The sequence below is a fragment of the Ursus americanus genome, chromosome 11, assembly GCF_024610735.1.
Source record: "Ursus americanus isolate L20-20 chromosome 11, mUrsAme1.1.p, whole genome shotgun sequence".
NCBI classification, from domain to species: Eukaryota; Metazoa; Chordata; class Mammalia; order Carnivora; family Ursidae; genus Ursus; species Ursus americanus.
In genome coordinates this window covers 35623409-35695497 of record NC_142137.1, presented here as the reverse complement: position 1 = coordinate 35695497, position 72089 = coordinate 35623409, and positions in this window count along the sequence as shown.

Below are 72089 nucleotides of genomic sequence, written 5' to 3'. Positions count from 1 at the left end.
CCACCCAGTTGCCCCTACCTTTTACTACTCAAATTCAGATTATATCCATTCCATTTTTAATAATTGGAGACATGAAAGTATCTTTAGTTTTCTATTACAGTTTTACGTCATTATTTTACTTCTATTGACAATGACTAATTCTTTCATATGTTCATCTGTAGTTCTTTTATTTTGTACTAAGAAAAAGATACACATCTTAAAACCCAGTTAGGGGAAAACAAACTTCCCCCAAAACTTGAAATTTAATTGTAAAAACGTTTATAAGTTACTAGCATATTAAAATTATATTTTTCAAATGTATTGAGTCATAATGATGTAAAGAGTTCATTTTAAATGTTAACTGACAGTGTCTTGCTCCTTTTGCCACTTTATTCTATTTAAGTTATTTCCATATATGTCTCCTTGTGTCTAAATTAGCCCAAGATTTTCACTGAGATCCTGAGATTTTTTTCCACTGAACCCACATGTTAATGCACTGTATGTTTGTTATAATTTCTCTGACAAAATATACCTACTATAGAGAATAGAAATGGCCAGTGACCATTATGTGCCAATGTGGCTCTTTATGTGAGCCACAACTTTGTCTCATGAAGACACCTAGATTCCAAAACAACAAATAAATAAAAAGTACACTTGTCAGACAGAATGGCTAAAATTAACAAGACAGGAAACAATAAAAATTGGCGAGGTTGCAGAGAAAGGGGAACCCTCTTACACTGTTGGTGGGAACACTGGAAAATGGTATGGAGGTTCGTTAAGAAGTTAAAAATAGAGCTACCCTACAACCCAGAAATTGCACTACTAGGTATTTACCCAAAAAATACAAATGTAGTTATCCAAAGGGACACCTGTACCCCAATGTTCTTAGGAACGATGTCCACAATAGCCAAACTGTGGAAAGAGCTGAGATGTCCGTTGACAGATGAATGGATAAAGAAGATGTGGTATATATATGATGATATTACTCAGCAATCAGAAAGGATGAATACTTGTCATTTACATTAATGTGGATAGAACTGGAGGGTATTATGCTGTGCAAAATGAGTCAAACAGAGAAAGACAATTATATGCTTTCACTCATGTGTGGAATATAAAAAACATTACAGAGGATCATAGGGTAAGAGAGGGAAAACTGAATGGGAAGTCATCAGAGAGGGAGAAAAACCATGAGCAACTCTTACCTATCGGAAACAAATTGAGGGTTGCTGGAGAGGAGCTCTGTGGGGGGGATCGGATAATTGGGTGATGGGCATTAAGTAGGGCACATGATGTGATGAGCACTGGGTGTTATATGCAACTGATAAATTATTGAACACTACATTGAAACTAATGATGTACTATATGTTGTCTAAATGAATTTAAACACAAATTTTTTTAAAAAGTACACTGGTCGTGGCTAATTCCTCATTTTTTCCTCTTCTCCTTTCCACTGAGAATTGGATCATCTATGCAGAACCACCCATGGGCTTTTTAGTTTCTTCCTACGTGTGATATGTGGAATTTGTCACAGTAATTTTACAGAAGTCGATTTTAATTACATTTTACTGTTGCAAACTGATCGGCAATGCATACTTCAGAGTTTCCTGTTGGTTTTGATTAAACAGATAAACACATCTAGTGTGACATAAATTAATTTTCAAGAAACCTTAGTTTTTCTCTTTGTCACTTTCATCATAGGAAATGTACTAGTTCATAAAGTAGACAAAGCAAGAAAAAGTTCAGAGCTTTGGGCTTAACGTAGTGATTGAAATGGAAAGCCATGTAAAACCTCCAAAGATGTGTTCTTCCAAGAAAGGCAGAGAATTGTGGAAACACTTTACATGATGGGATATATAAGTAGGGCCCTGGAGGTCCAGATGTGAAAGCAGACTACTGGAGTTAAGCACTTAGCTGAAAATTGCTTTCTATCATCTGAGCTAGAAGTAATCAGAAGCCAGGCATGAAGGATTAAAGCAAAATACTGTGGGTATATACTTGGCTTCTGAAAGTTGGAATTTTATTTTTCTTCTTTTATGCCCAGGCTAATACCTGACTCTCTTCATAATATGCAGAATTAAAGTGTTCCTATGATAATTTATTTTTTAAAATTAGAGAAACATATGTATTTACAATAAAAGCAAACCTCCATAGCTTGTTGGGTGGTTACAAAACATAGTGTAATGCAGTCACATTTTCATCTGAAGAATCATAACTCCTAAAAGAGATTTTTGAGGAGCATTTGATGAAAACTGTCATGACTGATAAGAAAAATGAGAGCTGGAAAGGAAATTAAAATGCCTGATATCAAAACCTTTTTGTCTTTAATCCTGTGCCCATTGTCTTTAATCCTGTGTCCATAACTATTCAGATAATGTTATTAGGGGGGAAAAACCCCAAAACACTAGATCAGAAGTTTCCTGATGGAATGAGAGCAGGTATCCTGGTAAAAGGCCAAGGCTATGGTAGTCAAGTTGTTGTCTAGTCAGTTCTGATGTCAAATATTGTGTCTGTTTTCATTATAGTTGTGATTTATAGTTTAAAAACAAGCCACTGTACTCTTGAATAATCATAACTAGATGTCATTGATTTAAATAATAAGGCCATATCTATTGTAGCTTTCAATTTTTAAGATCCAGTTTTCCCTTGGAAAAAATCATTACTCCACAATATAATTGGAAAATTGAAATTTCTCTAATGTTTCACAGTATATTTTAGACTTTCCAAAGACATCTATTATTATCTTATAGTAATAATGAGTACCACTTATTGGCCATTTAGGGAAAGCACTTTGTCAACATTTTCTAAGTTGCTATTCACAATAATCTTACAAAGTTGGTATTATTTTTCCCAATTTAGTGATGAGAAGACTGAGGCTTAGAGAGAAGATATAACTTGTCCGTGGTCATACAGTATTGGTAGTCTTCTCTAACTTTTGGAAAGCTCTGTATTCCTTTCATTTAGGAACTCTCCTCTCCTGTTCCATATAGTTTTAATGAGACTATCATTGAAGTGGTCCAGATTTCTCACTATGGAGCTGGACACATGACCCTACCTAGACAATTAGAGCCTTTGGGGGAGAACTGATGTGTACTAGGAGGAGAAGTTCTGGCCCCTTCTGAAATTGTTATCTGTAAGAACTGTGTAAGCCGTGGGACTTGCTGGGGTCCATTTTCCTATATATGACTTGAGGAGAGAAATTGCCAAATGAGAAGCAGAGCCAAGAAAAGGAGAAAAAGAAATAAAATCCTGATAACAGCATTTTAGTCCTTGGCATGAAACCCATTCCAGTCCTGGACCATCACAGTCATATGCAAACAAAAGCCCAAGTCCTAACAATTTCTTATTATATGTCAGTCCAAGTATCATTTTATAGTTTATAAAATGGTTTACAGTCATCCCATACGATGTATAATTTTCTTTCTGTTTTCTCAATATACCAGCTTTCTCCTCTGTTTTTCCATCTTCACAGTAGAATATAACTGCCCTATAGCTCCCCAAACTACATATTAAAGCTCTGGCCACATGCATAGTCTTATCGTCTGTTTTGAATCCTTGTTTCAAATTTAATGGACTTTATTTAATCACCTGTAGCTGGGAAAATGGCATTGCAGAATGTACGAGTAGCTGTCAATAACCCAACTCTGAGGGGGTAGGAAATTCAGAGCTAAGAAGACCTGGGTAGACCTCCTACAAGGCATCATGCCAAAAATTTTCAGTTCTTTTTAAACAGTCTTTTCAACCATCTAATCCTTAATTGGTGAGATGTGCAGTGTTCTTTTACTTTACTAATTTATTTCTTAAACTGCTACTTTATTTAGAAAACTAGTTTTGGAGTGGAAGATATTTATTTGTGAAATATATTTCAATTCAAGCAATGAAAAATTCAAATCAGGGCTGCCTGGGTAACTTAGTTGGTTAAGCATCTGCCTTTGGCTTCAGTCATGATCCCAGGGTCCTGGGATAGAGCCCCTCATCAGGCCCCCTGTTCAGTGCAGAGTCTGCTTCTCCCTCTCCCTCTGCCCCTCCCTCTGCTTGTGCCCTCTTTCTCTCTCTCACAAATAAGTAAATGAAATCTTAAAAAAAAAAAAAAAAAAGAGAAAAGAAAAATTCAGCTCATATAGTGAGTTCAGGAAAGAATGATCAAAGTTAAAAAAAAATTTTAAGCAATCTATCTTGAATTCATTACCCCGAGATCAAGAGTCACATGCTCTACTGACTGAGCTAGCCGGGCACCCAAGGAAAAGATTTTTCTTAAACAATGGCACATGTATTAAATATAGATAAATTACTTTTACTTAATGTGTAACATTTTTTACATGTAACATACTAGGCACTCAGTTAAAGTCTGTTAAACTAATAAATTATACATGTATATGTGTTTTAATTTAATAAGTATTTAAGTATTTATTAGTAATATTGATTATTTATGTCTAGTTTATGGAATTGAAAATGAGTGTAAATGCTCAACCCACATCTCAAAATGTGAATTTTGAAAACTGTCTCTTGCTATAGGAAAAAAAAAAGATTTACTAGAAGCAATTCTACTAATGTAAATTATCCATATGTGTCATATATCATGTATTGAGATACAATTGCCTTACCCAAATACTGGTTCTGACTTTGCATTACCAGGGCAGAGCTTAGTGGTCAGTTCCACTCATGTTTTGAATAGCTAAAGACCTATGGATCCTTTTAAATTGTTTTGTTAAGATTAATTTGTTTTGTTAAGATTAATCTTAACTTGAGAACTACTACATAATTAATGAAAATGTATATGTGAGAAGCTCCCTGTTTTCTAAAGGAAAATTATGATTCAATTAAATATTGTATATGCTTCATTAGATCTTGAAATGATCTTATTTAAATATTGAACATCTTTTAAGAATATTGAGATGGCAATTTCCCCATGATTAAAAATCCTATCTCCATTCTTAAAAATTTAATTTCAATCATCATGCTGTTAGCTCTTCTCTCTTTAGGGAACATCACAAAGTTTATGAACAACTTCTCAGATAAGGCTCAGAATTCATCAGGTCATTGTGTGGAACAGTCCTGCTTTAGTGAGTGTTCATAATTTTCAGTATTTTCCTGCAGGAGAAAATGTTCTGTGAGCAATAGCATGGGTATACCATTAATTCTATCGTTCACAGTGAGTAGAAAGAGGGAACTCATCATAGATATATGAGTTTATTTGTAAATCAAATGAATAACTTCATTCGGACCCCAGGCAATATTGCTTGATAATACTGATGATGACCAAAGTATTCCCAGCCTCAGGGTTCTTTGGAGATAAGCATGAGATACAAATATGTATTTCTCACTTTTGTATCTCTTTTTCTTAAGCTATTTAGAGGAAGCAAGGCTGTCTTATTTTTATTTCCCATTTTTCTAAAAAGACAATTTTCTTCCCTCAATTTCCTTCTCAAGTACCCTCCCTACATTTTCTCTGGGGGCTCTCACATTGACGCAACTCTGTGTACTTATTTATGCACGTGGGCGGGATCAGGAGTGATGAAATCTCTTTTCAGACAGAGCAGACTCTAAATGCCCTTGAATAATACAAGGCCAAAGAGTTCCATTTCAACCTTCTTGACCACTTCTTTCTAACCCTTGAAAATCCCTTAATAAGTGAAGCAGTGTTTTCTTATACAATTAGATATATAATTTTAAATAGAGCTATCTTAAGAGAACCAATTTTTGACCTTAAATTCATGCTAGGACATGTATGATTGATAACAACTCTTTCCTTTGAAACAAAAAAACATTGTTTTTATTGATCAAGGTGTCTTGGACCTGTTATAAGGATAACACTCCTACGCTATTTGAAGCTATAGTTTTATTCTTTCTACACAATTCCACTAATGGTTTGTTTGTTTTCACCGTTTGAGTCTCTCCAGAAAATTTAGAATCTTTTCATGGGCTGTTTGACTCCCTTTAGACTACTGAAACAGCCAAACATGGACTGCAAAGGCTTTGTTTGTATAGCAAAGGCCATGGGCCACTAATTGAGGTAATCACCACCAAGCAATGCTATTGTTTTATTTTTGACTGGGAAATTGGGCTCTAAATTGAGAATCCAAGCACTGTTAGTTCTGGCAGTTGGATATCTTAGACTCCAATCTCTTTGTACCTCAGTTTATTTATTTTAAAACAGAGCTAACATTCACTCTTACATTATAAATCTGATTGCAGTCATTCCATAACAAATGGACATAAGGCAATCTGAAAATATGATTTAAGGAAGGAAATAGTTAAAGCAGCTGGATAGAAATGAACTCACTTACTTTACTACGAGGGTACCCCAAGAAAAAAGAAAAGAAGGCAGGTAACCTGGTCTAATTTTCTTGTCTATTGGACCTCTGAGTAAATAAACTAATGATATTTGCTAGAAGGAAGAGGCCTTGTCTACGAAATGCCCATGGCAAAAGTCCCTGGATAAGTTTACTTATAGTAAATAGAACACAAAATCTGCAAGACATGGCTCCCTGGAGAATGCCATGTAGACAACACAGTTCTCTGGGGGTATAAAACAGAGATGTGACATAAATTAATCTCTCTCTACTGTGTGAGGAACCCTGCAAACTTCATTGAAAGACTTCATCTATTTTGGGCTAGAGGTATATGACCACGCAGGAAGGAAAGGATTCTCAGTGTTCCATACCCCTCTCTGCTTCTTCTGAGCTATTTGATTAAACTTATTTAGTAAAGCTTGATGGATAAGATTCTGATTTGCATGAATTTGATTGGATGATATTGTCCTAAGAGTTTGCTTAATAACTAACATTGCTGTGGTGGTAATATGCATAAGATTTTTTCTTATGTAATTATAAGAATTTAAAATTTAATATGAGTAACATTTAAAATAAGTAGAATTTTGACCTAGAACTTCAAACTTACAGTTACTAGTGGGTTTCTTTTGAGAGAAGTGTTTATACTATCTTCAAACTATCTTATTTCTAATATATCTTGCATAAATTTATTGAAATTCCAGTATGTAATAGTTGCCTTCTCTCATTTTCTGTTCTGATTGAGATTTTTCCTACTTTTATAATATATGGTCATTTTAGTGAATGTTGTGGTGGGTGGGGAATCTGTAAAAGGTAATGTTTATGATTAAGCATATAATCTTTGTTCGCTATTTTGAATATTCAGTTTTTAAAAGTCGAAGGAATAGATTGTTCTTTAAAGAATAAAAAGTGTGATAAGTTGAAAGGGAGAAGGCCATGTTAGAATACTTTAGCTAATAATACAAATAAAATAATAATTATGATTATTTTATATTTTCAGAGAAAAGTCTAAGATAATAATAACCATATCTAGACCTTACATAGTGCTTACTGTGTGCGAAGAACTATCTTCAGGGCTTTACATGTTTTACTTCATTAATCCTCACAACTGCCTTATGAGGTAGTGTTATTATTATTCCCATTTGATAGATGAGAATTGAGGCACTGAGAAGTTAGCACAAGTTCACACAGCTAGTAAAATAACAGAGAAGGGATTAAAATCCATAAAGTCTGGTTCCAGAATTGATGCTCGTTAACCAGTCTGATAAATTGACCATTTATTACAAGATTGAAGTAAAATATTTTAATGAAATATAAAATGATATTTATATGAAATACAGGTTTAAAAAAAACTTGGACCTCTTTTAGTGTTTAGATATTCTCATATTATTTGTAAATAGGATAGTTCATGTGGAGTGCTAGGTATGAATTATCAACTGGGGATTCTCTAGAAACAGAGTTTAAAGTATTAACTTCTGAAGTTAGTGATGTACCCAAATTCCTCCTTATGCACCAGTCTATCCATTTGTCTAGGTAGGGACGCAAGGTATAGACAGTGTTGTGATGAGTACAGGATAGTGAGATCTTTACAGTGGCAGAGGCTAGTAGACTATATGGAGCTCTGAGAGGCTAAGGCTGCTCATGGCTCTCCTCCTATGTTAGAGCTGTGGACCATGACAGAGACTGTGAGAGATGGCTAGAGATGGCACAGGTGTTGGAAAGAAAAGATCTATTACTATATCTATTTATATATCTGTTTTCTCTCTTCCTCTCATCTCCTCTTCCTTTCCAGTTTACTACAACTCAGTTAATTAACTACAACTGTGTGAAAATGACAAGAACAGTTTTTGGCATAGTAACTATCACAAAGAGTCTACTCCTGTCTTTTTGATATTTCTTCCTACCCTCCATGTTCCTGGTCAAAAGCTGATAAAGGGAAAAAAAGGAGTAGGAGACCCCCATCAGGGTTATGGGATAAAAAGTCCTTTTCCAGGTAGCAAAGTATCAAATATCAGATTGGCTTATCACCACCCTATATGGTGCTTTAACCTGATGCTAATAATAATGTCACTGTGTAATGCCAATCAATATTAGATCACCTCACCTCCCTGATTGAACACTCACCAACATGTCAATTCTGAAAAAGAGAAAGTCTCTGAGAAATGACAATCCATAGAGTTCATGTGTGAGAGAAAGTCTTATTTGATGCAGGTAAAGAGAAGAGAACTAAAGATAGGTTGCTTACCTCTGATTAAATATTTTAAAAGAATCACTAAAAACAAAGAAAGGGAGGTGCAAGGATATCAGAGATTAGAATGGTGACTAAATAAGTGATTTTTGACTTTGAATTTTCAATAACATCACACCCATTACCTTGGCATTAGAAAATCTGATGTCATAAAGAGCAAATGACTCACAATGAAATTTAATTTATGTTTCAAACTCTGTATTCAAGACTTCATCATTACAGAACTGTGGGTTATATTTTTAATAAATTAATAAACTGAAAAATTAATAAATTCCTATATTCAAAAGAGATCTTTGACATTTTGTCAATTAGTTAGGGTATTTTTAACATGTGGGGGAGCATTTTATCAGGAGGAATATAGCAGAATGCTCAAATTTAGTAGAATTTGGAGCACAATTCTTTGGATACTATCCTTAGGCAAGTACCAATTATGCTTGCTCTATCCTGGATGACCTGAGGGGACTGTAACCTCCTCAGGTAGTATGTTCTGAGCTGAATTCCTAGGAGAACAGAATGTAGCTCAATATTTTAGTTTGTGGCTTGATTAAGGATTATTGCTGGAAAGTTCCATATAAAACCTCTGTTCCATTTATTTATTTCCTTCTCCTTTGCCTCTCTCTTTTCCTTCTCTATTTCACCCTCCCTTTTCTTTATCCTCCTTTTCTTATAGACTGATCTATAGAAATCTTATAGGCTGATCTATGTCCTCCATTTCTTATAGGCTGATCACAATTTATCTGTTAACAAGAGATTTTCCCCATCCCAAAGTTACTTCTTCTGGGTCTTTTCAAATAGTGACATAAATAATCTATATTCAAAGACTTAAATCGCTCTATGGCTTGTAAACCAGACTGTATCTTCTATATAGTTCTCCTTACTTTCTAGCACAATGACTTACATGTAGAAAGCACAAAATAACTTTCATATATAATTTTGGTTGACTCTACTATAATTTTTATGAATCAATCCACTACTTTCTATGTATTCAATGCTACTGCTGTCATAAAAGCAATCTCTGAATTTTGTATAAAATACAGAGATCCATTAAAATTTAATTTTGTCTTGGTCTTTAAATATTAATTACTTCAAACAAACAAACAAACAAACCTGGAACAGTTTCCTTTCTAATGCAACCTGCAGTGGGAAAATCACAAAATGACATAAAAGGGGAAAAGATAGTTCTTTAGTTATTTCTATCCTGGAGTACATTTGGTTTTCCACTCATCAGTTGTTGGAAATCTGGGCTGTTTCCATTTCTTAGCCATTATGAATAGTACTGCTATAAACATTCATGAGCAAGTTTTGTGTGGACATATGTTTTTAATTCTCTTGGTGTAAATTCATGGAGTTTTCACCCTCAGAATAAAGAGTGATTACCTAGTGCTTTTTTGTACAAGTTTACAAAAATATATAATCTTAGTAAAATTATTTGTACTGAAAAGAAGCTAAAAACATAAGGAAATTTTAATTAAACTATACTAATATTGAAGTTAGAAAATAGAATTTTTATATACTAAGCAGATCAATGAAAATATAGCTTCCTTAGTTTTATGTAAAAAAAAAAATGAAACCCCCTCATATACTGAACTATGTATAAAGACAAAAAGAGAAAAAAAAGTGTAAATGATTTTTCAACATAATATAGTTCTATGTTGGAATAAAGTAGGCATATATTCATTTAAGCCTTTATTGATTTCATATTATATATAAGACTTATAGGTGAACGTAAAGATTAACAAGACATGGTCCTTGTTCTCAGGAGTTTTAAATCTAAGTGGCGATAAATTATTAATAAAAGCAGTACTGGTACAAGTATAAAGTTGGAGAAATTCAGAGGAGGGAGATAATACTTCATTTTGCAGTGACTGAAGACAGAATGAGATTTTTTTAAATTTTTTTTTAAAGATTTTATTTATTTATTTGACAGAAATAGAGACAGCCAGAGAGAGAGGGAACACAAGCAGGGGGAGTGGGAGAGGAAGAAGCAGGCTCCTAGCGGAGGAGCCCGATGTGGGGCTCGATCCCATAACGCCGGGATCACGCCCTGAGCCGAAGGCAGACGCTTAACCGCTGTGCCACCCAGGCACCCCCAGAATGAGATTTTAATTGCATAGTCAATGGGAAGTACCAATTGCAAGGTGTTGGGAATGCCCAATAGGTATTCGGGATAGAGGTCAGAGTGAAAACCTCATATACTGGTCATTTTGCATAAAATAAATGAGAAGCATAGCAGATACAATCTTCAAGGAAAAGAACACAGAAGCAAAAGAGCTTAAGACCACAGATAGGCCATGGAAAGAGAAGGAGAAGGAAAGAAAACAAAAGAATAATAGAACGTGGCAAAAAGCTATGTTTCAGAAAACTCATGATAGAATTTTTAGTGTTAAGAAAAACATCACACACACACACACGCACACACACACACGCACACACACACACACACACACACACACACACACATTTCCTTTATAAAATATATTGAGCCTCCTATGAGCCAACATTGTGCAAGGCACAGGGGAAAAGCACAGAAAGGATTGAATAAGTCTTCCACATTCAAGGGGCTTACAGTTTAATGCAGGAGACATATAAAAACAAATGCCAACCAATACAAATTACTATATAATTTAGTACTAAATTGTATGTAGTGACTATAAGTGCTATAGAAGTATGGAGAAAATTAATGAGAATTGGTATACTCAGGTAAAGTATATTAGTTGAGATTGTTTTCTTGCAGTATCTAGCAGAAAATTGACAAAATGAAGAGCTTACATAATACAAATAGTTATCACAAGAAAACATCTATTTACATAAGGTAGGGTTTGTTAAACAGTAGGGCTTTTGATAAAAAAAAAAATTTAAATTCTCTGGCTTCTCTTCTGGTTACAAGATAGCTAAGAAAATGCATTCTTAAAGTCTTGTACTGTGCTTTCATGAGAAAGGAAAGGTCTGAATATTTCTTGATTAAGAGAGAGAGGAATCTTCCCAGAAGATTATCAGAGTACTTCTCCCTCATTGGCCAAGCACAGGACAACCAAGGCACCATGTGCCAACGCACATGATCAAGGGAACCTGTGACAGTGAGTATCTGGCAAAGAGGAAGCCATGTTTATCTTTCACATGTCATAATCATCCCCTGAGGATGCACGGCCCTGTTTTCTCAGAAATTAGGGAGTATCTGCAGAATTACCTAAACATAAAATGAAGAGTTTGTTCGTAGGAAGAAAAGGTAGTCTTTGTGAAAGATGTAAATGGTGTTCCTCCATTTTTCTTATCGTGTTTTATAAAAAAGTTAACTATATTTTCAACAAGTGTCTCTAAATATATTTTCAAAATAAAAGCATACATTTTGTATTCAATATTTATAGAACATAATTTAAAGGGAAAATGAACTATTTTAAGAGAAGGTGAACATGTTAGAAATGTAAACCCAAAGGATTTTAGTGCTGCAATATATATAAAACAATAATTTCAAATCTGATTTTTGTGTATTAAACAAAGCTGAATTAAGAAGACAGGTTACCAATCTAAAATGGCATTATCTCTGGGAAATAAAAATGCCGCATGCAATGAATATCCTTGATAATTCATAGTAAAGGAGAATCGGTCAGTATGATTAAAATTGTGAGATTTCTGGTAATTTTTTAAACTTTTAACTTTTGTGACTTTTATAATAGAAAAGTAAAATATATTTTAACTGTTTCCTATTGAGTCATTACAGTATTTGCTGAGGGACTAGCACTGCATTTATTATTAATCTGTCTCCAAGGCTCAGGGGTAAGCCTGCAGAGACTGGAACGAAGTCTAGATAGAGAACAATAAATAATAAATAACAACAATAATAATTTGCATTTTTCCAACATCCTCCAGCTGTGGAAGTCAAAGTGGTTCACAAACATTAATTAAGCTTTGCAAGATTCCAGTGAGGGAGGCAAATAATGTCCAGATGGGAAAAATAAAGAACTGAAAAGCTAGTGAAGGTCACACGTAAGTTAATAACAGAGTCAGGAACATTCCCCATTGTCTCTCTCATCCAAAATTCTCTTCCCAACTTCACTAACTTTTGATTGTATCCTTTTTATTTTTTGCAAATATCGAGAGTCTCACTTTAAAGGAAAAAAAAAAAACTCAACCTGTTTGGCTCTTGAAATCACTGAGCTACAAAGTTTGGAACTTATTCTTAAAAATTTATTTTGTTTATAATGTTTTATGTACCAGTTTCATGGCTATTGAAATGTATAATACCATTATGTCCTACTTTGTGGGTGGTTGACTCTGAGCTCAAAAGAAAACCAACTCTAGGAAAAGATAGATCACATTTGCTGCATTATTATTGACAACAAATTCAGCAGTTGTAAATATGCTGAAGCTGACAGGAACCCACTAAGTTAACCTTTAAACATTCAAGGAGACATGGAATAATCTAAATTTTAATTTATTTGATGACTTTGCCCATGTATCAACTGACAACATTTATTTCATGTTTCATACATTTCATATTTAGGTACTAAAATTCTGAACGGGTCACATTTAAATGAAATACTTTAAGTGGTTACTTCATTCATACATTTTGGAATACCACTTATTTAGGGTGATGGGAGTTCTTAGTTTAGTTGACAGACTTTTTTTTTTTTTTAAGCCTTTAATCTTGGATGTTGGGAATTAAACAGGAAATTAGTGTGTTTAAGTGTAAGGAACCATAGTTTGGTAAGTAAGAAATGTATCTTTTATTATGCAGCTTGCCTTTGCAGATACATTCAATGTTAAATAACAACACAAATATAACAAGAAACTCTAAAAACTTCAAATAGATAGATGGTGTCCTTTTTGTGTTTTATAGATAGTTTAGCTAGTGAGCTAACTTAACTAGAACATGATTGCTATATGGGCCGATTCATTTATGACAATAAAGGATTCTATTCTATAATGAAGATCTCCATAAACCAAGCCACTCACATGAGACATTTGGTGCTGTGAGTCTAAGTGCATGAAGGGTTTTCATCAGACGTTTCCCACAATCGTGAAAACATAATTTGAGTCAGTCTCACCACCTTCCTATCTTTGCAGTGTCTTTATTTTCTTCAAGGTAGAAAGTTATGATCACAGATTGACTTATTTCACTTAGCATAACACCCTCCAGTTCCATCCATGTCGATTTAAATGGTAAGTTTCATCCTTTCTGGTAGCTACGTACTATTCCATTATATATATGAATCACATCTTCTTTATCCATCCATTCATCTGTTGAAGGACATCTTGCCTCCTTCTACAGTTTGGCTATTGTGGACATTGCTGCTATGAACATTGGGGTGTATGTGCCCCTTCTTTTCACTACATTTATATTATGGGGTAAAAAAAAAGAAAGTTATGATCACAGATAAAGAAAATATACATTTTTAAAAGATGTCCCCCCCTCCAAAAGACAAATAATGTGGAATTAAGTGGGGTTGGGAAAAGGATAATGTTTGTTATCAAGGGCAGAGAGGTAAGAAGATGCAAAGCAAGGACATTGGAATGGGTGAGAGAACTACAGATAGTTTAAATAAGCAAAAGTAAAGGAAACCAGCTAGAAGTTAGAAGTTAGAGTCCCTCTCAGCTCGCACATGCCCATTCTGTTCAGTCTTCAACTCTTTTGCTGATGGAAGCTTTTTAAAAAAAAGATTATTTATTTTAGAGAGAGAGAGAGAGACAGAGACAGAGCAAGCAGGGGGAGGGGCAGAAGGAGATGGAGAGAGACTCTTTAGCTGACTCCCCACTGAGTGCGGAGCCCGAGATCACGACCTGAGCCAAAGTCAAGAGTTGGATACCTAACTGACTGAGCCACCCAGGCACCCCGCTGATGACGGAGTCTTAAAGAAAATTTCAGAGAAAAAGGAGCCTCTGAGATTGAATCACTTTTTTCTCCTTCTAATAAATGCTAAAATATATAAAAATTAATTTAAATTAATATATATGTTGCAAACATCTTTAGCTGCTTAAAGATTTTTATTTGGGATAGGAGACATCAATTTTTATGTTCTACTCTTTCTTGTCAATGGTAGCAAATATATGACAGGATTTTCTAGATACTTCCCTGATACTAAACAAGGAAACAGAACAATATTCTCATAATGTCTACATACACACACAGAGATATCCTCACAGCTTTAGCAATTAATGCATATCTAATTAAGAAGAATTGAAATAACAAGCACCTGTCAAACAAGATTGTGCAATATTTATAATTACATTTCACAATATTCTAAAAGATGTCATAATATTTTCTAAGTGGGTTTTAGCACTAACATTTCTAATAATTCCTAAAAATAAATCTCTAATTTCTTTAGACAACATTGAACATAAATTATCAAGGAATACTCAGTTTAAGTGGGATATTTCTGACAAAATGTCAGTATGTAACATCATTGATCTATCTGACTTAGGCTCCAGTTGAAAGTTACACCACTTTTGCAGGCCTGTTTGAGCAATGAAAACCTTTGACTTAGTTAAAATGTATTTAGTCATGTATTGTCACACATGTAACTTAAATTGGTAAACTAATCAGATATTGTTGAAAGTCAAGAAATGCTGCACAATAAAGCACAATGTTTTTAATGTATTTACAACATGAAGATAGATAATATATAGACAGGCAGATAGATACAAATATATATATCATTTAAAGGACACAAATACTCATATTATAAATATATGTATTTCTGAAAAGCAAAAGGGAGATGTAACCTGAATAAGTCAGCAGCTCTAGAATTCAGTTTTTGCAAGGTGTTTCTCTAATCTTTAATGTTGATAAGCCCAACATTATTTTATCTGAAATTTTCATGGTGCTCATCAGAAATCTTTGATCGCACACCTATTAGTTGAGCTCATTTACTGGAATTCACTTCTTTTTTTGTGTTTACATCTCAAACTCTGACCATTCCTGTCCCTCTAAAAGCATGTCTTTTCCCCTGGACATAGCTATCTAATATTGATGACCACAGCAGCTGCCCACTGAAATGATCACTACTGAGCTATTTTCTCTAGTTCGCTGTGTCCAGTTAACAGCACAGCAAGTAAGTCAATTTTCATACTGGGGTAATCCCCTCAAAACCCATTATTTTTTTTAATTATATAAAATTTGGAATCTGGTTGCCTTGTATGTTTTTGCATTATCTTTGACAAAATCACTAAATGCTTTCCTGGTATATGTAAATCAACATGTTAACTTATTTTTAAAAAATAAAAGAATCTATACCCAGGGAATATTGATTGACTTCTGCAGGTAACTTGAAAAGCAATTAAATTAACAGAACCACAAAAATCTGTTAATGTTTAGGTTTTGCTGATTCCCTAAGAATATTTTATTATACTGTCTTAAAACACATATTTCTGACCTGTTTTTTGACCTATATATATATATTTTTTATAATGATTTTTTATTATATTATGTTAGTCACCATACAGTACATCCCCGGTTTCCGATGTAAAGTTCGATGATTCATTAGTTGCATATAACACCCAGTGCACCATGCAATACATGCCCTCCTTACTACCCATCACTGGCCTATCCCATTTGACAATGAACAGTTACAGATGGTGATAGACTCTGGAATAGTCCCTCACTTGGTTCCTCTGCTCAGCCACCAGGAAGTTAAAGTTCAGACTGCAGCACTTCGAGCTGTGGGCAACATTGTTACTGGGACGGAGAGCAAACACAAGTAGTTTTGACCCATATTTTTAATCTATTGTATAGTTGCTTTTTTGTTGCAAGATATAGTTGAATTAAAAAAACATTTTTACTGTTTGTAATGCCATTTTATTGAGTAATTCAATAGATATGTATTGATTTGTGTATATTCCCACTGAAAGTCTGCTTTTGTTTCTATGCCAGGCCTTATTTTGCTTATCCCAGGGCTGATAGATGTGTCTAAGGAAGGGCCATGCTCATTTGCTAGTCTGCGCCTTGACCTCAAAATGATAATGGTGCCTTGAAGAAAGACATGAATTCTCAGATTTAAGAAAACAGTTTCTTGCAGGTGAATTAAAAATAAATAATGGATCCATTTCTATTATGGTCTGTGGTCCTAAAACTGTTAATATCTTATAATCAAGTATGAAGGAAATACTAGTTTCTAACCAATAGAAAACAATTTGACAACTAACTTCAAAATAACAATAAACATAATAGTAATTGTAGTATATAATTATTACAACAACAGTAATTGCTAACAGCAAGAATATTAGGGTCCAGAAGATACTGGACTAAAAGCACTATGGAAAAATAATTATTAGTCTATCTAGAATTACATATGTCACTAAATTATTATTCAAAAATAAAGATGAAATTACGGTATTTAAGCAAGTAAAAGAGTAGGCAAATTAACAATCACAACCCATTAATGAAAGAACTTATAGAGAATGTGCTGTAAGGAAAGAAAAAAAAAAGAACTCAGGAGGAAAAGTAGGATGTAAAAAGGATTGTTGAACAAAGACATTGATAAACATGTCAGTAAATCTAAATAAGGATGTTTTGAATAATAATCATAATAATTATGATGACTTTTGGGGATACAAAAGCAAAGTAAAATGAAAAATATTGACAACATAAATAGACTAGTGATTCGAATTAAAGCATTCTAAGACTTATTTGTTACTCTAGAGGAGAATGGGTTTCTAAGTTTCTGTTTCTTTTAGTAAAGTATGCAATCAAAAAAAATAAATAAATGTGTCCATAACCACTAAATATCCTCAGGTAGAATTTTTAACTTATAAACCAGAAACAGGCCAAAAAGGAAAAGAAAAAGGAGGTGAAGAAAATGACTTGTAAGGGTAAAACACAGCATAAGGTGGTAAATATACAGACAAATTTAGCAGTTATTATAGCAACTCATAGATCATTCACCGTTTAAAAATCGGATTGAGAGAAAATAATCCTATTGTATGCAATTTAAAAACAGAAATGCCTAAAGCCCAAAAGATCCAAAAGGTCAATAAACAATTAGATAAAATCTTAGCCTCGATTCATTTCCCTTTACCTCACCTTTTATGTTTCTTCCCCCCACCCTAAGCTTCAGCCACGTGGAGCTCCTTTCTTTTCCCCAAAGACAGCTGATACAGTACATTCTCAAGGTCTTTCATTTGCTGTCCTCTCTGCCTAGAAAACTCTTTCTCCAGAACCTTCTTCACACTAGGTATCAGGTAGATATCATTTCTTCAGAGAGGCCTTCTCTGATCCATCCTACCTAGACTAGTTTCCCTTGCCTGAATTGTCATTATTTTCTTTATAAAATTTATTACAATCTGTAATTATACTCCTTTTAAGTAATTTAAAATTCTAGCCCATAAAAAGACATAAAGGGAATGGAGTCACTCGTTTTTTAAGAGGTTTCCTCTGCAAGTGGCATATTACTTCTATTCATATCTGTTTGGCTGATACATACTTAATTGATAGATCACAACTAATAGCAAGAAGGCTAGGAAATGGAGACAATAGCTGAGAATTTGCTCTACTAACTCTAGGGGGTTTATTATTAAAACAAAAGAGGTAATAATTAATAATGGGGCAATTATTAGCATTTTTGCTACAAAATAAAAATATGAAGTATAGTTCTGTACTCTTCTACTCATGCCAAATAAACTAATAAAAATGTTTAAAAACTTACACATTTTTCTTCATCATGCCTTCCCATTAAGCATTAAAACTTGGTATTCTCTTAATTTCCTCTTCCTGCCCCAATCCTCATCTCTGTACTTAACTTCTAAATTGTACTGAGGGTTGAATGCTTCTAGTTTTGTTAAGTAAAGCATTTTTACTGATCCTGTGTCTAGTGCCAGGACTTCATTTTTAGTGTGTTTGTCCTCCAAGTCCACCCATATATCCATTTGCATTTTGGATATCGAAGTTTCTAAGTGGACTTAGGCTATGTTTTCACATTCTATATATCTATATCTTTGTTTTTTCTTAAGCAGTTTAACTAGTTGTTGATTTCAAAGAAACAGCACCAGATATTTATTCTGATAACTTTCTCCATTGTGTGTCTGTTTCTATTTCATTTGTTCCTGTTTATCATCTCCTTCCTACTTTTTTGTTTTTACTCCCCTCTGCCCCAACTTTTTGATGTAGAGGTTTAGAGCATTGATTTTAGGCCTTGTTTCTTATGTATCTGTATTTGTGCTGTGCATTTACTTCTGCTCACCTCTTTAGCTGCATTGCATACATTTTGATATGTTGTATTTTCTTTACCATTTAGTTCAAAATAATTTCTGTTGCCTTTTTCTTTTAACCATGTGATTTTTTTAAGAAGTGTATTATCAAGTTTGCATAATATTTGGAAACTTCCTAGATATCTGATATTTATCTGTTTCAAATTTAATTGTATTGTGTTCTGATTTTAGTCCTTTTAAATTTATTGAGACCTGTATTATGGCTCAGCTTATGGCCTATCTTGGGAAAAAAAACTGTATATTTGTTTTTTTGTTTGTTCGCTTTAAAGATTTTATTTCTTTACTTGAGAGAGAGAGAGCACAATCAGGGGGATGGGCAGAGGGAGAGGGAGAAGCAGACTCCTCACTGAGCAGAGAACCTGATACAGGGCTTGATCCCAGGACCCCAGGATCATGACCTGAGCTGAAGGCAGATGCTTAACCACCTGAGCCACCCAGGTGTCCCACACACTGTGTATAAAAAAAAAAAAAAAAAAAAAAAAAAAGCTTCATTCTGCAGTTGGTGAATATAAAGTTTTGCAAATATCAGTTATTTCATTGAAATAGTTGAAATGGTTGAAAATGATTTAGATTTTAAATTCTTTATTGGGCTTTTTTGTGTGTGTAGGTTTCCTAACAGTTATTTAGATGGATGTAAAATTTCTAATATGATTGGGGAATTGATGATTTATTCTTTAAATTTTATAATAAGTTTTATTTCTTAGAAAAATTTTAAATTTACAGAAAAATTGTGAAGATACTAGTTTCCATAGATACTATATCCAAATTACCTGATTATTAACATTTTGTTTTATATGATATATTCTTGAAATATATTGACACATTATTATTAACTAAAGTCATACTTTATTCAGATTTTTTTTAGGTTTTGCTTAGTTAATGCTCTCTTTGTTTCCAAGGATCCCATGCAGGATACCACATTGCATTAGTCATCATGGGCTCCTCTGGCCTATTACACATTCTCAGACTTCCCTTGTTTGTAATGACATTGAGAATTTTGAGGAGTACTGGTCAGGAATTTTGTAAAATAGTCATTGGTTTGGATTTGTTTTAGATATTTTTATATTTTATATATTTTAATGTAATTAATTTATATGTACATATGTTTATAACACACACATATATGTATGTATATAAAATATATACACGTATTACACACATACACACACTCTTAAATTTAAAATCTAAAAGTATAAATTTCTTAGGAGAAAAAAAAAAACAGAAGAAAAAAGTCTTTGTGAAGTTGGATAAGCAATAGTCTCTTCTATAGAAGACAAAACCATGAACTATAAAATGCCCTGGGAACCCAGGTTGAGCCCAGACTCCACTGTCTGGACTCTTTGGCCTGAAAGGCAGCATGTTTTTATACTAGAATTTCAGCAGCTGGTGCCTCCTCTCCTGTGACTGCAGCTCCCCTCAGAGTGAATCTGCACAGTACTCGGAGGGCCCCACCCTGTGCCTATTGCCTGCTTCAGATTTTTTTCTCATCCAAATCCTTCCTGCTTTGGTTTAGTCACTGGAGTCCTCTTGTGATTGTTGTTTAGACTTTTTTCCCCCAGAATTTATAGTTACTTTTAGAATAATATTTAGGGGGTAACCACTCTTGGATGAGATCCAGTGCTAAGCTATGTCTCCTACCCCTTCCAGAGAATAAATTAATTTGGCATTTTGTAGTGTTTAGGAAATTCACTTCATTTCTGTATTGTCACAGGGAAGAAATTACATCATTGATACTTGGCTTTCCACTATCTTGCCAGTAGTCTTACTGCCCTCCAAATCACTTAATCTTATTATATCACCATCCTCATTCCACACACATCATGGAAGTATACTCTGGTCCTTTGGGCTCATGGCTCCTTTCAAGGTGAGAAGCTCCCAGGGCCAAATTTTTCTTAAAGTTTCAGCCCTCACTGGCCACTTTATTTTCCCATGCCCGTTGGAAATGAGAAATCAAAATAAACCCCATCTAGATACAGATGATTCTCTAGGAATTGAAGGTGTAAAACTTAATTAGGCAATGTCTTTCCTAGATTAATTTGGAAAAGCTATTAATCTCATATAGGTATAACAAATTCTGCCCTTCTGCCTTATTCAGTGACTCCAGCTTTTCAGCAGACAGGTCTTGGGCATAACTTCCCCTATTTTCCCCTCTTTATATTATCCTCTTATCCAGAGGAGCGTAGTTTGATTGTGAGGTATAATCTCATTTCTTATATTAATCAGTTCAGTGGTATCTATAGATGGCTTAAATGTCCCATTCTTCTCCAGGAAAATAATACTATATTGAACACATTTCTTCCCTTTAGAATGTACAGCACACCCAGTCCTATTTCCCTGATAATGATTAATAACAACTTTGTAACACTTAGAATATCCAGACTGATGAAAATCATTTTGAAATATTTAACTATTCAGCACATAATTTTCTTTTCCAGATCCTGTTCATGAAGTTTCAGTTTCAAAATTTTTCCCTAAGTCACAACTCACAACTCCTTTCCGGCTTATCTGCTTTCACATTCTTCTTTTATATATCTCTGCTTTTATTATAGATCGGCACAATCTTTTTTCTCAGCTTCTAGCAAATAAAAATCTGTTTTTTTTCCTAGTGTATCTTTATTTGTAATTAACATGTTTAAGATAGGTTCTACCTAGAAACATGAAATTTATAGCAATTGAGAAATTTTCTTTTTTCATAGAGAAAACAACCAAAGGACCCTGTGTCTGCTTGGTATTTGACTGTTGACTTGAGTTAGTCAGAAGCAGTTCATGACATTTTAATATATTATGCTCATGTCTCAAACTCCGATGTCAAAATAAATGCTAGGTCAGTAATAGACGCCTTTGCATCATGATGTTGAAGTTTGCCTTCACTAATACCTGGAATTTTCTAGACCATGCTTTTGTAAAATCATGTTTAGAGATATCTGGATCACATTATGATAATCATGCCAGCATTGCATTTTCAATTGAATATGGAATGCCTGCTTGTATTCCCGTAGTTGCTACTCTTTACAGCAAAACAATACAGTATAATGAACTTCAGGCCCAATTCACTGAAACACCAAATTATAATCAACTAAAATAATATAGAAAAATGTAGCATTCTGAAAAAAAGAATGGTTTTTAAACCACTGAGGAAATGTTCAGACACAATTACTGAATGAATGCTATGACAAGAAAGTTGGCATTTATCTCAGTTTGGCTACAGATCTCCCAACTATCTTTTAAAAAATGTTTAGCGGCTGCCTTCTCTGGATTAGTATCAAAGGGTATATTCAAGCATAATGAGAAAGCAATGATTAAAAAAAATCCTTAAATGATATCTAACTGAATAAAGGTTGAAAATGAGTAGATGATAGAAATGATACCTACCAGGAAAACTTTCCATCAATGATAATCACTTATCTGAATTGTCTGCTCATTACCTACTAAATAGTATTAAGTTGAATGCCCAATAAGAAAATGAGAAATAATGATCTCATAATGTTTAAATCATATAAACCAAACAGAAGTTTGTCTTCTGAATTATGAGTCTTACTATCATTGATCATTTCTCACACACCATTATGAGCTCTTAGAGTTTGTGCCGTTAAGGTGATTTAAGTTAGGGAGTCCTTCAGTGAGAGAATATTTAAGCCATATCAAACTATGTTTTGTATTGTTTTTATACAAATACAAAGAAAGGTAAGTTATGAAATGATACCAGTTTCTCATGGTTCTCTTAACTCCTCTGTGATGTCATGAAATTCTTTCAAGTGATCTTCCTTTTTATGCTTTCCCCTTAAATGATAATATTGTCTGGAATATAAAATTACATTTCTTTTCCCTTTTCTGTAATAATATCTCTACCAGATTTCATTCACAAAAAAACAGCTTCAGTTACTGCCAATGTATCTATCTTGCTTGAACCCTCTTTTGCAAAACAGACTTCATTTTTGATCTCTAAGCTTTTTCACCTGCATGGCCTGTAGATATCTCAAAATTACGAAGTCAACTTGATCTCATTTTTTTTCTCTCTCTATACAACTTAAACCGGGTCCTTTTTCTCTTAGTTATCCTGTTTTAGTGAAGGTCACCACGATTCATCCAGTTACTCAGTTGTCAACCTGATTCTTCTCCCTCATATCCAATTAGTAATAAATTCTGTCACTCTTATCTCTTAAATATCTCTAAATTGTCTCTCTTTTTCCTGTGTCCACCACCATTGTCTTGGTCCAGTTCTTCATCCTCTGTCACCTACACTATTGCAATTGAAAGGAAACTGTAACTATGCCAGTTTGTTCATTTATATACCAAATATTCATGAGTACCCATGCTGTTTCAGATTCTGGACAAAGTCTGAGAGTAAAATAAGGAATGTACCCTGTACCTATTGTCAAACTGGAGTTTTCTATATGAAAATAATAACTAGGATTTACTGCCACATAATACAAGCCAGGCATATCACTTTTAGGACCATTAATCACAATGATTTTACAAGATAGGTATGATTATTAATCCCTTTTTCAGGGGAGATTAAATAATGTTCTCTGTTTCAAAGATAATATTCAGACACTTGTTTATCTCCAGTGCTTTTTTGCTTTTCCATTACATCACTGAAGCTCAAATTGCAGTGCTTTCCTATGACTTTGTACATTTGAACAAACCACTGAGGCAGCCTGGAATACTTTCATTACATTGGCCACCTGATGAACTCAGTTTTGTTCTTTGAAGTTCAGCCTATTTGTTATTTGCTCTAATTAGCCTCCCATGACTGCACCAGGAGAATTTGTACACATTCTTCTAAGTCTGCCCTAACAACTTGAGCTTATACCTAGAAAAAAAAAAAAGTGAATCACAGTGCATTGCAATTATGTTCTTATTTGTCTCCCTTTTGATACTGTGAACTCCAGGAAGACAGGGGCATATACTCATTTACCTGCTAGTGAGGTATAGATATGTAGTAAATTATTTTAACAGAGCTAAGCCAAGAAAGCTGTTCTAAAATGTACATTATCTGCTTTTGGTCACTCCATTGTGTCTTTCTGATCTCATTTCTTACCTCTCTTTCCTCAGCTCATTCTACCCAGCTACCTTGGTCTTCTTGTTCTTCAAATAAATTCACTCTTTCTTCATTTATTACCATCATACTGTCTTTTTTTCACTACCTAGAATATCCTTTTCCCATTTGTTTGCATGTTTTCTTTTTATCATTCATTCAGATATGTTCACATACATGTCTCTGTCAGAAAAACTTCTCTGAAGACCTTATAGACAAAATCACACTCAAACTTGTCGCTTTCACCCTTATTTTGCTATAATTTTGTTCCTGGAACTTATTATCATCTGGTATGGAGCATATTTATTTATTTTATAATTTTAATTATTCTTTGCCTTTCTCAATAGAATGTAAGCCCCATGAGGCAGGGGCATTGCCTTATCTCCAAAGTCTAGAATACAGTCCGGCACAAAGTAGACCTTCAGTAATATTTGTTCAAAGAATGTTGAATAAACATGCATGATAGACAGTGAACACACATTATACCATATATCGTTTATATGGAGGGCTCCATTGCCTTCATCTGCTGATATTATAGTGCTCCCTTATGTTTATCCAGCTTTTGCAGATATTCCAGTATCTGCGCTCCCTCATTCTTCCACCCATATGTGGAGATTCTCCTCTGACAGGTATGAGGTCCAGGAAAACTTTTCTACAAGGCCAAACTTGTTCATTTTTATCATGGGCTACGATAACCCAGTTTTACTTGTAAGACTGACTCAGTGGGAGTTTCAGATGAGGTGAACAATAAAGGCCACTGAAAGAGCTTGAAAGAGGGTAAGTCACACCTCTCCCTCATATTAACCCGATATCGCACCAGAAGTAGCACTAAATTCAGAGAAAGAGGACAAGGGGGAAGGTTGTTAGGCTGTATGCTGCCCTTTGGTCCTTGCTGGTCTTCCCATAGACTATTCCTTCCTCAAAAATATTTATGACTCCAAAGCCCTTTAAAAATACAAACATTCTGGGACCCTAAGCAGTGTTTTTTAAATCTGTATGTATGCCTGGAGCTTTGATAGCCTTTAATTAAAAGCAAAACAAAATAAAAGCCTTTACAACTCTAAATACTATAGCATTTATAATTTGCAGTTCACGACTGATGCAGTCATATACAGCCATTGTGGTTTTTGTTACAATTTAGCATGTGTCTTATTTACTTCACTAGATTATAAACTCCAGAAGGGAAAAATTCGCAGCTCAAACCTCATTTGCCAGGTGTTTTATAGTCCAACAAATACAGTGACATACCTTGTGCATCGACTCCCAGGTAACGGTCCTAATTCTACTGCTGGCATAAAGGAGTTGTCAGAAAAGTTTATGAATACAGCCTTGGTTTACGATATTTTTTTAGTTCATGAAAAGGCCACACATTACTGTTTTTAAAGTAAATATTTATAGCAACACATTTGTGAGTTACTCCAGTTGCCATTCTCGACAGTTATATATAATTATCACTTAACCGTACTACTTATATCCGTTTTCAGTTGTTTGTAAACAGGTTTTGGTGATCCATCATTTGTTTAAAATTATTTTTTGAGTTATGGAACTTCAGAGTGGACATAACTGCAAGTCACCTGGTCAGTTTCACAGAATAGTTAGCCTCTCTCTGATCTTTCCAGGAAAACAAATCCGATTCCGGATAGCCCCAAACAAATATCCTGTGAGACAAAATTACCTTCTTTTTGAACAATGTTGGATGCTTCTTCAGGTGCAGACCTGTAATAATCATAAGGAATGATCATCAACATATTTCTCCACATCTTAGACAATATTCTCTATTGATAGCCACAACACAAATTAATAGATTATCATAATACTCTTTTAACTGGCTTTCCTGGAACAACTAAAGAAGTGGGTTACCACTTGGCAATACCATTTCATTCACCCTCCTATTGTTAGCACTGTGTATATGAGGGGTTTTTGTTTGTTTTGTTTTTGTTTTTTTGTTTTTTAGTTCTAAAATGCTGGGTGAGATAAAAGGAAGCTGACAGAACTTCCTTGTGACAAAACAAATGCAACACATACATCCTCTATAATGGATACAATGCTGAAAGCAAAGATGAATAGCCCACATATATAACTCTATCTCAAATGTATATCATGGCACAATGCAGTACCATGATTGAGAGACTTCACTCAGGAGAGAGAAATGGCAGAGGATGCAATGAAAGTCCTGGTCTGTCATTGGTGATAACTTCCCGTGGAGTAAGTAGAACTCACATGAGGGGGCCTTCCTCTAAAACAGGTCACCTTCTCTTTAAAGCCAGAGCTGGAGAGCACTGATCCTGCTGGGTTGAAAAGCATTCACACTGGCTGCTTTCTTTTTGTTCTTGAAAGTGCTATTCATTTTGCTCCACAAGCAATGAATTCCCTCAACCTGATTTACAAGGAAAATGTATATGTCTAAAATTGTATGAGTACCAAAATATAAAAATTAAAAAAAATGAGTAAAACTAACTTGTCTTTTCTGATTTCAAAAGATCTTTTTACTTGGCACAAAAAAAAAAAAAAAAAAAAAAAAGATGCCTCAGAAATCTGTTTTGTTTGTCAAGGATGGATGCAGTTTTTAAATGTTTCAAAACAGCTGTTTCCATTTTTGTTTAAAAAAATGAAAAAAACTTGATCATGGAGGCTTGGTACAACAGAATCACTCCTTGCCTTCTACATGCTCACATGCACACCTGGGAACACTGGAAGAGCTGTTAGAGACTTGAAATAAAGGTCTACGTTGAAAGTAACATATGTGCATGGGCCATTCTAATTTCCTGTTCACCACTGTTTGGTTCCCTATGATGGATCTAGAAATTGCCTTTTTATGGAACCAGTTTTATGGACATTTAGGTAAAAGTCAGGGGATCTGGAAATATGCCCTGCATTTTTCAGGCTTGCTGACCGTTCTTTGTATGATATTGGATCTTTCTTAGAAGATCTCCTGTACCTTAATGACCATTTTCTATCCACATTGACTATCATACTTTATAGTGAAAATAGTATCACAAAAGAAATGTCATTTGCAAATATTTTTTCCCATTCTGTAGGTTGCCTTTTTGTTTTATTGATTGTTTCCTTCACTGTGCAGAAACGCTATTTTTATGAAGTCCCAATAGTTTATTTTTGCTTTTGTTTTCCTTGCCTCAGGAGACATATCTAATAAGTTGCTACGGCTAATGTCAGAGAGGTTACTGCTCATGTTCTTCTCTAGGATTTTGATGATTCCTGTCTCATATTTAGGTTTTTCATCCATTTTGACTTTATTTTTGTGTATGGTGTAAGAATGTGGTCCAGTGTCAAGCTTTTGCATGTTGCTATCCAGTTTTCCCAACACCATTTATTAAAGAGACTGTCTTTTGTCCATTGGATATTCTTTCCTGCTTTGTCAAAAATAAGTTGGCCATATAGTTGTGGGTTCATTTCTGTGTTTTCTATTCTGTTCCATTGATCTCCGTATCTGTTTTAATGCCAGTACCATACTGTCTTGATCACTATAGCTTTATAATATAATCTGAAGTCCAGAATTGTAATGCCTCTAGCTTTGCTTTTCTTTTTCAAGATTGCTTTGTCTATTTGGGGTCTTTTATAGTACCCAAAATATATAAAGAACTTGTAAAGCTCAGCACCCAAAAAACAAATAATCTGGTTAAAAATAGGCTGAAGGTATGAATAGACATTTTTCCAAAGAAGACATACAGATGGCTAACTGACACATGAAAAGATGCTCAATATCACTCATCACCAGGGAAATACAAATCAAAACTACAATGAGATATCACCTTACACCAATCAGAATGGCTAAAATTAACAACACAGGAAACAACAGGTGTTGGTAAGGATGTGGAGAAAGGGAACTCTCTTACACTGTTGGTGGGAATGCAAACTGGTGCAGCCACTCTGGAAAACAGTATGGAGGTTCCTCAAAAAGTTAAAAATAGAACTACCCTAGGATCCAAGAGTTACACTACTAGATATTTACCCAAAGGATACAAAAATACTAGTTTGAAGAGATACATGCAACTGAATGCTTATAGCAGCATTATCAACAATAGCCAAATTATGGAAAGAGCCCAAATGTTTATCAACCGATGAATGGGTAAAGAACATATACACACATGGAGTATTACTCAGCCATAAAAAGGAATGAAATCTTGCCATTTGCAATGACATGGAGGCAGCTAGAGAGTATTATGCTAAGCAAAATAAGTCAATCAGAGAAAGACAAATACATATGATTTCACTCATATGTGGAATTTAAGAAACAAAACAAATGAAGGTGGTAGGGGGAAGAGAGAGGTAAACCAAGAAACAGATTCTTAATTATAGAGAAGAAACTTATGGTTACTGAAGGGGAGGTGAGCAGGGGGATGGGTTAAATAAGTGAAGGGTATTAAGAAGGACACTTGTTGTGATGAGCCCTGGATGTTGTATGTAAGTGATGAATCACTAAGTTCCATACCTGAAACTAATATTACAGTGTATGTTAACTAACTGGAATTTAAATAAAAACTTGAGAAAAAAAAATAGTATCACAAAAGAAAAACACAATAATAACAACAAAATGTTCTGTAAACAATGTAAAGAGTGAGGTCATGTGGCTAGTCCACCACAGGTGCAAGCAATAAGGGAATGGAAAAAGCAATAATAAAACTGACCAAAATTCGTATTTTTTATTTATTAGCATTCACCAACAATTCTAAACAATATCAATAATAAAATTCTCATTCTTCTGAAGTTTTATTGTTGTTGATGATGGTCTAAGTTATGAAAAACTGCCCAAATCCAGAATGAACTGCTCCCACTGCCCCACTCCTGAGAGAACCCTAGTAAACCACTAAATAAAGGATTGAGTTACTAAGGTCACTCTTGCTTTTTAACTCTCAAACTTTAAGTTATCAAGGTCAGTGCTTTCCACATTTTAATGTACATACAGATCATCTGTTGTTAATATGTAACTTCTGATTTAGTTGGACTGAGGTGGGAAGAGTTCTGCATTTCTAACAAGCTTCCAGATGATGTTACTGCTGCTAGTCAATGGACCACAGTTCCAGTAGCCAGTGTCTGGATAACATTCACTGGGACCATTAGAGGAAGAACCATTTAAAGCTTTCAAAAAATAATGAAAGAATACATAGGTCCTAATATCCTTACAGCTCCTTAACTTTTTAAGTGAAAATATATGTTATTACTAGTTTTTTCAGACCATTTTAATCTAATATTTTGCATTAGATTGTACTAATATATTTATTATACTCGACAAATAACATAACTTTGTAAATTTAACTTGTAAAACATGATTTGACGTACATTTATATTGTCAAATGATCACAATGGTAAGGCTAGTTAATATATCACCTAACATAGTTATTTTTATTTATTTGTTTATTTATTTATTTAGTGAGAACATTTAAGGTCTACTTTCTTAGCAAATCCCAAGTATACAATATAGTATTGATAACCATAATTAACTATAGTTGCCATGCTGTACATTAGATTCCCAGAACTTGTTCATTTTATTACTAAGAGTGTGTACCCTTTGACCAATATCTCTCCATTTTTCCTACCCAAACCTTCGTTAACCACCAATCTACTCTCAGTTTCCATTAGTTCAACTTTTTTAGATTCCACATTTAACGTTTTTAGGTTGTTTCCGTGTCTTGGCTATTGTGAATAATGCTGCAGTGATCATGGGAGTGCAGATACCTTTGAGTATCTGTTTCATTTCCTTCAGAGATATAACCAGAAGTGGGATTGCTGGATCACATGGTAGTTCTAGTTCTAGTATTTAAAAGGACCTCCATATTACTTTCCTTAGTGACTCTACCAATTTACTTTTCCACCACAGTGCACGAAGTTTTCCTTTTCTCCACATGTTCTCTCTTATCTTTTTGTAATAGACATTCTAAGAGGTGTGAGGTGATATTTCACTCTGGTTTTGGTTTGCATTTCTCTGATGATTAATGATGTTCAGCACCTTTTCATGTACCTGTTGGCCATTTGTCTGTCTTTTTTGAAAAAAATGTCTACTCAGCTCCTCTGCCTATTTTTAAAACTTTGATTGTTTGGGGTTTTACTGTTGAATTTTGGTCATTAACCCCATATAAAATGTGCAAATATCTTCTTCTGTTCAGTAGATCGCCTTTTCATTGTATTGATTATTTTGGTGTTATTGTTTTCTGTGCAGAGCTTTTTTAGTTTTATGCAACCCCACTTGTTGATTTTTGCTTTTGTTGTTTATGCTTTTGATGTCCTATCCAAAAAATCATTACCCAGACCAATGCCAAAGAGTTTTTCACCATGTTTTGTTCTAGGAGTTTTAAAGGTTTTAAATTTTATATTTAAGCCTTTCATCCATTTTGAGCTACTTTTTTTAGTGGTGTAAGATAGGGGTCCAGTTTTGTTCTCTTAAATGTAAATGGGCAGTTTTTCTAGCAAAATTTATTAAGGAGACTATCCTTTTTTCCACTGAGTATTCTTAACTACTTTCTCAAATATTAGTTCACTTGCTATGCATGGATTTTCTTCTGTGTTCTTAATTTGGTTTCATTGGAATTTTTATGGGGATTGCATTAAATCTATAGGTTGCTTTGGGTAAAATGGACATTTTAATAATATTAATTCTGCTGCTCCATGAGTTCAGGTTATCTTTCTACTTATTTGTGTCTTCTTCAATTTCTTTCATGAATGTCTTTTAGTTTTCAGTGTACAGATCTTTTACCTCTTTTGGTAAATTTATTCCTAAGTATTTTATTGTTTTTGATACTATTGTAAATGGTATGTTTCTTTCTTTTATTTTCAGATAGTTCGTTGTTAGTATATAGAAACACATTGACTTTTTTATGTTAATTTTGTATCCTGCCACTTCACTGAATTTATTAGTTTTCAATTTTTTTTTTTTTTTTTTTTTTTGTGGAGTCTTTAGGGTTCCATATGAGATTATGTCATCCACAACAGAGATTATTTTACTTTTTCTTTTCCAATTTATAAGACTTTTATTTCTTTTTCTTGCCTAGTTGCTCTGGCTAGGACTTCCAATGAATAGGGATGATGAGAGTGAACACCCTTGTCTTGTTCTTGATATTTGAGGAAAAGCTTTCAGTTTTTCACCATTAAGTATCATAGCTGTGGGCTTGTCACATACGGCATTTATTATGTTGAGGTGTGTTCCTGCTGTTCCCAATTTGTGGTGAGGTTTCATCATGAAAGGATGTTGAATTTTGTTAAATGCTTTTTTTTTTTCATCTATTAAGATTTTTATCCTTCATTTTTGTAATGTGGTATATACACATAGATTTGTATATATTGAACCACTCTTTAGTACCAGGGTCATACTTTTTCAGGGCTGTGATCCTTTTAATTGATTTCAGGTGAATTGAGTTGAATTCAGTTTGCTAGTATTTTGTTCAGAGTTTTTACATCAATATTCATCAGAGATATTGGCCTCTAATTTTATTTTCTTATAATGTCCTAATTTGCCAATGGTATTGGTGTAATACTGACCTCATAAAATGAGCTTTTAATCTTCCCTGTTCTCTAATATTTTGGGAGAGTTTGAAAGAGGTTGGCCTCAATTCTTCTTTAAAATATTTGGTGGAATTCACCAGGGAAGCTTTCTGGTTCTAACCTTTTATTTGTTGGGAGGTATTTGATTTTTGATTCCATCTCCTTACTAGCAATTTCTCTATTCAGATTTTCTATTTCTTCATGGTTCAGTCTTAGTAGATGGTATACTTCTTGGAATTTATCCATCTATCCTAGGCTATCTAATTTGTTGGCGCATAATTGTTCATAGTAATTTCTTATGATCCTTTGTATTTTTGCGGTATTATTTATAATGTCTCCTCTTTCATTTCTAATTTTATTTATTTTAGTCCTCTCTTTATGTCTTAGTAATCTAGCTAAAACTTTGTCAATGAGAAGAAGAAAATCAAACTTAAGAACATTGCCAAAATAAAAGAAACTATATATTGGTGCTATTAAAAGAATAACACTGTATTAAATATGCAACTCTTAACAAGTAACATTTGCAACAAATAATAAATATTTCTGTGACACATTAATTAAGAAAGCATTTTGAGTATTTAGGATTTAAAAAGCTATTTATATAACAGAAAATATGCAAAAGTAAAATTTGAAATGGTTTATAATCTTTTAATCTGTCAGAATATGTAAACCATTTCTCTTTTTTGCACCTTAGTTCTTTGTCTGCCACACAGGAAAAAGTGACACTTGGGCTCTACATTTTTACATAAACATGTATTACTAACAAAATAGAACAGATGCAAATTACTTCAGGAAGTTAATAAGAAGAACATTAATGTAGATTATTGATATAATTAATTGGTACTCTATATATTTCTAATCAATTTAAGTTACCATTTATTCTTTGATTCAATAATTTTTGAACAGTTATTGAGGATATGCTTTATGCTAGCCATTGCATTGTATTATGGGAATAAATATAAATGAATAATTTATCCAAAGAACTAGCTGATAAAATATAGACAACAAATATATAATACAGTAATAATGGTAATAGTAACATTAAGCCTGGGCTGCTGGTAGAACATGTAGTAATGATACCTATCAATGCGCAGCATCAAGGAAGACTTCTCTGACTTGAAAATTGTAGAATTTAATTCAAACAGTAAATAAGGATGAGGTACAGGAAAATGATAACTAGGGTATTTCAGGCTGAGCAAGTAGCATGTATAAAGGCAGTAAAGTATGTGAGGCTAGGATAGTGCCCTAAAGTGTAGGGTACAGGAACATTTTGATGAGTATGAAGCCGGAGATAGGCAGGGACAATTTTAATGGTTTTAAATGTCATCATGAGAATCTGGGCTTTCTACTGAAAATAATCAAGAACATCAGTGATGTGAGTGTGGATTGGGTGGTGTATGAGATTACCTATAGGGACATCAGGAAGCTCTGTAAGAAATTAAACAAATGATAGTTATAGACTGAACTAAAGCCGTGAAGATTACCATGCAGATTAAGAGCAATACTGACTTTGAAAGTCAGTGAAATTGACAGGATTTGAGGATTGAATGTGAAAAGTAAGGGAGAGGAAATGTATAGGAATATTTTTGTCTGCAGATAACAAAGAAATACAACTAACAGTTTCCAAAAGAAGTAAAAATTTCTTTTCCTCATACAATGTGCCCAAGGGTAAGGATTGGAGAAGGTCAACCGTGCCATTAGGGTTCCATTTTTCTCTACCCTTCTGCTTTACATGCTTGATGTGTTTCCTTTTTACACTTGCATGCGGCCTCATAATTATGTGTGTCCTATATTCTAGGCTGCACATCTACCTTCCAGTCAGGAAAAAGAGAGAAGGGGAAATTCTTTTATATCTTATTAGTCAGAACTATGTCACAAAATAAACCAATGTTAAAAGGAAGGCTGGGAAATCAAGCATTTTTAAAGCTTATATAATCTTTTAGAGGAGAGACAGGTAAGAGAAAAGAGGGGTAAGATAAGTGAGGGGATTTGCCAGTTTATAGTATCTGTCCTAGAGACATACAGGAAAGTGGATAATCATTGAACTGGAATCCTTGAATAGGTGGGAAGGGATGTGTGAAAGGCAGAATAAGTAATTTTAATGTAATGTGAAACATATCTTACATTGACATAGAAGATGATAGATATGTGAGTAGAAGATGGTAGATACGCATGCAGATACAGTCTAAAACAATTAAGGAAATCTAACAACACACTACAATATTTAACTACATTGGTTATTTACAGCATTTTATTGACTATTAGTAGTATCAATGACTAAAAAAAAGGAATTAATTGCAATGATTATACCTAGTTCCATTTTTGTCTTTATCTCTTTCCCTATATTTATAGTAAAGGTGCTACTCTTAGCATAGTACACTAATGTAATACAATTTTTCTACACATCATTACACATATATAGATAATTCTATTATATAGCATTCAATTTACATAAAATCACCTGCATGCAAATTGTTGCATAAAGCACATAAAATGGAGTTAGAGATGTGGGAAATTTTTCTATTATGTAAAGAAAACAAAGTAACAAAAGACTACAAGCTGAATGCAATGTGAATCATGTCCCCTGTGATGTGTAACATGGTGGCTCTGAACACAGTACACACAGTGGCTCCTTACAGGAATAAGACCCTTGCTTTTAATTTCAAGAATTTCTGTGTTTCCTTGGTTCAGCTCAAGCTATTTGGAATTATTTTTGTTATTCTCTTTTTTATTTTATGATAATTAGAACTGGAAAGGAAAGGTTAGTAATCTGTTTAAACACATAAAATAAAGCATATTAATGATACATGATGTTTGTGGTTGGCCATGGGTTATTCTAAAGATTTAGAACTCATGCCAGTTTTGTAATATAAAGGTGTGTAGTGATATTGCTAGTGCAAATAGATTTAGAGAAGGCATATTTCTGAAGTGTACATCTTTGAAAAAGTCTTTCAACCATTTTCGTATGTAGCAAATGTTGCTTCTTTTTCAGCATCAAGGAATATTTAGGAGATTCTATTTGGGAGAGCAAAAAAACTTTGACAATTTCAAAAATCTGAAAATCAACAAGACATAGTCTCTGCACAATGGATTTTTTTAAAAAATGTATATAAAAATTGACTTTACCTGAATAGATATATTCAAAGAAGAAATAAAAAAAATATACAATTAGGGGCTGAAAGCATAATATGGGACAATAAATTGAAAAAAAGTATAAAGAAATTAAAGTCAATAGAATCATTATTATTCAATTTTTATTTTATATTATTGTTTTTAATATTCATAATCTGCCATATACTACTAGGAGTAAGTGAATATCACCCGATTTCCTTATAAATATTACATTTATCTTCACAAATCATAAGCTTTATTTGGTTATAGTTTTGAAGCTGTACAAAGTTCATGAGCAATTCCCATTATTTTACATCATTTATTCATTTAACATAAGTTTTTTTAGATCTGTTTTGGATTGGGATTCCTGGAAAACAGACCCTGAGATGGAGATTTTTGTGCAGAAAGTTACTAAGAGTTACCTCAGGTTCAGAACCTTTTGAAGAATGAAAGAAGTGAGATTGGCAGATTAAGTTTGGCTGGAGTGCAGTTACAACAAGGTTGGCTGATCTTGTGTAGAGCTCTGGACTGTGATAGCCTTTTAGTGTTGTTCTGAATTGAGGTGAAAGCGTAGGATTTTTATATCCTCACCTCAACTGGTCATTAGTTTGGATGCACCGGGGAAGATACAGCTGACATTAGGCAAAGTAGCTCTCTTCAGCTGAGAGCTAGTTGTGTTGAGGAAATCAGCTATGCTGATAACACTCCTAGCATCTGGGGGATGAGGACCTGGTCTGCGATGCAGTTCTGGGATCTGGGAATACACCACAGTGTTTATTACAAGAACCATGTCTGTGACAGAAACACTTTTAGGTACTTGGGATAGTCAGTGTAAGCATAAAAAGGGGCAGTAATTTGGGGGAAAAAAAAGTGTAAGAAAAGGGGCATAGATTCCTGCATCTTTGGAGATTGCACTCTTACACACTTTTCACATTTCTTAATATAAATTCACCCTAATTTGGTGCAATTTGTCTTGGATATTATTTTGTATATTAACACCACAGCTTGCTTGCTCAATTAATTTATTATATTTATAGAGTATACCTCTTCTGTTCTTCCACTTTTATGTTCTGGATTATTTTATTTGAGGCCAGTTTTTAGAAAAACAACATGGTAAGATTTAACTTCAAAGTAAGAATATTCTGTGCAGAGTTACTTCATATTTTAATTCATATTTTTTGTTACGTGGGATCTTATTAAACTTTATTTTCTGCTTTTTTTTTCTTTTGGGGGTTCTTCCTGTTTTATCTATTTTATTTGTGTTTATCATCTGTAGAAGATAGAATTTCTGTGATCCTAATAGAATAGTCCTAATTCTATTTGTGACTGTCATTGAGTTTATAAAATCCCTTTTAAACTTACATTTCTTTCATTATTAAAGAGAGGTAAAATCTATTAAGTGATTTATGATAATCCCATGCCTTTATCTTTTCCCTCCATCTTCTAGTCTTTAATAAATCAGTATCTGTTGATAAACTTAGATTATTTTTGTGTGTTATTAAGAACAGATATCTGATTTTAAATAATTTTGGCTGAATTCCATTTTATAGCCATATTTATAATTATTTAAATAGTTTCATATATTTCTTACTTTTATGAACACCTCCTATGTGCCAGGTATTATGTCCATACTGAGGAAAAATCACTCAGCAAAAAGGACACAATGCTTACTATCATGGAATTTGCAGTCTAATTGATTTTATTACTTGTTTCTGATCTTGTTATATATTTAGTTTTGGCTTTCTTAATTTATAATTTTGATTTACTCCTGGAATAGATGAACATTGCTCTGGGTAGTTTTCTTAAGAATTTAAATTTTAGAAATTCTTATACTTCTGGAAATCCTCTCTTGTTTTGTATGTCAGTAACAAACAAGTATATCATAAAATTCTTGATTACCATGTTTTCATCATAGTGCTGTGTAGACTTTCTTTTAATGCTTAGAGTTGCAGAAAAAATGTCTCAGATTGGCTTGAATTTTGCTTCTTGGTTGTTCTCGCTGGGACACTTGCAGGAAGTTATTTTGTATTTGAAATGAGCCTTAAACATATTGTAGCAAAATCTTTGATCTTGAAGAATAAAGGAATATTTGTAGCCCAAACTTATTCTTCAGTTTCAGATATTTCTTTAAATATTTTGACTTTTATTTTGTTCCTATTACCCTATGGTTTCTTTCCTCCAATTTTTATGATAGTCATCTCCACTTATCATTTTCTTTTTGTTGTTGTTGGCATTTTTTTTTTTTTTTTTTTTTTTGGCATTTGGAATAGTTTCTCCCAACATCTCATATTTAATTGCATACAAAGGTAAGCCTGACTCCTTGCTATTTGGAATATAGATTTTTATTTTTCTTTTCTATTTTGGGTTTTCTTACATTTTTTCCTTTTTTTGTTTTACATTTTTGCATTTCAGCCTGTTCACTTAGTATAACTCTTTGGTCCCAAATAAGTGTTCACTAAAATTTTTTCATCTGTTCCTTACATTAAAGTAAGTTATATAACTATGCTCTTTTTTTTTTTTAACGTTATCAATACGTGGTTTTATTTTCTTTATGTTTCACACTTTTTTGTGAGGCTTATGATTTTTTTGGTTTGTTTGTTGAGTAGAGAGATCTATTAAAATTTGATAGTTTTCAATTTCCAGTGCCATTTGTCAACCATGGCCAAGTATTTTCTGGCTAAACTATTGCATTGCTGGAGGTATAGTTCAGAGTTTTCTATGAAGATAAATGAATGCTTTTTCTGTACCTTTTCAGGTTTCAATACATTTCCTTAAGTTGTAGTCCCAAGGTGTAGTGTTTGGAGTTGTCACGAATTGAATGGATGGATGTTTAGGGAGAGGAATGACTGAACAGAGCTCTCATCCTTACTAATTGAAATATACTGAAAGAAGAGAATATACCTCTATTCTTGACTTGGATCTAGACACTGAGTGAGTTAAAGTCATTCCTTTCCTTTTCTAATATTACTTATGTTGCGAAAGTCTGTGAAATTCTACATAGACTTTGCCATAGGACCTTTAATCTTTATTTAACAGTTTTTTTTTAATTCCCTTAGATTTAGGGGAGAAAAATATGTGGTTGGCTAAAAAAATTATGCAAATGAAGGAACATTTCTTATTTCCCCCTTAGTGTTAACCATAGATATATTTTCTAGCCTCTTCCCTTAATTTAATTTAATTTTTTTAAGATTTATTTTTTTTTTTTTTCAGAGAGAGAGAGAGAGAGAAAGAGTGTAGGGGAAGGGAGAGAGAAACCCAAGCAGACTCCCTGCTGAGAATGGAGCCCCATGCACGCTCCATCTCACAACACTGAGGTCCCCATCAGAGCCAAAACCGAGAGTCAGACTCTTAACCGACTGTGACACCCAAGTGCCCCATAGCTTCTTCCTTTAATTTTAATGGTATGTAACATTCTTAGATTTTTTTCCCTCTAAAATATTAAGGGAGGGAGCTAGAATGTATATCTTTGGTTAACCCTAAGGGGTCTGACCATAAGAAATGTTTTTCCTTTATGTAACTTGCTTAGCCAACAATGTGTTTCTCTCATCAGATAGATATTTGTATCAAGATTAGAACATCTGTCCACACAGAATTTAAACCAAGCATCGAATGCTTTATTGGCCATAGACACAGTTTAGATTCACTTATCATATACCATATTAAATTATAATTAATTTATAGCTTTATTTTATCCTCAAGCAGAATAAGTTCCTAGCAGACAGGGACTATAGGTAATATTATTTATGTCCTTCAGTGTTGGACATTGAACCTTATATATGTATAGTAGTTTTCTTAGTAAATATATACTACATGAAATCATGTATATGATTTCTCAGTTATATTTTATAAATAATTATTAGAAAAAGTAGTAAATATTTGAAGAAAAAAGAGCTTTAATCAATTGCACATTAAAGAATAATATATTTTTGAATAATTTTCCAGTTATTGCTTCTGGATTTGTTAGTATAATGTTAGCTACTAAAACAGACTCCCAATATAATTCTGTTTTTTGATCATATTATATTCCAATGCAGTATTGGGGGCAGAGCTGGAATGAAGAAGGGCTTTGCTCCATGCAGTTTTTCAGTAACCCACAGTGATAGATATTGGCATTTTCAACACAGTGTTTCTAAAGTTCCTTGGGAATTGACCTATGGCTAGTGGAAAAGGAAAGGGAATGGAAGGACATAACTTGGAGGAGATTTTTATGCGTCAAATCTAGAAATGGTATGCACAAATGCTGCTCACATTCCATTGACCCAGGCTCAGTCACATCTACACTGCAATGAGTTATGGGAGATGTAGTCCCTCTCTGGGAATTTACCTACAGAAAAAGGTCTATATGTAAGTAACAGGGAACCTGGATTTTTGACGGATGACTCTTCTCTGCTACAGCACCCATCCAATATTTACATTAAAATAATGTATATTTACATATATGGGAATAATTATTCCAAGATTAGGATTTTTTGTAATAATGCAAGAGATGCAAATACATTAACTTTGTATTAAGACAGAGCATTCTGTCCTTGTTGGTGCAAAAAACAAAAACAAATGAAAAACCCTGAGAGCACTGTTGTGGTTTTTTTTTTCCCCAGCAGTTTCTCAAGTTACTATTTTATAATAGGTCTTTAAATATTGAGAAATATTTTAAATGCTTAATATGCCAAGTTTGGATTTAAAGTATCTTATTTTAAAATGGGATGGGACAGTTCTGTGGACTTTGCTAAAACAGATTTATTTTCAAATGTATCTGTTTATTAAAGGATATAAAATGCATAACCTCCCTAGAAATCAGACCAAGTGCTCTGTAAATAGCAAGCTCCTTTCTATACTCAGTGAAGTCTTTTTTTATCTTCTCAGTAAATTACCTTTTTGGTTTTTTCCCGGCTTCTCCAGCTCTGCTAAACTTAAAATTATACCGAGTTTCTTTAGAAAAGGAGGGTGAAAGTAAAAATGGAACTAACACCTAAGACATACTTAATTAGCTTTTATAAAGATGATTTGATATACTTGACAAATAAAGTGAAATAAATTGTTTATGCTTGTGACTAATCAAAGCTCATCAAGTGCATAACCTCATTCAACAATAATGGAAGCCTACTCTTTAATATGTAACACTGTCCTCAACACACAATTAAAGATAACTGGTGAACTATAAATTTAGTCTTGCTATTCATACTTGACAATAAGCATAAGTATATCTTTTTTGAATCCTCCAAGTAACTGAGATACTCAAATCTTAGGATGAAACTTTTTGGGAAGAAGCTAAATTAAACTGAAGAGATCAGGTGAGAAAGATTTGATTGGAGGTTGTCAGTAGTCAGAAAAAAGAAATACAATACTTATCCTTTGAGATACTCACTCTCTCTTTTTTTTAAAGATCTTAGTTATTTGAGAGGGAGAGTGAGCAAAAGAGAGAGCACATGAGCAGGGGCAGAGGGAGAGTAACAGGGAGAAGCAGGCTCTCCGCAGAGCACGGAGCCCGACGCAGCGCTCCTTCCCAGGATCCTGGGATCATGACCCAAGCCAAAGACAGATGCTCAACCAACTGAGTCACCCAGGGGTCTGCCTTTGAGATACTCTTACATGTGAACTCTTTGTATAAAAATAAATTCTGGGGCGCCTGGGTGGCACAGCGGTTAGGCGTCTGCCTTCGGCTCAGGGTGATCCCGGCGTTATGGGATCGAGCCCCCACATCAGGCTCCTCTGCTGTGAGCCTGCTTCTTCCTCTCCCACTCCCCCTGCTTGTGTTCCCTCTCTCGCTGGCTGTCTCTCTCTCTCTGTCAAATAAATAAATAAAAATCTTTAAAAAAAATAAAAAATAAAAAATAAATTCTGACCATAACATGATAAAAATTTTAATAAATTGATTATTAAGTTCAAGGCTGAATAACACAATTTTACTTCTTTTACTTCCCACCTTTACATATAAAAACACAAAAATCTCTTTATATTAATAATGCCATAGTGTCAGGTACGTTAGTCAAATTTTGACTCTACAAATTACAGGTTGTGTTTCATTAGGTGGTTTACCTACACTTTCTGTGCCTCAGTTTCCTAATCTGGAAAATAGGAATAACATTTATATTACATTGTAGGTTTACTATGTGAATGAAATGAATTCAAATACATAGAGTACTTAGACCTATTTCATAAACATTCTCTGTTAATGTTAACTGACACTGGTTCTATGGTAAATCTTTTTAATGTGGAACATACTTTATCCCAATTTCCTGGACAGAGAGCTAATAGTCCTTCTTTTTGGCTGAGATTTATGTCCTCTTCTTTCTTCGTCTTCTTTTTTTTTAAGATTTATTTATTTATTAGATAGAGAGAGTGAGCGCAAGCAGGGGTAGGGGCAGTGGGAGAGAGAAAGAGAGAATCCCAAGCAGACTCCCCACTGAGCACAGAGCCCGACATGGGGCTTGATCCCACGACCTTGAGATGATAACTTGAGTTGAAATCAAGAATTGGACAAATAAACAACTAAGCAATTAATGGATAGAGCCACTCAGGATAGATAGTGATATGAATAATTTTGACACATACCCAGTTCCATCCCAGCCTCCATCACTTCCCAAATCCCTTTCCTTGAAATATGTAATCAGAAATAAAAGACTGCAGTTTAAGTGTGTAATGGTATTTGAAAGGGAAATTTTAAAAAAATAGTTAGAGTAAACTTTTTCCATGTATACTGATTGAGGACAGAGTCAGGCTTATTGAGAGAGGAGACTGAAGTAGTTATTTGGTGAAAAGAGCTGGGAACAACAACAACAACAACAATTCCCTGAATAAGAGTTTTAATATTCTGGTTCTTAGTTTATCTGAAGTTGGGATTCATTTGTTCTTCATTTCTTCCTCACATAATATGACTTGAAGAATTGGTTCCTGCAATTTGCAAAATAAGAGCTCTATGCTATATCATTCAGCAGGGTGGGAAATGGGTTAAGTAAAAGTACAAATGTCCTTTCAGCATTTAATAATCTAACATATTTTATAAATCCCAAAAAAGAGGATTAGCCTTGCTGTTTATTTCAAACATAATTGTCCATGGAATTTTATTTCCCCCTTCAAAGAACATCTCCAAAGAAATGATGGTCCTTGGCAAGACCATGGTTAACATCACTATATAAAGAATGTATTTGTGACGTTTCTCTTTGACATAACTCAGACAGCTATGTTATGGTACTGGATATGCCAAGTCTTAGAATGTCCCCCATGTCTGCTGGGGAAATCCCTTTAATCCAACCACTGATGCTTAAGCAATAATGTGTTGTGCCTCAAGACTCTGGCCCAAGGGCTGTCAAATCATAGACAGTCTAGGGATACACTGCCTAGCAGACTATAAGAAATGAATGTTTTGAAATGGAATTTGAACTCTCTCTGGAATTTGAACTATAAAGTACCAATTTAATTGTTTGAACTATAAAGTACCAATTTAATTGTTATAGACTAAGAGATTCAAAGCTGAGGATGCCTCAGGAAAGAGTTGCAGCCATTGGAGTCATTCTGTGTTGATATCTGCAATTCCTGGCATTTCTGCTCAGTCCCTCTCCCCTAAAATTGCCTACCCCTCCTCAGACAAGAGTTTCTAGCAGCCTTGTTTCACGGGGAAGCTCTGCTCTGTGACCATATTCGCAATTGGACATTTTTTCTGAGATGGAATTAGAAAAAAGAGAAAGGCATGTTCTTTATATTACTGGACTCTGAATGTGGGCTTAGGAACTCTGGGTGGACATGTTTCATCATGTAAGCTAGGGAACTACAGAAAACGGGTCTATAGAGAAGAAAGAAGAATGAAGGAAACATGCAATGAGAAACGTGAATGTTCAAGGAAAATTACTTCTGGTTCCTTTCTTGAAAACCACCTGTATGTCTGCCCTCGGAGTCTCACCTGTGCATATTTAATACCCCCCCCCTTAAAATTAAGCTGGTTTTAGTTGACTCTTATTATATGCAATCAAGAACCCTAATATAAGAAAATTAGTTTCGTAGGGAACAGAGACTTTAAGAAAAAAAAAATAGGAGACATAGACCAGAAAAAAATGGAACGTTATCAGTATTTAGAAGAGAATGGAGATTTTGTGCCCAGAAGCAGGATTACTGTGAGACACCCCATGGAGCCGAAGAGAAAAGGAATAACCGGTCCCCAGAGCTCTCATTCCTTCCAGTTTCTGATTGCAATTCCAGTCCAGAGGTTTTCTTAAAATTCTTGTCATCCTCTTCTTGAGGTAATTTTAGGAGGGAACTGTTTTACCCACTGCAATGAGATTAACTAAGAAGCTATTGATCACAAGATGTTTAAAGAGGGAGAAAGCTTGCTCAAGTGCATTGATGCCTTTACATTTGCCTGAGTGGGTAAATCAAATTGGATATATAAACCACAACAGCATGCATGCCTGATTAGCAATCTCGAAATAAATACTGTGCTCTGACATTCTCTGGGCAAAGCATGTCACAAAATGTGGAGGCATTCTTATAAGAAGAAATATTTTCAGCTTAAGATAAAAAGAACATATAAAATGTGTATTTCAAATCTTATTCACTAGGGATTTATTTTATGTATTTACTTCCCAGTTTCTGTCTAATAAGTGTGTGAATAATACTGTCAACTTCCTTCAGACGTTAGAAAAGACTACAAGATAGAGTTTTTCAGAGGAATCTGAATTCATTTACAAAGAGTCCATATTTACAAATAAGTAAAAAATAAAAATTTTGAATGAGGTTTATGTTTTTTGCCCATATAAGTTTAACATTTTAAAATGTCAGTTATCTGACAAAAGAATAATGTTTTGTATCTGACGGCACAGATAATTGCATCCAATTGTATTAAAACACAGAGCTAAATAGATTTCTAATTGTTGCAGTATCTATTTCTTTCCCTCTATCTATTTTTTCCCCTCCATTATCAGTTTAAATCTTGCTAAGGAGGAAACCATTTATTGGTAGAGCTGCTTGAAGTGATAAATACACATTTAGGCCAGACTAGACTCGTTTGGGTTCAAGATTTTATACAAAAAAAATTTAACTTGTTTTATTGATGTGTAAGACACACACATAAGTAGAATCATCAGTGTACAACTCAATGGATTTTTAGAAATTGAGCATTCATGTAACTACAATCTAGATCAAAGATAGAATATTATGCCCCAACCCCTCCTAAGGTTTAAACCCCATTCCCCAAGGTTAAGAACTGTCCTGACTAAACACCATAGGTTAGTTTTGTCTGGTTTGTTGTTACATAAATGCAGCCATAAAATATGTACTTCTTTGTGTCTGGCTTCTTTCCCTTAATATTGTTTGTTAGATTCGTCCATGTTCTTGTATGTAGTTGTAGCTTGTTCATTCTCATTGCAACTACTCATGATGTAACTACTGTTCAGCATGTGAATATGTTACAATTTATCAACCTACTGATGACAGATGTCTCTTTTATTCAGGTTTTAAATCTATGTGGCTGTGCATGAATTTTTATTAGATCACATAAGCCAGAATCTCTTGTTTCAGCTCTAGCTAGAGCTTTTCAAATTTTCTGAGTGGATAAACAATTGAGCACCATATTGTAGGATTTTGATCAGATCTGGTACAGATAGATATATGAATGCACATAGTTCAGGACCAACTCACAAACCACTTCTCTAAGGCTGCCTTTTCAAACTATTACTTTATTAAAAACAAACAAAACAGAATTCCCTTCTGGAATTAAAGGTTTGATCTGAAAATTATTGATTTTGTATTTGAAAATTGCTGGTGTACATTTTTTTTTTTTTTAAATCCAGAGTTTGGGCTTTCTTCCTCTTTCAAAGAAGAGCTTCCTCTTGCTTTCTAAGATTAAACATTTGATCCATCTCAAGCCTGTGTACTTCAGAGTATTTCCTTAGCAATGAAGTTATCTCCTCACTAATCCCTGTATCTCCATATGCTGCCCTCCTACACCAGTGCTCACTGAGTAGTGGGCACTCTAAACTTTTGCCACCTTGCACTGGAGCTTGTAGGAAGAAAGTGTCGTTAAAGTCCCCTTTCCCTGCTGCACTTTTTCTTTAGGCCACTCCCACCAGCAAATGAAGTTTTCCTTATGGCAACAAGTAGGTCAATTTCAGAGAGAAATTATAATGTATAAAGGAAATTTGTAATTTGAAGAGGAAAGGTTGAGTACAAAGTGGTTAGGGAAGTAAGTTCTACATTCAAACTACTTGGATTTGAAACCACACTCAACGCTGCATGAGTAGTTTTACCTCTGTGCCTCAGATTCATTCAGACTGCAATTGCAGTTTACAGGAGAAGGCAACTGAAGGTTAATCTGGCAAGAGAGGTTTCTCTCCCAGGTGTTCCTGCTCTTTATGAGGCATGCCGGCCCTCAGTTTCCTATCTTCTTCCTTGTGGAAACCTTTCTTCATGAGTTATTTTGCTAAAAATATTTACCCTTTTTTTTAGAAGATTTTATTTATTTATTTGTTATTTATTTATTTGACAGAGAGAGAGACAGCCAGCGAGAGAGGGAATACAAGCAGGGGGAGTGGGAGAGGAAGAAGCAGGCTTCCCAGCGGAGCAGGAAACCCGATGTGGGGCTGGATCCCAGGACTCTGGGATCACATGGAGTCGAAGGCAGACGCTTAACGACTGAGCCACCCAGGCGCCCCAAAAATATTTACCCTTACTAACCCCGTAGGAAACTGACACAGCTACCAACCAAACACAGCCTTCCCCAGAAAGAGGGGCTCACTGGCTAGAGATCTTTGTGCCCTCTGATATGTTGTGATTCATTCAGTCTGAAGGAGTTACTTTTAGAAATCACTTGGAGGGGCGCCTGGGTGGCTCAGTTGGTTAAGCATCTGCCTTCAGCTCAGATCATGATCTCAGTGTCCTGGGATCCAGCTTCAGTAGGGAGTCTGCTTCACTCACTCTCTCTCCCTCTGCCTGTCCCTCCCATTTGTTCTCTCTCTCTCTCTCTCTTAAATAAATAAATAAATAAAATCTTGAAGAAGAAGAAGAAGAAGAAGAAGAAGAAGAAGAAGAAAGAAAGAAAGAAAGAAAGAAAGAAAGAAAGAAAGAAAGAAAGAAAGAAAGAAAGAAAGAAAGATAGATTACCTGGAGGGCCAGTGATGAGTAGTACCAGGGAGGGGCGAATGATATCCAGGTTCCAGTGACTGGCTCTTGGGTCAAGGGCAGATGTGACATCTTATTGGATTTCATTATTGGTACTACCATCACTATGTACTTTATGCAAATTGATTCTTTAGCTGGTTGGTGTTCTGTTAAATTAAGCATGTGCAGTCCCAAAACAAATATTACTTTTGGCATAACTTGTGTAATTTAAATCCACTTGGAAAAGGGAAAATTTCCTCTTTTAACAGGTGATCCATACTTTCCGTTGAGTTAATTAATCCTCATGTATTGGAAAAAATTAGTATGTTTTCTGTTTTGCTTAAGGTATAGGTGTCTACCAGAATAAATGCATCAAATTATGCTTTCATTTCTTTCCCCAAGAAGAGCATTAGACTCTATGTTTAAAGTTCTGCAGCCTTCTGTGGTTGCCAATTTTTCTGATGGCATTCTAAACCATGTTATTATTAATCTCTTATATTATCTGGTATTTCAAATACTGATGACTTAAATATCCATAAAATTTATAAGTTGTGACTCATATGTAATCCTCTATTTACTAATGCCGTATATGATGTAAGTACTCAATAGCCATTGGCTAGCTGACCTATTCAATTTCCTTTTCTTACTAATTCAGTGAAAACTTGCATCAAAATGCACAAAGTGGGCACCTGGGTGGCTCCTCTGGTTAAGTGTCAGCCTTACACTTAGGTCATGATCCCGGGGTCCTGGGATTGAGTCCCGCATTGGGCTCCCTGCTCAGTGGGGAGTCTGCTTCTCTCTCCCCCTTAGCCTCTCCCCGTGGCTCATGCTGTCTTTCTCAAATAAATAAATAAAATCTTTAAAAAAAACCCAAAATGCACAAAGTTCTCTTATTTGCATGACTTTAAAATTCTTTTTTTTTAAATTTATTTATTTGTGAGAAAGAGGGAGAGTGAGCACACAAGCAAGGGGAGTTGCAGAAGGAGAGGGAGAAGCAGACTACCCTCTGAGCAGGGAGCCAGATCCGGGGCTCTGTTCCAGGAGCCTGGGACCATGACCTGAACCGAAGGCAGATACTTAAGTAACGGAGCCACCCAGGCCCCCCTTCATGACTTTAAAAAATATTAGAGAATCAATAATCGAAATACTTTTAAAATCCTATAAAATTATAAATATGCAAAACACTTAAATAATTCAAATAATAAACAAATTAAAACCTTAAATAAATGTTTTTGTCTAATATTAATCTCACTTATTGGTTATTAGTTTGTACCACATACATGTGGATGATTTCCTTTCCTGCATGCAGTAGTCTCCCCCTTGGATCAGAAAATAGAAATATTTCCACAGAACATCCTAAGCAGCAAACACTTGTTTTTTAAACATCTACTCTGGGCTATCCATTATAGTGGTTGCAGAGGTATAAAAAGATTAAAAGTCTAGATTACTGACATCAACAACATAGGATAGAGGACAAGTAATCAGTTTAATTAATTAGGTGAATCTATATAATATTAGCCTGGTCAGTAAACATGTATATTTGTTGGAAGAATAGAGAAATCTCACATAGATGGACGTTTGGTAGGTGAACTAGGGGGAGAGTGTGTTCCAAGCAGAAGAAGAATATAGGAATGCATGTGGAAATGAAAGAACATGGTGTCCTCAAGGGGACCACATGAACTTCATTAGCTCTAGTTATTAATATCCAAGATGTGATCCCATGATAATTGTTATGCAGCTCCTTGGGTTTAGAGGCTCAGAGTAGATTCTGGCTGAGAGTGTGAAGCTTTAATTTGGCCTCAGTCTACATCACCCACTGTAGTATTTGGAAACTGTACTATTGGGGTTATACCTACATTGTTTGAATAACTGATTTAAAATACTAGAATCCCCTTTGGCTGGTCAACTTCGCACTTACTCTTCATCTATCAGAATTGTGGTGGGGAAAGATATTACTGGTGATGTACAGACACTCTGATCTGGGGGAAAAAAACAAAAACAAAAAACTGAGCTTGGTTCCAAACCTGAGAGAGGAAGAGTTTGTAAAGGTGATTGTCAGGGTCCAATTCAATCTGCCTGTGATAACCAAATGGCTCTACCTCCAGGAACAGTTCTTCATGGCAGAGCTTGGCAGTGAGGCCATAATATGAAGGTGTGAGTACCTAATGCACTTACCCTGTATGGTGAACTCTATTTTGTGCAGCAAATCTAAAAGCCCCATCAGCTTACCATGATAAAGCCCTAGTATTGCTGATAGATATATTTTGAGTAAACTGTACTACATATCTGCTAGCTTCCAAACTATGTCCATCTTTGGATACGTATTAGATTATCTCTTCCTTATGCATCCTTTAAAAGCCTGCACTATCTGTGGTTGCCTCTGTGAGTTTTGCTTACTTGCATCTCAGAGTATCCAACATAATAAATACAGTCAAGTTTCACTGATGAAGAGTGGGTGGCTGTTTCTGCAACTAGGGCTTGTTTCAGTGCTGAGAGGCAGAATAGGGCAAGAATAGCTGCTGAACCATGCTCCTTTAAGAAACACAAGTCTAAGGTATGTTGGAGCTATGTGAATTATCCACTGGGATATGTAATAGTAGGGCAAGAGCATAAACCTGTTTCCTAGGTTCCTTGATCATTTTATCATACTGACGGTCATTTTTCAAGTTTCTGATGCTGTTATTAATGTTGTCACTCTTGTTTGGTCGTTGTTGTTGTTGTTGTTGTTGTTATATTTATAGAGCACTTTTCATGTTCCAAGACCAGTGTTTTACTGCTTTCCATACTTTATTTCAATTGGTAACTACAAAACCTTGAGGAAAGATGATTATTGGATTTTTACTATTTTAGATTTTATACCACATGCTCATTGAAAGTAAATTAAAATATTTATAACTTTAGCTTTCTGTTCAGAAACAGTTCTTTCTCATTCTTTTCCATACCCCATCCCTCCTCACTTACTAGTAAGCAGCATGATGTTTTAGAAAAATGTCTCAGGTATTGCGATAATTTGTTCTTATATGACATAGAATATTTTGTCAAACATAATTCTACCTCATTAGACATCATTTCAACTCATCTTAGGCACCACAAATACAAAACTGCATCCATGATATGGCTTTAATATCCCTTTTCCCAAAGGTGATGAAAGTAGTAATCCATCACCTATTCCCAGTTGCCACCCTCAGTAACTTAATTTCCCACTCCAACTTAGAATAGTTTAATTTGTTTCTTCATTGATCTCTTATTCTTAAAGAAAATGAATTTAACTTCATTGGGAGATTGCTTAATATTTCAATTGCTATTTATTAACTATTTATAATTTTAACTTTTTTTTCATTCTGAACTCAAAATAAGTTCTTATTCTTTTATGGTCTTGTGTTGTTGTTATTGTTGTTTTTATTTCCTAGAACTCATTATTTTATTTCATTTTTCCTTACCACTTTCCTAGTTGGGTCAAAATCTATAGTAAATACACACAAGCACAATAACACATATATGGGTTATGCTATAGTTTTGTTCAGCATCTTAACTCTTCGTGAAAGAAACCACTTTTTTCCTTTTAATTTGAAACACCTTTTATTCTTTTCAGTGTATATGTTCAATTTATCAATACTTGACTTTACTTGTCTTCAAGGTTGATCTTTCTAAAGTTATAAGATTTGTTTTGGTGCTAACTAGTTTGCAGTTTTGATTTTTAGATTACTGTATGTCAAATTTAATCATAACACTGTCAGCTGGTCGAATGGCTCAACTCCATTTTTCTACTTCACTGATTTTTCCTTCATTCTGGTTTAAGTCATCATTCCCTCTGGGGGATTTGACAGACTAATTCTAGAAGTAAGCATTTGCCCAAGCTATTATTTCTGTGTCTGTTTCATGATGTGCCTCAAATGGTTTTAAATTAATATTTAGATGATTTTTATTACTCATAATTTTGTCTTTATATTGTTGCTTGCTCTAGCATATAAAATTATTTGAAAAAAAATAATAATTCTTTGGTAAATTTGTTAATAAATTTTAAATCCTTATCTGACATATTAGTTTTGAGGAAAGTATTTTGGGGTGTTATTGAAGAGAAATTTGTAGATTTTTCTGTTAAATTACATTTGCAAAAAAATTGCATTTGCTTTTATATAATGAATATTAAGGGAAGCATAAATCATCCATTTATTGCAATTTTGTATATATTTTAAATGGTACATTGAATGATATTTACTATTGAATTATGAAAAAACTTTTTCCAATAAAGGAGCAGCAGGTATAATAATCTCTCTCTCGTTAAATCATCATTAAAGTTTTGAACTGATAGGAGGAAAATTCTGATTTACTGGCTCTTCAGAATATGTGCATGTTGTGTGTGTGTGTGTGTGTGTGTGTGTGTGTGTGTGTGTGTGGTGCATGTGATGAAGTGGGTATTCAGTAAAGCTTTGGTGGCTCTGCTGCTTCTGTGTTACCTTGTCTTGAACAGGTAGACTATTATACCTTGCTCAGAGGAGATCTATCTTAAAGAATGTTAATGGAGTCATTGTTTATAACCTGAGACTTTGAACTTAAAGAAAGTTAGGACCAGCCTCCAACATCTGTCAGAAGATGTACAGGTATGATTCTGGTCCATTGGCAGACACTGGAAATACCCAGAGAGAAGGCAGGGTGGAACTAAATTCTACTTGCCATGGTCATGGAGTCAAGCAAGGAAGAAATCCCCAATTTCATGTGATTTTCAAAGGTGACACAATAAGAGTTGGTAGGTGGGAGATCCCTGAATTGGATCAGGTCAACTCAGCATTTTACTGGGAAAGTAAAATATTATACAGGAACTAGCATTCTCAATTAAAAAAATATATATATATATATGTGTGTGTGTGTGTGTGTGTGTGTGTGTGTGTGTGTTACATGTGATGAATTACATTCAAACACATTGGAGATGCTGAAAGGAAGCTGAAAATTCTCAGTACCCTGGCATGTAAAGCATGATCAGATGCTCAGTGTATTCAGATATTCAGCCAGCTATATGCTGAGGTATAGAGAGAGATATTGAGGCAGATATAGAGAAAAACATAGAGTAATATAGAGAAATATAGATGACAAAGGTTTTTGTCATAGTAGTAGCAGTAGAGGTGAGCATCCAGCAGCCTAGCAGCCTGTGCCTGGCAGGGAAGGTGCCCATGGTGTGGGGGCTGTTTAACTACACTGGCCCCAGGTAATGATCTGGTATATACTAAGCTGCCCCGCCTCTCTGAATACCAGCTGTTTTCTCTAGCCTTTTAGTGGTTCTGTGAACTACACAATACTTCATAATAAATCCCTTTCCACTTGTATTATCAGAGTTGATTTTGGTTGTTTTCTAATAAAAACAACTCACTGGTCATCCGATTACCCTGCTCCCTACAAGCATAAATAACCTTCTGAATTTTCTCTTTATTCCCTCTCATGGGCTGGCCTGGCCATTTTATTTCTATCCCTGTCCTTCTGTTTTAAATGACTGTGCCAGATGCTCTAATTACACAGCATATATGTTTTGTTTTGTGCTTTTTTGGTTTGTTTCTAATTCTCTCTCTTAGATTCAAGAACATAATGTTTTAGCCAGGTACACAGATATCTACAATAAAGACCAGATTTCTCAGATTCCATATACAATTAAGAGTGGTCATATGTCTAAAGTATGTCCATGAAGATATGAGTGGCAATGATGTGTGCAACTTTTGGTTCCTTCCCATAAGGAGTGCCCTTCACTTCACCTTGTTCCCTTTTCCCACTTGCTAGCATTCATATGTGGTAGTGAGTCATCTTGGAAATGTTTGAACCCAACATACTAAGAATAGTGAAACAATAATTTCAACAAGCCTGGGCCTTATTGACTTAGTAGAACAGAGTTCCCATACCTACTCCATTTTTGAAGCAATAGAATAATCTCTTTGAGTTAGAAGGACACATAATAAGTGTAACTCAAACTTATCAAAATTTATTTCACTACCACTTACCTGTGATGAAGACTTTTAACCCTCTTCTACTGGTAAATTCCATCTTCTTGGCAGTAAAATACAGTTTATTATGTGTTTTTATTTGTGGACCCTTTTGGACAATAAGGTTCTAAATGGAAGAAGTCAGCAATTTGTAAGTTATCAAGAAAAGTACAAGAGCTTTAAGAGTTATGACAAACATACATGTGTATCTGCTATTGTTTATTCATACTAACTACATATTCTGCCATATCCCAGGTGTATCATTTCCTAGGATGAGCAGGGTAACTATAGCAAGAGAAATCTAAATCTCTCTTCAAAGAGAGGGTGTGGACTCATTGATTCTAATAGGCTTCTTATTGGTTAAGAATCACTGAGATTGTCTCCTTAGGACAGTTAGTAGACACTTCCCCCAGATGACATGCATTCTGTCTGAAGCTTTTGGCCAGATTATTGATGAGAACCATCCCCAGACTGAAGAGGTTTTAATGCTTAATTATAAGGCCTAGTCATTATTACAGTAATCTGGTTCTAGTGATTAGTTTATTATGTACGTAAATGTAAGCAGTTCTGGTTACACGCATGCAGATGGAGGAGATGGTATACACAAGCACTTGTTTTCTACTGGAAGTGAAAAGTCGCTTTTTAACAAGAGGCAATCTTATTCAATTCAGGTAAGATTTCCTGAATATTTAAGGATCATTATCTAACGAACATTTAAAAATGAAAAGCTCTGACAGTTTAAAAAAAACTCGTAGTTATTTTGGTGACAGTCTCTGATGAAGTTTGAATGTGGCAGAGAGGTTTAATTTTTCAAGATAATGGTTAGCATGGATAATTCATAATAAGTCTAACAATTCAGGGCTCAAAGCTGTTAAATAATTGCAACTGGATTGCCAATTGGCTTTACTCAAATCTAAAAGGGACCTTTAATGTACTTAATATTTTGCTGAAACATAATTCAGTCTCAATGACTTTGAAAGGGACAGTAATAGTTTTCTGAAAATATAACCTTGAAAATTAAATCCATTATATATTTCCAAGATTATGGATGAAACTACTCTGTCAAATAAGTCATTAAATTAGCATAATGAGGTATGAGGGGAGATATAAGTGAGAAACAGCAAGTAAAAGGTACTTTGTACCACAATTTGCTTACATTTAACCAAAATGACCTTTAAAAGCAGGGCTGAAGGGTCAGGTTTATCATCACTTTTCCAGCCTTCAAGTAATATATTTCTATTTAGCAGAACAATTTGCTGAAAATTGCTGTCGTAAGAATTATGCTTGGTCCAGCTCCCTACCTGCAATACTCAGGGTTTGAGTGGAAGCCACCTCTGAGAACAGCAGTTAGCCAACCATCACTTCCCTGAAGCAAAACACCTGGTATACATAGCTATCACTTCCCTCTATAAAGCAAGCAAATCAAAAAGCAGACAAATCATTAAAAACGTATTCTGAACATATATATGCCAAAAAAGAAAATAGCAAAATCTTAAAAAGCTGAAGAAGTAGCATGGTATGAATATGTCTGTCATGTTGAGGCTGGCAAATGTCAACTTGGCGGGTCATCCAGCTGTGTATGTGATTTTTAAATGTTTGCCCAAAGAAGAGTATATATATAAAATCACATTAAAAATTTTGATTGGGAGTGATAGATTAAAGTTTTCAGGTGCATTTCTTCATTTTTTGTATTCAAGTGAGGATTTTTTTTTTCCCTAACTGCCTGGATATCCTCTGACCTAAGAAATTCTTCTCAACTCAGAGACAGCAGAGGGATATAATGCCCAGCAGAGTCTCTGACCCACAGCAGGCATAAGTAAATATTTGTTGAATGAATATTGAATATATGAGTACTGATTAACTTAAAAAGCAAGATTTTTTGTTCACATATGACATTGGTTAAACATATGATTGACAGAATCCTCTTGGGCAATGATTTAAAATTCTTTTAAGATTTTCTCACTCTATTATAACGATGTTAGGAGTGTCTTTTCCCCTGTTTGGTAGCTCTAATGTGCTATGCTTGTCAAAACATCAGTTTCTTTGCTGTGTCAGTGACTTTTAAAAGAGGACAAAATTGAAACTGATTCAGCACATCATAATGGTGTTGATGATAGGGACAAAAGAGATCCAGTGAAGCTGTTCTCCTTGACCTTCATTGGCAGTGTTTTCAGTTAAGAAGTAATCACTATGGGAAGCAATGTCATCTAAGAGCTCGTATAGTAAGGGGCAGCAGAACCTACATTATTCATAGATACATTATACTGACATGGGGTGGGGGCTTTAAATTCTAATTTAATTTGTTCTGAAATTCAATATTAGTCCTGAAGAGGTGGATTTAAAAAGCTAAATGAAAAATTTAAAAATACAATACAAACTGGGTGATGATATAAGTACTTCAGGATCTAATTGAATATATAATTCAAAAGAGTTGTTACTAGATGCCATTCTTTTCAATAGGTAGTATAGCTTAGCAGTCTGAATGGCTTTAGGTAAATGAGATGTAATAAAATCAGAGTTATAATTACAAAAGTTATAAATATGCTGCTATTTATATACTACAATAAACAATAATGATAAAATGAATAATAAAAAAATAGGATTTTAAAATTATATGACACTTACTACGTATGCCTCTGTCCTTTAAAAAGCAATGCTTAGCTGTGTTATCACACTCCATTGTGGATTTGGTAAATAATATGGTAATAATTACAGTTAAATTATTGAACTGTGTAAATAATTTGTTTTTATTGGAGTACTTTTAAGGTGGTCCATATAATAACCCCACTTGCTGTCATGTACACTTCTATGAAATTTCTCTGATGGAAGAGAAAAAGAGAGAATAAGAGATTGACATAACCTGTGGTCCTTTTTACCTCTTTAACATCTTGTAATCTGGTGAATTCATAGGCTTATTTCATTCATGCATGTAAATATTTGTTATGTGTGTTGTAATGAAAAAACTTTAAAGACTTTCTGATGCGTTACATATTCATTATTTCTATACAATTATGTTCAGCCAAGAAGTGGACAGTGCCAAGTTCAAGTTGGAACTCATTGGCAAGGTAGTTTAAGGTTTATCAGCTTCTTTATGTCTGTGCTATATTCCTCCTGAAATCACTTCCTTTCCACTTGAAGATTGCCAGCTTCTTTTAGGGTGAGCCAGTTGTGAGCCTGAATCCAAATTTTCATAGCACTCATTGCACTTTAATTACTATTTTGTTAATTACTATTAAACAAAACACAAATGTTATGAATTAACCTGGTGCTTTTTAAAAAAATTATTTGCTCCATTCTAGACTCTTCCAGTGCTTTCAACCACTTTTTAAACCAGTGTAATGACCATATAAGGTAAATGCTATTATACTAGCTTTTAGTTGAAAAAACTGAAATTTAGATTTATCCAAGCTCACAAACAACTAACAAACTTGGTACTGAAATTCATTTCTATGTGGATTATAGAGGCCAAGCTCTTGTCAACAAACACAATGTCAGAAATAAAATGTCCTTTGAACTTTTCTCTCAGATTACTTCTTTAGAGAGCTTTTCCCCTATGGTCAGGAACAAGACAAGGATGTCCACTCTTACCACCTTCATTCAACATTGTACTGGCAATCTTAGCCACTGCAATCAGACAAGAAAAAGGAATAAAAGGCATCCAAATTGGTAAGGAAAAAGTAAAACTTTCACTATTTGCAGATGACATGATACTATATATAGGAAACCCTAAAGAATCTGCCAAGAAACTACTAGAAGTGATAAATGAATTCAGTAAGGTTGCAGATACAAAATCAGTATACAGAAATCCATTGCATTTCTCCACACTAAAAAAGAAGCAGCAGAAAGAGAAAGTAAAAAAACTTTCTCATTTACAGTTGCACCAAAAATAATAAAACAACAGAATAAACTTAACCAAGGAGGTGAAAGACCTCTACTCTGAAAACTATAATACACTGATGAAATAAATTGAAGGTAACACAAACAAATGGAAAGACATGCCCATGCTCATAGATTGGAAGAACAAATATTGTTAAAATATCCATACTACCCAAAATAATCTATAGGTTCAATTCAATCCACATCAAAATACCAACAGCATTGGGGCACCTGGGTGGCCCATTTGGTTAGGTATCTTACACTTGATCTCGGCTCAGGTCTTTATATCAGGGTTGTGAGGTCAAGCCCCATTTTGGGCTCCACGCCCAGTGTGGAGCCTACATAAAACAAAAAACAAAACAAAAAAACAAAACAAAACAAAACAAAAAAACCAGCGTCTTTTACAGAACTAGAACAAATGATCCTAAAATTTCTGTGGAACCACAGAAGACCCTGAATAGCCAAAGCAATCTTGAAAATGAAAAACAAAGCTGGAAGTTATCACATTTCCAGATTTTAAGTTATATTACAAAGCTATAGTAATCAAAACAGTATGGTACTGGCATAAAGATAGACACAGAGATCAATGGAACAGAAGTGAAAGGCCAGAAATAAACCCACAACTATATGGTCAATTAATCTTCAACAAAGGAGGGAAAAATATGCAATGATAAAAAGACAGTCACTTCAACAAATGGTGTTGGGAAAACTGGAAGCAACATACAAAAGAATGAAACTAGACCACATTCTTACACCATATCCCAAAATAGACTCAAAATGGATTAAGAACCTAAATATGAAAACTGAAACCAGAAAAATCCTAAAAGAGAGCATAGGCAGTAACTTCACTGATATTGGCTGTGGCAGCATTTTTCTAGATACGTCCTCTGAAACAAGAGAAATAAAACCAAAAATAAACTATTGAGACTGCATCAAAATGAAAAACTTCTGCTTAGCAAAGGAAACAGTCAACACAACTAAAAGACAACCTATGGGATGGGAGAAGATACTTGCAAATGATGTGTCCAATCAAATATATAAAGAACTTATACAACCCAACACCAAAAAGCCCCATAAGTAATCCAATAAAAAATGAGTAGGAAACATGAGCAGACATTTCTCCAAAGAGGACATACAGATGACCAACAGACACATGAAAAGATGTTCAACATCACTTACCATCAGGGAAATTCAAATCAAAACAACAATGAGATACCACCTTACATTTGTCAGAGTGGCTAAAATAAAAAATGTAAGAAAGCATTGTTCACAATAGCTAAATTGTGGAAGGAGCCGTGATGCCCTTCAACAGACGAATGGATAAAGAAGATGTGGTCCATATACACAATGGAATATTACTCAGCCAGCAGAAAGAACGATTACCCAACATTTGCAGCAACATGGACAGGACTGGAGGAGATCATGGTAAGTGAAATAAGTCAAGCAGAGAAAGACAATTATCATATGGTTTCACTCATTTATGGAACATAAGAAATAGCAGGGAGATCAGTAGGAGAAGGAAGGGGGGTAAACAGAAGGGGGAATGAACCACAAGAGACTATGGACTCTGGAAAACAAACTGAGGGCTTCAGAGGGGAAGGGGGTAAGGGATTGGGATAGGCCAGTGATGGGTATTAAGGAGGGCACATATTGCATGGAGCACTGGGTGTTTTATGCAAACAATGAATCATGGAACACTACATCAATAACTAATGATGTACTGTATGGTGACTAACATAACATAATAAAAAAATAAAAGAAAGAATTAAGAAAGAACAACTGTTGGTGAGGATGTGGAGAAAAGAAAACCCATAGTGCCCTGTTGGTGATAATGCATACTGGTGTCGTGACTGTGGAAGACAGTATGGAGTTTCCTCAAAAAATTAAAAATAGAACTACCATATCATCCAGTGCCAGGCCAGCTCAGACTGGTTGTAACTGGCAACTATCAACAACCTAAACATGTTTAATTATTTTTTTCTTCTCTCTCTATATTGTACTAAACAATATTCAATCTTGTATTATGAAGCAGTTCAAAATGAAACACTGCTAACTTATTTTCACCTGCAGTGTTATTTTACCTCACAATCTAGAATGTGCTAAGAAATAAAGTAGGTTCACACTCTTCAAAAGATCTATAAACAGAACTACATTATATATCTGCTAACTCCTTCACAGATATTAAACTGATCCAACATTATACCTGCAGTGGTTGTAAGAAGATATTACTTGCTAGAAATCTAGAAAAAAATCACAAAGAGATCAATAGAAACTCTTTAAAGAATTGTGTGGGTATTTTATTTTTATTACCTAAAGATAAAGATTTAGTAAGGGTTTACTTCTTTTTGGCAAAAAAGTGGAGTGGTAAGAAAAAGACAATTTATAAAGTCCTCAAAATAAATCTGAGCAAATCCTGAACAAACCATAGCTACCCAACTTAAAAACATCTTATATTAGAAATCTGGAGACCATTCTAATAAAATGTAAAAAGTTGAAAATTTGGTTTCATTGTAAGAACTCTTTCGACTTTATTTCCATAATTTGTGAAATTAATTCAAATTTTAAAATTTCTCTGTGTGTGGATATGCCCAAATGTCAATTGTCCAATTTTTTATTTTAATGATAGGCAATAAATCTAATCACCTAACTCTCTAAGGTTAAAGTCATTGATACAAGTTCTCTTATGAAAGAAGCATTTTTCTTTAGTTTTAATTTAAAACTTCAATTTTATTTTATGATGTTTTTATTGCAAATAGAAAAAAATCCAAAACAAATATATTCAGAAAAGAAAAAATATTATAACATTCAGATTAATTGCCTTAAAATTCCACTTCTGCTATCAGTCTTGTTCAACTTTAAGATAAAACCAACCTTCATGAAAAAAGTAAAAAATCTCTTGCTTTTTATATGTAGATCTTCACTAATTATGAATGCAGTAATTATATTGGAAACCATCTAATGTTTCCCTTGTCTTTGTACATAGAAAGTTGTATTTTAACAAACACCATGTATATTTAAAACTTGAAAAAATAACTTGAACTTGAAATTTTTAAATTAAAAATTTATTATGTCATTATGTCATTAAATAAATTATCCCTTTATTTATTTATAGGAATATTGTGAAGAAAGTGGGGGGGGAAACTAGCACAGATCACTACTACTAGTAGACTGACCACAGTTCTAGTGGACTGATTATAATATAATGAAAAACAGTCATAATTTGAATTTATTTTCATTATATGATCCTTGCAGAAAATGTGTTACAAAGATATTACAAAGTCCCATCAAGCTATTTCAAAAGGTTTACTTTTTTATTGACTAGTGTTAAGGTAGGAAAGAATTCTTAGATAAGACATTGTAAACTGGGGTACCTGGGTGGCTTAATCAATTACGTAAGTGTCTGTTCCACTCAGGTCATAATCCCAGGGTCCTGGGATCAGGCTGTGGTGTAGGGAGTCTGCTTCTCCCTCTCCTTCAGACCCTCCTGCCTGCTCATGCTCTCGCTCTCTCGCTCTCTCTCAATTGAATAAATAAAAAATCTTTTAAAAAAGACATTTTAACTAAAAAGTAATATACAAATAATACAAATAGAAGTAATTATTATCAATAGAATATAGCTGAAATATGATAAAATCCTCCAAAATAACATTTTCTTGGTTTTCATTTTGTTTTCTAATTTTGTTAGCAAATAAATTTTATTCTGTAAAAACTTAATCATGTTCAGTTCTCAGTGTGTGGAGTGAGGGTGTGTGATAAAATGATTAAGTGCATTCCATCCTTTCTCAATGAATGCTACTATAAAACCTTGACGGGATGTGTTTAGCAGCTTTTGGGGGACTCCAAAAAACAAGTAGTAGTAGGCAAGTTGAGGAAGAAGATCAGATTTGAAGTAACACCAAATCATCAGCAAATTCACCACTTTTCCCTTCAATATTCTCCAGCTTGAACACACTACAATAGGAAGCCCAGAAGTGGCTCCGGGTGCAGACAAAGACATCTCTAGGAATGTCCTCTAGTTTTGGCTCAGAATGTGGTAAAAGGACCTCTTAACACTTAGGAAGAGTGCAGAATTCACCTTCCTTCCCCGTTAATTTAATTATTTTCTCCATTTTTCACATGTTCCAGCTTCCAACCAACTGTAAAACATGGCAGCAAATGTGGTAGTGGAGTCATGGGAATCAAAACTGAGAGAGACGAACTTTCCTCTTTGATTGGTGGAATTGTGTTCCAAAAAGTGTGGCTACAACCCCGCGTGGCATTTTTTTTTCTTTCTGTCTTCCAGTGATAGCTTGCTCCAGAAGTGGTGAATTCATAGAACTATGTGACAGAGTTGGGTAAATAAAGGTCCAGTTCTCTCTCTCTGAGGAAAGTAAAGGGGATTCCCAAGGAACCTAAAATACCAAGGAGAGCATTAATGAAGGTGAAGCTCAGGCAATAAACCCCATGAAGTTGTCTATAAACTCCTGGGTTGAGCCCCAACATGCACATGCATGGGTCTGATTCTAACCACCAACCCTAAGATATAAGAATCCTAAATATGAATGCATGTATTTCCTTCAAAATATTTAAAACAAAAAACTTCCAGAACTGAGAGAAATAGACCAATCTCTAATTATAGATGGAGAAATCAATATTCCTCTCTCAGTCATCTATAGAACTAGAGGACAGGAAATCAAGGAGAATATAGAAGAAATGAGCAATACCACCAACCACTGAAATGAATTGACATTTAAAGAAAGATAATAGCCAACAACCACAGAATGTGCATTCTTTTCAAGTACACATCAGACATTTATCAAGATAGACCATATCCTGCATCATAAAAAAATTACAATTTTGAAAGAATAGAATCAAAATGTATATCTCTGACCATAATGGAATTAAATTAGAAAACAATAACAGGAAGACAGTCAATAATTTGGAAATTAATCAATATACTTCTACATAATTTATACAGTTAAAGAGACAAATCTCAAGGGAAATAAGTAAGTATTTTAAACTGGACAAAAATGCAATATATCAGAATTTGTGGGGTGCAATTAAAGCAGTGCATAGAGAGAAATTTATAGAATTAAATGTTTATATTAGAATAGATTTCAAATCAATAATCTAAGCTTCTATTTAGAATAAAGGAGGAAAAAAGAATAAAATACATCCAGATTATCAGAAGAGAGGATATAATAAAGAGATCAATGAAATTTAAAACAGATTTACATTAGTGAAAAAAAATGAAACCAAAAGCTGCTTCTTTGAAAAGATCAATATAATTGATATGCTTTTAGCAAGATTAAGAAAGAAAAAAGAGAAGACACAAATCACCAATACCAGGGATGAAAGGAGTGTCACAATAGATTGTAAAGCTATTTAAAGGATAACAAGGGAATATGGGAAATTCTAGGCATATGCATTTGGCAACTCAGATGAAATGGACCCATGTCTTATCAAGCACGATTGAATAAAGTGCACCCAGAATAAAAGAGAAGTTCCATAGCTATTATAGAAATTTAATTCATAAAATCTTCCTGAAAAGAAATCAGCGGCTCTAATTTCACTGGCAAAATCAACCAACTACTTCAAGAAGACATCATTTCTATGCAACATCATTATTCATGAGAGAATGCAAGTTAAGACCATGATAAGATAAATTACATATCTGTTAAAATAGATAAAATAAAAAATGCTAACCATACCAAATACTGGAGAGGATGTTGAGCAAACAGATTTATCCCCCGTTACTGAAGCAAATGCAAAATGGTACAGCCACTCTAGAAAACAGCTTGGCAGTTGCTTAAACATACATTTACTATATGACTCAGCAACATTACCACTATTCAATCAAGAGGAGTAAAACTTATGATTACTAAAAAACCTGTACATAAATGTCTACAGTTGCCCTATTTGTGATTATACCAAACTAAGCAATTAAAAACAACGACAACAAAGCTCAGCAAATTATTGATACATGCAACAACTTGAATGAGTCTACAAAGCATAATGCTGGATGGGGGAAGTCTGTCTCAAATGCTTGCACGATATATGAATATGATTTCATTTGATTTGATTATATGACACCCATGAATAAATAGAACTATAGTGATGGAGAATATATCATTGGGGTATATGTGACAGTAAATGGATAATTCAAAGTAGTTTTGAGCGGTTATGAAGTCATCTGATGTGCTGATTTTGGAGTACCAAAAAAGGGTGAATTTTACTGTATAAAAATTAAAAATATAAAATTAAAAGAAAACCAGTGCCTACAAAGTACCACGTACTGGAAACATATTTTTGAAAAAAAAAAAACAACTATTATTTTAGAGCTACTTTAATCAGGGCTTAAGGTGCAAATAAAAGTGGCTAATTTTCTATTATTTTTCATAAACTGATACATATGGGATCATTGTAGAAATTATTGCAGATAAATCTCAAATAGATATATGAGAGGTAATACCAATATTTGGTCAATCCTACAGAAGTAGGATTCTGGATTGCTGTTTTTCTGTTTTTCTTCCCCATATCCTGACTTTTAAGCCCAAAGCCAATATTTAGATGTTTTTTCAGTAGGTTTTACAGTTTGATTCCACGTCTTGTGTGGTCTGAGACTGCCTCTTACCAAGGCAATGGAGCTTATTCATATGATCTTTTTACAAAAGGATGGTTGGGATATGTAAGATCTGCAATATGTGAGCTTAATTCCTATGATAGGGTTTATTTTAGTTTGTGTTATATTGCTGACCCAATTATATTAATGTGAAACTTTTTGCCTAAGTCTTCTCTTCTTAATTTTAATTAATTTGAGAAGAGAAGTTATGTTTAACATTTCTACTTTCAACAAAACAGTATATGCCCTTCGGGCAGTAATAAACTTATTGAAAGTAAGTAAAGGTGAGGTGCCCATTCTGAAATATCGGGGAAATTTAGTGTGTTAATGTTGAGATCTCTATAATATGGGCATTTCCAATATAGGTATCTGTGCATTTGTTCCCTATTTTCATTGCTGTAACACTTACGGATGAAAGGCAAATAAAATATCAGTTGAATTTCTCATTTTATGAGTATCATAGCAAGGAATTATAAAGTGAATAAAAAGTTCCAGTGTGGTTCTTTGATGTGGGGCCAACTTCTGTTATTCCAATATCTCTTAGTAAGAATATATAATTAATATGCCAAGGGGCTAAAATCAAAATGGCAGTCTCTGTTTATAATTATCAGAGGACATCTTAGTATCAATAATATGTACAGAAAATAAAATAATGTAATTATTAACATAGTGATTTCATTTAAATAGAGAGAACCTCTTAGTTTGTGTTTTTCCATAAAACTATTTCTTTTCTTCAAATGATTCTCATCTTGGCAGACTTCTGTTTCCTGACTTCTATTCAAAAAGTGCCAAGAATGCTGAAAAACAAAACGTATGAGTGTTCAATTTCGAAGAAGGTAAATATATGGGTACTGGTTTTGCTCTGTTTCCCCACGGATCAATTTTCTATTCTTTTCTGCCCACTTTGGAGGTCAAAAATTCTAATCTTTAATGCTACCTTTCACTTTTGCTTCCCACTTACTCTATTCAATAGAAGGTACCATTGGGACATCACCAGGAGAAAAGAAGAACATTTAGTTCTTATTTCCCCCAACCTGTTCACTGGCCATGTTTTCACAGTGGTAGTATCACTTTACTTGTAGACAGAGCTCCTAATATTACAGCTTTTGCCCAGTTCTAGTTCTATTACTCCATCTTCTTATCCCTATAAATCTAGAGATGTTAATGGTTCCCACTGTCCTTAGTCCCCATGTACTTTGTAATATCTTATTGATTCTCTTATTCTTGGCTGCACTGTAGAAATGTTTGTTTGGTTGGTTGGTTAGTTGGTTGGTTTGGTTTATATTCGCTTCAGTTAACACGGCAAGTGTGCTGTGTCCTGTCTGAATATAGAGTGATAAAGACTGTCTTCTCTAACCTATTTATTGATTTCTTCCTTCATGCTTCAAAACTACATTATTTTAAGGAAAGTATTTAAAATACTTACATAAAACATTTAATATAAGAATATGTGTTATTTACTTGTGAATATACCTCTATACTATTATTTGGTATTCCAAATCTACTTGATGGGAAAATTATTGCAACAAACCTTGAAATAAAGATACTTCTAAGCAGCAAGGAGTGACTTTACATGGATTGCCAACATTTTCTTTTGCACTGGGGTAAAACTGACCTTTTCTCAAACCTTTCTCTAATGGATGACATTATGAAGAAAGGCATCTTCAGCCTCAAAGGGCACTGTTTGGTCTGGTCTTCATTCAAAGAGTATAGAATCCAAGATGAAAGTAAACCTGGCACTTTTACCTGCGTCAACTGGGGGAAGATGTCATTTAATCTCCTGGATAATAATGGGAAGAAGTCCCACAGTCATTTCCTAGAATTAACGAGAAAATAGCATGAGGCACAAGTTCCTTCCTTTTTTATATTGCTTAATTGGCTTACATATTTGTTCAGGGGACTTAAAAAAAGAAAGTTGGCAATAGATACATGATCATATCAAAAGGTTGGAGTTAGGATTGCCTACTCTTCCCCAAGAGTTAAAGCTGGCAAAAGAACTGGGTTTATTTTAATGCAATTAGTTGGAGCCCAACAACTAAGTAACTAAATAACTAAATAAATAAACAAACTTCCTTTGTATCTTTCCAGTTTTCTGTGTTCTCCTGCTAATGAACCTCAAAGACTACCACTACCCTCAGGGTAATAACATAAATGTTTAATTTATGTTATTAATTAAACTGCTTAATTTAAATAACATTTAAATTCTGCATGAGGCATATAATAATATTTCTGAGAGTGTGACCTTAATGTGATTTTTCAATGTGTTTTCTTATTTAAGTGGCACCCATTTACTAAGGAAAATATATAATATGGTATTAGATGCTCAGCTCTTCAGTAGAAATCAGGTGTAAAGTTGCAGAGAAATTAATATAACATAATATAACATAATACGGCATAAAATATAAATCTATATTCCTAATGTATTTGTATAAATAATCTGTGTGTTTTAAATTATTCTGTCAGCATTATATTTAAGTATTTAATTATGAGCATATTCAGGTATATTGTTTAAAAATAGGCAAGAATTTAAATAACTATCAACAAATTCTCTTTAATGGCTAAAGTTTCTCTGCTGTATATCTAACCAAGCTAATTAAACTCACAAATGTGAGACTGGAATAGTAATACTACTGGTTGAGTTCTCTGCTGATGTGATTAAAAGGTTCTATGAGAGACTAACCTTCAGATATTAAACTGGGGACAGCCTTTCAAAGAAATGATAACGATAGCTTTGAGAGAGAGAGAGTGACAACACCAGAATGAAAGTTCAACATGCCCCAAAGGATTTTGCAGTGCATGATGACTGCAGGCCTAAAAGCTAATAAAAGATAAACTTTCTACAAAAATGCTGTCAAAAAGAAAAAAAAAAGAAGGTGACTAAGAAATAGCCCCAAGAAAGAAAACTTGGGCAAGCCCTCTTTTTACAGCAATACAGAGAAAAGATTAGAATGAAGATACATTCAACTATCACACAATTTTCTGCCTTTTAAAATGCATTTCCTAGAACTGACCTTTACAAAGTTTGTTTCTAGTTTCTGGCAAAGTAGAAGAATGAAAGATCACTGATAGAGCTATCTTAATCCCTCAGTCTTTTGTGAAGGAAGGAATAATGGAAAAGGTTTTTCTCCACCGTATTTGGAAAAGAAGCTTTTTACGAAACTATGGAGGATGATAAGAGGGCGGGTCAGCTGAGGTTTGGATTATTCTGTCAGTACCTTCAGGACAAGCCAGGCCTAAGGCTAGGAAGGAATGGGCTGCTGGCCTGTCTCATCTTTATACAGAATAGGAACAATCAGCATCCAGCTCAGTGTGCCGGAGACATAGATGGGATGGAGAACATTTCTCTGATTGCAGATCGTGGAAGTATCGCTTCCACAGGAGACAGATGTGTCCTGTGCTGTTAGAATGGAGGAACAGACAGGACTTTAGGAAAAACTGCATCAGAAATGAGTGTGAGGCCCGTGTGCCACTCTCAGATTACTGAAAATCCACATTTAGGAACAGTGGAGAGTCAGGCCAGCTTCATGGGTATGTGACCTGTACAGTCACATGAGACCCTATGCTGAGGAGGACCCGCATGCTTGATTTACTGGTCTGCTTTCACTGTTTTGCAGTTCTTAACATTCTTTGAACAAAGGTTCCTACGTTTTTTATTTTGCTCTTGGCTCTACGAACAATGAGCTTCTGTGAGGGAGGAGTTATATAAGCTTTTGCTAGTTTATCATATGCTAAGCATCTCTAACACTTTTAGGAGGTTATTCCTTCCTCCTCTCAAATGCAAGCTGCTCTGAACCCCAGAAAATTGAGAGAATGTGCCCCAAAACATCTACTCATATCTCTTTCCTCTATATTTCACTCAGAGCTCAAGCATCTAGTTAATGCTGCACTGACCAGAGATACGTTGGAAGATAACAATCTTTAAACACTTAGAAGTAAACCCAAGGACCTAAGCTATTTGCCTTTTCTTTATCACATTGCAGTGGGTATGTGATGAGAATCTGATAAATCCCAACATCTTCAGTGGAAAGTCACATTCCTTTTAAAGCTAAATGAGAGAAGGCAGTCAATAAGAAATTATTGATCCCCATGAGCTGTTCAGTAGTGTTGTAAGTGCTATCTCTACCTGTTTATTCTCTTTTTTACTATGGCTCTTTTCCTATGAATTTTTTATGGTTCCATAAAGATCCCAATTGCAAGGAGACAGCACATTGGTTAGGAGGATGAACCCTAGGCTAGGTGATTTAAGTACAATTCCTTGGGTTAGCACTTCCTAACTGTGTAACTCTCTACTCTGTACCTCACTTTACACAGGTATCAACGAGAGTAAATATTAGCACTCTAATATTAGTAAATATTAGAAACTCTAAGTTTTACCTGCTTTTATTATTCTGTTACAGAAATTTCCAGTAGAAGCTTTGTGTGTTCTTGATGCGCAGGAACGTGTGAAAATATGCCTACCCATAAAAAAACTAACTTCCAATGATGAAAATTAGAGTTAGGAAACATCACAATTCTTAGCATCTTATTACAAAATTAAAGACAACCATATATCTTGAACTTATTAGTAACTTCAGGCCCAGAAATTGAAGAGTTATAGTTTGACTATAAAGTTAATTCATAGGCCTCTGTAGGAGAAAAAAAAAAGTGTCTTTTTCACTCTGTGGCCTATAATTGATTGTGATTACCAGTTTGCACAGGACCGTATTGGTAGGAGGGTCAAAGATTACAAAGAACTTTCCCATTGCTCTGTAGCTAATGGGACACAGCTGCAAGGGAAATAAAACAGTATAATTAAACTCTGGTCTCTTTTGTTCCTTTCTTTAAGCAACATAGTTACAATTTTCATGTCACCAAAGAACTAAAGAAGAAATCTTCATCCACTATAGGGAGAAAAGGTCTTTTGCATGATAAAACCTTACTGATCTTGGACACTCTTACTAGTTTCTACCACCCTCTTATTAATTAAAGTCTGACCTTAGCTAACTGTTACTTGATTGGGAGATGCTCCTTAAGTACATTAATATTTAAAGAGACTGTGAAAAAGGTAAAGAAGGAAAGGAAAATTATTCCAACAGATATTCCAACAGATATTCTCTTTTCCTCACTGTTTATCATGCAAATTATATCTAGTTTCCATGTTTTTACAATTTACAGAATGGAGGGCAAAGGCCTATATGTGCTAGCTTCTACGTGTTGTCCGATTCTTATCTTTCTTAACTTTTATAGCTCTTCTCATGTCAGGGAATTTTTTTTTCAGAAAATAATATAAAATTACCTCACATTTATTACTAATGAAAACACTTAAACTCAAGAAAATTATTCAATTCCCCAGTAATCTTTCCAGGTGTATCTTATCTTCTTAATCAAATGTGAGATTATAGAAGAAAATCAGTTAACATCTAAGCTGTTATTTTCTACAGAGTTGTCTAGTTGAGAACAATTATTTTCTGTAATAAATTATAATTGTTATTGAAAGTTCACTTTATGACTTTTTTCCTAATTTTAATAGTAAAATATATCCATTATACTAAATTTAGAAGTTTTCCACCTCAAAAAAAAAAATAAGAAAAATCATTGCCAATTCACCCACCCCAAAAAAAACATTTTTATTGTTGAATATATTTCCTTACATACACACTTTCACACAAATGTACACCTACAAATGCACACTCACTCACAAGGGTTTATAGTGGGTGTATCATTCATCTCAAGTGGGCCATGAGTACCATTCAGCATTAGACTGTATTTTTCTAGTTTGTTCACTTTCCCTCTCCCCTTACTGCATATACACTACCTGCTCTTCAAATCAAATTCTGCTCCTCCATGTAAAGACGGCTGCTTTTAAATTGAGAAAATATGGAAGAGAATTTCCACAGGCTGTAAGAACTACCACAACTACTTCTCTAACTAAATCTTGTATTGTAAAATGTGCCTTCTCTTATTAATATGAATTAAATAAATTCATTCATTGATTTGAATTAAATGTTTATGAATTAACTGTCCTAGCCCTGGTCAAACACTTCACTTATTTATAAAATCCCATTTCAGGGCACCTGGGTGACTGAGCATCTGACTCTTGGTTTCAGCTCAGGTCATGATCTGGGATTGAGCCTTACATGGGGCTCTCTGCTCAACATGGAGTCTGCTTGAGGATTCTTTTTCTCCCTTTCCCTCACCCCACTTGCACGGTTTCTCTCCGTCTCTCTCAAATAAATAAATAAGTCTTTAAAAAATAAATAAAATAAAATCCCATTTCCTCTCTCCTCTTGAAGATATTGCTCCTTTAATTCTTCCCCCTCTCTCCTGCATTATTAATCTTTCCTTCTGTGATGAATCACCCTAATTTAGTATGCAAACATACTTTTTCCATCTTTAAAACAAACCAACTAACACAAAACACCTCTCCTCATCCCAAATCACCTCATATTTACTTCTTTCTTTTATAGCAAAACTCCTAAAAAATTTGCCTGGAATTGCTTTATTTAAATTCAGTCCTGCATTTGTGTTTTCCACATACTAAAACGAGGCTTACTCCTGCAAAACTGTTTAAAAACTGATGACCTCCACGTTGCTAAATCCTACAGTTGTTAATCATTTCTCATCTTGATTTTTTGGCAGCTTTTGCCTTAGGTCAATGCTTTTTTCTTCTTCATCTGCATGCTCATTCTCTTGGTGATCTCATCTAGTCTAAGGTTTTGAATATCATTTACGTAGTCAGATCTCCCAAATTCATATCTCTAGCCTGGATTTGTACGCTGAATTACGGATTTGCATATTAACTCCCTGTTCTACTTTCATCTGGAGACCTGTTAGGTACTTCAAACGTGACATATTCAAAACTGAGTTCCAGATATCTCCCTTCATGCCTGTTTATATACACTATCTTCTCATAGTTAGTGGAAACTCTATCCTTTTTGTAAGGCCTAAATCATCCTCTTTTATTCTTCTTTTATTCACAAGTCATATTCACTATGACTGAAGCTCATTGGTTTTAGCTTCAACATCTACGCAGAATCTGATCAGCTGTCAATAACTCCGCTATGCATGTCACCATTCTCTCTACCTTGGATCACGGCAATAAACTCCTAACTTCCTTGCCATCTGCCTTTGCCTTTGCAGATCAATGACCATGTCATTGGCCAAAATGACCTTAAATCAGATTATGTCATTCATCTGCTCAAAACCCTCCCAGGTTTTCTATCTCATTTAGAGTGAAAGCAAACTCTACAATGTCCTTCAAGGTTCTGCATTATCTGTTCATCTTCTCTCTGGCTTCATCTCCTAACAATTTCCCCTATGCTTATTCCATTTCAAACCATAAACACAGAAGGCTGAGGCTCGCCTCAGAGCCTTTCCAATTTGCACTAATTCTTCTGGCATGTTCTTCTCCCAAATAAACATATGGTCCACTTTCTCTCAGTCTCAAATTTTTACTCAAATGCTATTTACTCCAAGATGTTTCCCTTATCTCTATAATTAAAATTGCAACATTTTATTTTCTTTCCCCTTCTCAGCATTATTTTCCTCGATAGTGATTAACATCATCTAGCATGCTATAGTGAATGAAAATTATTTGAGCAAACTTTTATATATAAAAGAAGAAAATGTATATTATAGAATATAAATTTAATCTCAGAACTATGTCTGACTTGAATCTAGAATTAATACATATAGGAAGATGGTTTAACCTGGAAGATAGCTGAGTATAAACTGGAAAAGGGGAGTTAAACTTGGATTAAAGGAATCTAAAAGAATTTTATTTCATTTGGTAGTCACTAAGGCACAATTATACTTCAGAAACAGAGATAAAAAAGGAGACCTTCACTAATATGCTACTAGAGGAATATGAACACTTATTTCCACTAATATATCAACAGTTACAAAATGATGTAATATGTCATTCTTACAGAAGTGATTTAAAGAAAATATTAGAAATGGACTAGTGGCAATATTTGAGCTATTTTTATGAGCCGAGGTGAGAAAGACAGTTTGAAAAAGACTCTTTCTGACATTCTTCAAGTCATATCCCACTTGAAAAAAATGACAGAATAATTTAATTCTGATGATGACAGAGATAGGGAGCCGGGTATTCACCTCTGCGTATAGAATAGCATACTGAATCACCTACAGTTCATCTTTGCACTTCTGCCCTTGTATTTGAATTATTCCAAATGTGTTGAGTCGATCAGGCACTAATTCCCAGAGGTATGGAAAGCACACCACAAATTTTGTAAGTACAATGCCATGTTTAGCACCACTCATCCTTGATGTGATTTGCTTTATAGATGTCAGCAGAACCAATTTTCATAACCTGTATATTTCTTCTTGTTTATACAGATTGGCAACTTGCTCATTCTTACCAACTTGCCTGAGTTATTCTGCTCATTTGTAGCCATGACTTCTGCAAAGAGTAAGTCAACTCTGAGTAGCTGATCTAAATAATCTGTTTCACTAAAGTAAAACTGAGGGAAAGAGGTTGGGAGTGAGGGGATTGGGGCTCTTACAGTTAGCATTCAGCCATGCGACTTAGGCTTTGTGTTACTTATATAGCCAGGCAGCAAGTCTTAAAGACCATAATGCAAATATCATAGAATATTGGATTTGAAGGGATTTTAGAGATCGTCTACTCCAGCATTTCATTTGAGGCCCAGATATGTGGAATGATGTTCAAGGGGAGTGATGACTTGGGTTCTTAGAAGACAGAACTGAAAAACAGTGGTTTATTTCTACTCAGACTCTATTTTTTTCTGACCCCAACAGATCTGTCCTTGAGATCCATAAAACTTTTCTGGAAAGGCTTGATATGTAATATATATACTTTATATGTATATATATAAATAGTGGGTGTAAATGAAGTAAAATATTCAGGTTTTAGGAACTGGTTTATTGTATTAGTCTCCTACTGGAATAACAAACCATTCCAAATCTTAGTGGCTTGCCAGAACAACCATTATTTTTATTCTGTGTGCATCTATGGCAATTGGGGCATGGGGCCCAGGTGGGTTTTTTGGGAAATATATCAGTCTTTTCCATGTATCTCTTCGTTCTTTTTGGGCCAGAAAATATGAGGTACATAGTCTTCCCATGGCAATACTCCTTTCTTCATTCATAGTGTTTCTCCCTTTCCCCTATTCTGCAATTTAAGTTAATTTTACAACTAAAAAACATAGATTTATAATGTAGCTTTAGAAAACGCGTGTATAACATGTTGTCTACTGGAAGACTAGTGACTGGGTATAAATTTTTAGAAATCTACACAAATTTTCATATCATGTTGAGAAGATATTTTGATTTTCCACCAAATGTGTCTTTTCTTCAGTATTTAACAAGGACAAGTGCCTATTTTCTAGGCCCTCATTTTTTTCAAATTTGATTATTTAGCTTTTTTATATTTTCTCCTGAAGAAACCTACCCTGGCTGTGCCTACCTTCATCCCTCATCTAGTTTTCTCAGGAAGTTATTTACTAAATGGCTTAGTGCATACAATTAATGAGTCCAAAATTGTATTAAGCCTTCACATTAAAGGACAAAAACAGTCTATTCTACAGCTGCAGTTTGCATACCAAAACCCAGCTGTTTGCTGTAATCACCACACTTCTGCTTGTAAGTCACCAATGGCTTGTTTTAACACAAACCCATCAAAACAACTGGAAAAGCATATATTCAATTGAAAATAGATTAAAACTATCACCTATGGAACCAATTGACAGTGTATTTATTATTCCTATGATCATCCCTTGCAACTTGTAATGGAAATTTACCTCGCTCTGAATGCGGGAGTAATTTTCTATATGAACCATGGAGCATAATAAAAAGGGTTTGTGGCTGATACTGCCAATGTTCTGTACATATACCCTTGAATCTCTAGAAAACTTTTATGCACAATGCACACTGGGGCTTTTATTTCAGAAGCCAACATCAGTGTGTGTGTGCGCGTATGTGTGTGTGTGTGTGTGTGTGTGTGTGTGTGTGTAATTTTTTTTTTTTTTTTTTTTGGTCAGGCTGCTAGAAAGTACTTTACCTTTGCCCACAGAGAGCTAGATTTGCCTGGAATTTACAGATTCTCTTTGATTAAAAGGGGCAACTTTTAATCAATACCTGAGGGGCATAGGAGTATAAATAATCCATACTTCTTTCTCTGAGCAGACCATTTGGAGGTGAGATCTACACTGTTTCCACAGCTCTTCTCTCAAATTGAGCC